This window comes from Schistocerca cancellata, chromosome 2, assembly GCF_023864275.1.
Source record: "Schistocerca cancellata isolate TAMUIC-IGC-003103 chromosome 2, iqSchCanc2.1, whole genome shotgun sequence".
NCBI classification, from domain to species: domain Eukaryota; kingdom Metazoa; phylum Arthropoda; class Insecta; order Orthoptera; family Acrididae; genus Schistocerca; species Schistocerca cancellata.
In genome coordinates, this window is record NC_064627.1 from 1,040,039,892 (window position 1) to 1,040,111,980 (window position 72,089).

Below are 72,089 nucleotides of genomic sequence, written 5' to 3' on the forward strand. Positions count from 1 at the left end.
TCATTAGAGACATCATGTATTCAATTACGAAATTATCTATAACATATCAATAGCATATAAACTGATCAGACAACTAAAAATAACAGATAAAGATACTGCAAATCTAAATGTAATTCATTCAGAAGACTGGATAAATCGCTACATAAAATCATGATATAATCCGGACGCAGAAGAATCAACGGAAGAGAAAGTATAGGAAGGGTTACATCTATTAGATTTGAATGAATTACAATCATTCATGAAAACGACAAATAGAAAAGCACCTGGATTAGTGGAATTAAATCAGGGCTGATAACCTACGGTGGAACATTTCAAGTATTCAGAATCACGTGTTGACATTCATGTGAAGTACCGAGAGTCTGTTGGTGTGATGAAGTTACTATACTGTTTAAAAAAGGAGACAGAAGAAACACAACTCATCACAGGGAAACCAGTCTTCGAAACATCTCTGATTCAACTTTATCAGAAGAGCAAGCAGCCTCTCGTGAAGGAAAATTTTGTGCAGGGTATGTTTTCTCTCGGAAACAAATTATACAAAAAGGACAAGAGTTTAGTTTCGAGACACACCTAGCGGTTATCAACTTTGAGAACGCATTTGACGCCATCCACAGGAAAAAAACTCTGGTCAGTAATGGAGAAAAGAAGTTCCCCCAGACGTCTGGTGAAGGTATGCCTAAGTTTATGCTCCAAAATAAGAATAGATACTGGCAAAGAACCGACACAAGATACGAAGATAAACCAGGGAGTAAGGCAAGGTAGTAGTATGTCACCAACACTGTTCAACATCCACATCGGCGACCTTGTCAGGGAATAGATGATGGACAGAATACCTCAAGACATAAGAACTGGACAGGAAATTTTATAAATACAATGTTTTTTGCCGACCACTGGGTGATCATATAGGATAATGAAGAAAAGTTAAAAACATCGGTTCACAGATTAAACAACGTAAGCCTAACTACTATCAACAGATATAACAACGAAAAGAATTGCATTTTTAGGAAAGTACCCTATAACGACTTAAATAATCATCAATAACATAGTAATAGAACAGGCGTCCCATTTACAGTATCTGGGATCTGACATAAATTCTGAAGAACAGAAGGACATAAACAAGGAAATAACACCTGTCAACAAACATGTGGCACGATAAGAAGACCACTGAAGGATAAAACTAAAAGAGAAACCCAAATGAAATTTTATAAAGTCGTGGAACTACTCATAGTACTACAGTATATGGAGCAGAAACTTGGGCATTAAGATTAAAATATGTAAAACAACTTCAGGAATTACATCAGTAAAATGTTTCACAAGAAAAACAGAAAAAGAAATGAAAAAATAAGGAAAGAATTGTGTGTGTAGCCATTAACTGAAAAAGTAATCCAACGAAAGCAGGATTGGACAGAAAATGTATTGCATATGTCACCTCAGGGAATCCCTCGACAAGCGATGGAAAACAACCTTGCCGGCCGGAGTGGCCGAGCGGTTCTAGGCGCTACAGTCTGGAACCGCGCAGGTTCGAATCCTGCCTCGGGCATGGATGTGTGTGATGTCCTTAGCTTAGTTAGGTTTAAGTAGTTCTAAGTTCTAGGGAACTGATGACCTCAGACGTTTAGTCCCTTAGTGCTCAGAGCCACTTGAAAACAACCTTATTGGATGAAGGAGTATGGGAAGATCGAGGAAGAAATGGTGAGGCCGGGACGGGTCATAAGGCTTAATCCTGGATTGGTAGAAGAAGAAGAAGCAGAAGAAGAAGAAGAATATCAACAGTTTTTTGTTTAAACATACGGTCCAAGAGTTTTTATGTAATTTATTGACATTTTCGCCTCTGACAATGATTTGCTTTTGTGAATAATGACGATTTGAGCTGTGCCACGGAGTGCACAGAGGAAGTAGATTCCCCAATAATGGCTCAGTAAGACAGTTCAGAAGTCAGCGGTAGTCAAGGGCATAGCACCTTCAGTAGGAGCCTGCCCAGTAAGGCGCTGTGGCGTTTAAACCAACTGCGGCTTTAGTTTATTACGTTAGTGAAAGCTCCGAGCTGTTCAAGGAACAGTGTTTCATTAGATCAGAGTGCGCTATTACTGAACTCGAAAGGAAGCAGGTGCTGACAGCTGTGAATATACCCGAACCACCAGCGTAAAAAATAATGGTTGCCAAATACTTGCACGAGCTGTTTGCAGAAGAATGGTGACAGTCGACCTAGAGGAAGATCAGTTTGGGTTCTGGAGAAATATATGAAGCGTGAGGCAGTAATGTCCCTACAACTTATCTTAGAGGACTGAAGAAAGGCTAACCTAAGTGTATAGCATTTGTAGATTACGAGGAAGCTTTTGACAATGTTGACTGGAAAAAGCTCTTTGAATTTTTGAAGGTGGTATAGATAAATACATAAACAACATGCGGAAATGACACTGCAGTTTCATGAAAGGGAAGTAATAGTTGAGAAGAGAGTCAAGCCATGCTGTAGCCCATCCCCCGCGTTATCCAAGCTGTACACAGTGCAAACATCAAAGGAAAGCGAGGAAAAAGGTATTAAAATCCAGGGAGACGCAATAAGAACTTTGAGGTTTGCCGATGGCATTGTGACTCTATTAGAGACAACGAAGGACTTGGAAGGTCGAATGAACGGAACAGATAGTAATTTGGACAGAGATTGTAAAGTAAACATCGCCAAAAGTGAAACAATGGTAACGTAATGTAAAAGAATTAAATCAGGAGTTGCGGAAAGGAATTCAGTTTGGGAAAGAGACAATAGTAGACGAATATTGCTACTTGAAGAGCAAAATAACTGACAATGGCATGAAAAAGGGGACACAAAATGCAGACTTCCAATAGCAAGAAAAGCTTTTCGAGAGAGAGAAAGAAAGACATTAACATTTTATATAAATTTAAGTGAGGGCTAGGTTTTTTAAAGTATCTGTCTGAAAGTGAAGCGTGAAAGATAAACAACACAGAGAAGAGGGGAACATAAGATTCTGAAATGTGGTGCTACAGAAGAATGCTCAAGAAAAATGGGTAGATAGGGTGGCTACTGAAGACGTACTGAAACTAATCAGCGGGGAAAGAAATTCGTGGCACAAGTTGACTAAAATAAAGTATCTGTTGATGGGGATCATCCTGAAGCTCCAAGGAATAGTTACATTGGTAGTGAAAGGCAGCATGGTTGGTGAAAATTGTAGAGGGAACCAATGATTGATCACAGTTAGAAGGTTCGAATGGACGTAGATTGCAATAGCTTTCACGTGTTTTTTTACTGCTCATATTACAAAAAAGTGTAATCAGTTATGGAAGCAGTAGAGACATGTCACGGACAGTGCACTTTCATCTTACAGGTATCATTCTCTGGTGAAAGAGATACCCTTATCGGAGTGAGGAACTAACAGTCTCAGGTTACGTGGTCTCGTATTGTGGATGAAAAGTGAAAAGGGGGGAGGGGGAAGAGGATCTGTGAGGGAAATGCAATAGTCATTCTCACCTTACCACGACAACGAACCAAATCAGACAGAAACAGTTCATTCGTCTAACGAAAAGTAGTAATTATAATGTGAAATCGTGATTAGTACCGTTAACTTAGTAAGTAGAGTGTGACAATTATTGAACTATAAAAAGAAACATAAATTATTTACAAAATACGCCGTGCACATATTTTATTCAACATGTAAACTTCACTACAGATATTCGGATTTAGGTTATGACGTCTTCGATATGTCTGCCATCATTGGTGATGATGTGGCGCAGACGAATAGCGAAATTCTGCACGACTCACTGAAGTGTCCGAACATCGATGCAGTCGATGACCTCCTGAATGCCTGTTTTCAGCTCAGCATTGGTTTTGGGGTTTTTGCTGTACACTTTGTCTTTAACATAGCCACACAAAAAGGAGTCACATGTGTTCAGATCCGGAGAATATGGTGGCCAATCGAGGCCCATGCCCCAGTGGCCTCTGGGTACCCCAGAGTCAGAATGCGGTCCAGGACACTCTCCTCTTCGATGGGTCGAGCTTCGACTTGCGTGGACCATATCTCGTCGAAATCAGTGTCACTGTGGATAACGAGGCTGAAATCACATTCCAAAACCTTCTCGTACCGTTCGCTAGCCACTGTGCCATCAAGGAATATCGCACCGATTATTCCGTTACTGGACGTTGCACACCACACATTCACATGTTGAGGGTGAAGAGACTTCGCGATCGCGAAATGCGGATTCTCAGTCCCGCAAATGCGCCAATTTTTCCTATTGACGAACCGATCCTAATGAAATTCCCATCATGCCCCGCGGCCAACCGTGCAGTTTGTACGTCCTGACGCAAATCGTTCAGAAGTGATGACGATTTTACTTCATCTAGTTCAATAATTGTCATGCTGTAGGATTAATCCCAGAATTTTTTTCATCCAAAACCCTTTTAACAGAATCATCATTTATATCATAAAAATTCCAGTTTGCCTTACAATTTGCAAAACAGATAATGTTTCGTGTCTGTCTTCCAAATCAGTGGTCCGGAGATAATTTTTAGATATTTCCGAAACAGAAAACATCTTTTCCACTGAACAATTGGGCACACCTTTGATGCATGCATTCTGGGCGCAGCCATAACGTTTACTTATACAGGGTGGTCCATTGATCGTGACCGGGCCAAATATCTCACGAAATAAGCATCAAACGAAACAACTACAAAGAACGAAACTCGTCTAGCTTGAAGGGGGAAACCAGATGGCGCTATGGTTGGTCAGCTAGATGGCGCTGCCATAGGTCAAACGGATATCAACTGCGTTTTTTTAAATAGGAACCCCCATTTTTTATTACATATTCGTGTAGTACGTAAAGAAATACGAATGTTTTAGTTGGACCACTTTTTTTCGCTTTGTGATAGATGGCGCTGTAATAGTCACAAACGTATAAGTACGTAACATTCCGCCAGTGCGGACGGTATTTGCTTCGTGATACATTACCCGTGTTAAAATGGACCGTTTACTAATTGCGGAAAAGGTCTATATCGTGTTAATGTATGGCTATTGTGATCAAATTGCCCTACGGACGTGTGCTATGTATGCTGCTCGGTATCCTGGATGATATCATCCAAGTGTCCGGACCGTTCGCCGGATAGTTACGTTATTTAAGGAAACAAGAAGTGTTCATCCATATGTGAAACGTCAACCACGACCTGCAACAAATGATGATGGCCAAGTAGATGTTTTAGTTGCTGTCGCAGCTAATCCACACATCAGTAGCAGAAAAACTGCGCGAGAATCGGGAATCTCAAAAACGTCGGTGTTGAGAATGCTACATCAACATCGATTGCACCCGTACCATTTTTCCATGCACCAAGAATTGCACGGCGACGACTTTGAACGTCGTGTACAGTTCTGCCACTGGGCACAAGAGAAATTACGGGACGATGAGAGATATTTTGCACCCGTTCTATTTAGCGTCGAAGCGCCGTTCACCAACAGCGGTAACGTAAACCGGCATAATATGCACTATTGGGCAACGGAAAATCCACGATGGCTTCGACAAGTGGAACGTCAGCGACCTTGGCGGGTTAATGTATGGTGCGGCATTATGGGAGGACGGATAATTGGCCCCCATATTATCAATGGCAATCTAAATGGTGCAATGTATGCTGATTTCCTACGTAATGTTCTACCGATGTTACTACAAGATGTTTCACTGCATGACAGAATGGCGATGTACTTCCAACATGATGGAAGTCCGGCACATAGCTCGCGTGCGGTTGAAGCGGTGTTGAATAGCATATTACGTGACAGGTGGATTGGTCATCGAAGCACCATACCATGGCCCGTATGTTCACCGGATCTGACGTCCCCGGATTTCTTTCTGTGGGGAAAGTTGAAGGATATTTGCTATCGTGATCCACCGAAAACGCCTGACAACATTCGTCAGCGCATTGTCAATACATGTGCGAACATTACGGAAGGCGAACTACTCGCTATTGAGAGGAATGTCGTTACACGTATTGCCAAATGCATTGAGGTTGACGGACATCAGTTTGAGCATTTATTGCATTAATGTGGTATTTACAGGTAATCACGCTGTAACAGCATGCGTTCTCAGAAATGATAAGTTCACAAAGGTTCATTTATCACACTGGAACAACCGAAATAAAATGTTCAAACGTACCTACGTTCTGTATTTTAATTTAAAAAACCTACCTGTTACCAACTGTTGGTCTAAAATTGTGAGCCATATGTTTGTGACTATTACAGCGCCATCTATCACAAAGCGAAAAAAAGTGGTTCAACTAAAACATTCATATTTCTTTACGTACTACACGAATAAGTATTAAAAATGGGGGTTCCTATTTTTAAAAAAGGCAGTTGATATCCGTTTGACCTATGGCAGCGCCATCTAGCGGGCCAACCATAGCGCCATCTGGTTTCCCCCTTCAAGCTAGACAAGTTTCGTTCTTTGCAGTTTTTTTTCATTTGACGCTTATTTCTTGAGATATTTGGCCCGGTCACGATCAATGGACCACCCTGTACACTGCCCATGTGGGCAGTTGCTGACGGTCCGCCACATTTTAACGTCCTGCCCGGATTTTAACACACTGCGTCTTGATCTTGGCCTGCCATGTAGTCTAGATGCCATTTTAGCGGATGACCCACGAGCAGCTGCTCGCGTTCTTCATTTTATCAACTTGACCAACCTCTCTAAGGACCTTTGATTATGCTGTTTTTTTAATCCTATGCCTGTCAGTCTGTCTTTTATCGTGTTTTCCCTTTTAGTTGCTGTTTTAAACTTGTGCCTGGCGGTGCATTCCTAACGTAGTCTGGGCGCTAATGACCATTGAAGTTGTGCGCCCTAAAACCACAAAAAAAAAAAAATAGGAACACCAAGAAGTAATTAACGTTGACTAATGGCATCTCGGGAATACATTTATCTGGCTAACATATTTAAGTGATTGACTTTGCAAGACCACAGGTTAATGTATGCGCGAGATAAGCCATTGCAAATGTGAAATGATGGTACATTAATAACCGGTGTACCCGCCGGAATGTTGATTGCAAGTAATAGACTGAGGTGAGACTAACATCTTGTCTGAGCTTACTTTACCAAGCGCAGTGCAGCAACTCGACGTAGCATGGCCTCAACAAGTCGTTGGAAGTCCCCTGCAGAAATAATGAGCCATACTGCCTCTGTAGCCTACCATAACTGCCAACCTCTCGATTATGTCGCATAAATCCTCGATGGAATTCATGTCAGGCGGTCTGGGTGGCCAGATCACTCGCTCTAACTGTCGAGAATATTCTTCGAACCAATCACTTACAATTGTGGCCTGACGCATAAAAACTCCATCGTTTTTTGGGAACGTGAAGTTCACGAATGGCTGCAGATGGACTCCTAGTAGTCGAACGTTACCATTCCCAGGCAATTATTGGATCACTTGGACCAGAGGACCCAATCCATTCCACGTAAACACAGCCTACACCTTTATGGAGCCACCATCAGTTCGCGCACTGCCTTATTGAGTCCATGGCTTCGTGAGGTCTACGCCCCACACTAGCCCTACTATCAGCTCTTACCAACTCAACTCCGGACTCATCTGACCAAGTCCGCAGTTTTCCAGTCGTCTAGGGACCAACTGATATGGTCACGAGCCCAGGAGAGACGCTGCAGGCGATTTATTTATCTATTTATTTAGCTTATGGAATGTAACACATCATATAAAAAAAGGCATAAAAATCATAAGACACAGAAATAAAGAGTAGTCACAGTGTATAACATATAGTTGTAAATATAAAAGTATTTAAAATAGTGTATATAACAAACAAAAGTTCACAAACAAACATCCAGATTTGTGACATAGTCTATTGCACTTTCAGTCGCGGTCAGAAACTCATTGGGGTCTCCTGCAAAACGTCTCAGAGGGCAATCTTCCACGATGTGACGAATCGTCTGCCGGTCCGCACCGCAGTCACATCTCGGGGAGGTGATTTTACCCCACCTGTGGAGGCTGTCTGCACATCTGCCGTTACTTGTCCGAATTCGATTCAAGGTCGTCCAAGTTTTCCTTGGCAAATTGAATCCTGGTGGTTGGACATTGATACATGACATATTCTGCAGGTTTTGGGGCACAGATTCTCTCCACCGCGTTTTCCAGAGGATGCGTATTTTTTGCCTTTTTTAAAGAGGGGTGTCTGGAGCGCAATCTGTTCATCTCCAGGGCAGGAACATCCTTATGGATTGGCAGTTTCTCGTTGTTCAGCACTTTTCCATACTCGCGTAAGAGAGCGTTCTCTCTGCGCAGGTCCGGTGGGAGAATGTTGCTCAGTATAGATAGCCAGTGTAAAGGCGTTGGCTTTATTGTTCCTGATATCATCCTCATTGTGTAGTTTAGTTGAGCATCGATCAAGCCTGTGTGTTTACTGTTTAGCCATACCGGTGCGGCATATTCTGTTGTTGTGTAGACAAGTCCCAGAGCCGAAGATCTCAGTACAGCCGCGGAAGAGCCCCACGTAGTCCCACATAGCTTCTGTATGATATTATTTCGAGTTTTAAGTTTTGCGGCTGTATTACGTAGGTGTTCCTTGAATGTTAGGGTTCTATCAAAGGTGACGCCTAGATATCTGGGGTAATTATTATGGTTTAGCAGCCTGTTTTCGAAATGAACGTTGAGCTTTCTTTTTGCTTGGGCATTGTCGAGGTGAAAGCATGTCACCTCCGAATTTGTCGCGTTTGGCCGTAATCTCCACCTTCGGAAGTAATCTCCCAGCTTTGTTAGATCCGCAGTTAATGTGTTTTCCGTTGCCTCCATTGATCTGCCTCTTGCAGCTATTGCCCAGTCGTCGGCATATCCGAAGTTTTGAGAAGTGGTTTCAGGTAAGTCAGATATGTAGAGGTTAAACATCAATGGCTCCAGAACGGAGCCTTGTGGTAAACCATTGTTGAGCTTCATTCGGTCACTTTTTAAGTCGCCCATTATGACTCTGAAACTTCTATCTGTGAGCATGTTATCAATGAGGTTGGCCAGCTTGTTACATGGTATGACCCGCAGCAACTTAAATATCAGGCCTTGTCGCCAAACGGTATCATAAGCGGCTGATAGGTCAATAAAGGCTACTGATGTTTTGAGTTTTTTCTGAAAGCTCGCCTCTATGTGAGTTGCTAGGGAGAGGATCTGGTCGGTGAAACTGCGGTTGGGTAGAAAACCTGCCTGTGGTACCGATTGAACAGGCAGGTTTTCGACCCAACCGCAGTTGCACCGACCAGATCCTCTCCCTAGCAACTCACATAGAGGCGAGCTTTCAGAAAAAAAACTCAAAACATCAGGCGATTTCGTGCTGTTAGCAATGGCACTGGCGTTTATCGTCTGCCTCCACAGCCCATTAATGCCAAATTTCGCCGCACTGTCCTACAGGACACTTTCGTCGTGCGTCCGGCATTGATTTCTGCGGTTATTTCGCGCAGTGTTGCTTGTCTGTCAGCACTGGCAACTCTACGCAAACGGCTCCGCTCTCCGTAGTTAAGTGAAGGCCGTCAGCCACTACGTTGTCCGTGGTGAAAGGTAATGCCTGAAATTTGGTATTCTCGGCACATTCTTGGCACTGTGGATCTCGGAATATTGAATTTCCTATAGATTTCTAATGTGGAATTTCCCATGCGTCTAGCTCTAGCGTTCAAAGTCTATAAATTCCCGTCGTGCGGCTATAATCACGAAGGAAACTGTTTCACGTAAATCACTTGATTAAAAATGATAGCTCCACCAATGCACTGCTGTTCTGTAACTTGACTACGCGATACTAGCACCACCTGAATATGTGCCTATAGCTGTCCCATGACAATTGTCACCTCAGTGTGTAATGATGAAAGAGAAATAACGATGTCAGCCGGTTAAGGGCTTCCAAATAATTCAGTTGCAAGAAGTGAAAATTTGTGACGGACGGACTCGAACCGCATTTTCCGCTACTCGTGAGCGTTCGACTTGACAGCTTGAACGATCTGTTCACTGCTTCACGTCCAACCCAAATTCCCAAATTGTCGAACAGTACTTCCGTAGCACTGCCCGTTCATTTTCCTCATTGCTCGCGTCATCTCGCATCATTCCTACAACAGGTAGGACCTAGGGGGCATCCACACTGAAGATATCATGAAATGCCGTCAAGGCTTAGAGATTGCTATTATATGTGTGCTACCTGTTGTTTTAGACATATCCGACTGAAAAGACACCACACTTCAATAGTAAGGATTACAATGGAAATTAAAAGAAGAACTGCAATGATTAAACAATCATTCATTAATAAGAGTAGGTAATATATTAACAGTCAATCACCTTAATATAGAAACAAGAAAGAAATTGATCGGGGTATTTAAATGGAGCATTTTAAACTATGGATGTCAAGGGTGGACACCGGGGACAAGAAAAGGAAGAAAATTAGAATCAATATAGATGTGGAAACAAGACCCCGGGAGTAGACAACATTCCATTAGAACTACTGACCGCCTTGAGAGAGCCAGTCCTGACAAAACTCTACCATCTGGTGAGCAAGATGTATGAGACAGGTGAAATACCCTCAGACTTCAAGAAGAATATAATAATTCCAATTCCAAAGAAAGCAGGTGTTGACAGATGTGAAAATTACCGAACTATCAGTTTAATAAGTCACAGCTGCAAAATACTAACGCAAATTCTTTACAGACGAATGGAAAAACTGGTAGAAGCGGACCTCGGGGAAGATCAGTTTGGATTCCGTAGAAATGTTGGAACACGTGAGGCAATACTAACCTTACGACTTATCTTAGAAGAAAGATTAAGAAAAGGCAAACCTACGTTTCTAGCATTTGTAGACTTAGAGAAAGCTTTTGACAATGTTGACTGGAATACTCTCTTCCACATTCTAAAGGTGGCAAGGGTAAAATACAGGGAGCGAAAGGCTATTTACAATTTGTACAGAAACCAGATGGCAGTTATAAGAGTCGAGGGGCATGAAAGGGAAGCAGTGGTGGGAAAGGAGTGAGACAGGGTTGCAGCCTATCCCCGATGTTATTCAATCTGTATATTGAGCAAGCAGTAAAGGAAACAAAAGAAAAATTCGGAGTAGGTATTAAAATTCATGGAGAAGAAGTAAAAACTTTGAGGTTCGCCGATGACATTGTAATTCTGTCAGAGACAGCAAAGGACTTGGAAGAACAGTTGAATGGAATGGACAGTGTCTTGAAAGGAGGATGTAAGATGAACATCAACAAAAGTAACACAAGGATAATGGAATGTAGTCGAATTAAGTCGGGTAATGCTGAGGGAATTAGATTAGGAAATGAGACACTTAAAGTAGTAAAGGAGTTTTGCTATTTGGGGAGTAAAATAACTGATGATGGTCGAAGTAGAGAGGATATAAAATGTAGACTGGCAATGGCAAGGAAATCGTTTCCGAAGAAGAGAAATTTGTTAACATCGAGTATAGATTTAAGTGTCAGGAAGTCGTTTCTGAAAGTATTTGTATGGAGTGTAGCCATGTATGGAAGTGAAACATGGACGATAACTAGTATGGACAAGAAGAGAATAGAAGCTTTCGAAATGTGGTGCTACAGAAGAATGCTGAAGATAAGGTGGGTAGATCACGTAACTAATGAGGAGGTATTGAATAGGATTGGGGAGAAGAGAAGTTTGTGGCACAACTTGACTAGAAGAAGGGATCGGTTGGTAGGACATGTTTTGAGGCATCAAGGGATCACAAATTTAGCATTGGAGGGCAGCGTGGAGGGTAAAAATCGCAGAGGGAGACCAAGAGATGAATACACTAAGCAGATTCAGAAGGATGTAGGTTGCAGTAGGTACTGGGAGATGAAGACGCTTGCACAGGATAGAGTAGCATGGAGAGCTGCATCAAACCAGTCTCAGGACTGAAGACCACAACAACAACATAGATGTAGATATGGTGAAAACATCCTAGTATTGAGGAATCCTTATGAGCAAAAACTAAAAGAAATTATAGAGAAAAGGAATTCGATTAACATAATACAGAGAAGAAAAACTAAATTAATTCGGCAGCTAATTCGACATGTTGTTGTTGTGGGCTTCAGTCTAGAGACTGGTTTGGTGCAGCTCTCCATGCTACTCTATCCTGTGAAAGCTTCTTTATCTCCCAGTACTTACTGCAACCTGCATCCTTCTGAATCTGCTTAGTGTATTCATCTCTTGGTCTCCCTCTATTATTTTACCCTCCCCGCTGTCCTCCAATACTAAATTGGCGATCCCTTGATGCCTCAGAACATGTCCTACCAACCGATCTCTTCTTATAGTCAAGTTGTGCCACAAACTCCTCTTCTCCCCAATCCTATTCAATACCTCCTCATTAGATATGTGATCTACCAATCAAATCTTCAGCATTCTTCTGTAGCACCACATTTCTAAAGCTTCTATTCTCTTCCTGTCCAAACTATTTATTGGCCTTGTTTCACTTCCATACATGGCTACACTCCATACAAATACTTCCAGAAACGACTTCCTGACACTTAAATCTATACTCGATGTTAACAAATTTCTCTTCTTCAGAAACGCTTTCCTTGCCATTGCCAGTCTACATTTTATACCCTCTCTACTTCGACCATCATCAGTTATTTTGCTCCCCAAATAGCAAAACTCCTTTACTACATTAAGTGTCTCATTTCCTAATCTAATTCCCTCAGCATCACCCGACTTAATTCGACTACATTCCATTATCCTCGTTTTGCTTTTGTTGATGTTCATCTTATATCTTCCTTTCAAGACACTGTCCATTCCGTTCAACTGCTCTTCCAAGTCCTTTGCTGTCTCTAACAGAATTACAATGTCATCGGCGAACCTCAAAGATTTTATTTCTTCTCCATGGATTTTAATACCTACTCCGAATTTTTCTTTTGTTTCCTTTATTGCTTGCTCAATATACAGATTGAATAACATCGGGGAGAGGCTACAACCCTGTCTCACTCCCTTCCCAACCACTGCTCCCCTTTTATGTCCCTCGACTCTTATAACTGCCATCTGGTTTCTGTACAAATTGTAAATAGCCTTTCGCCCCCTGTATTTGACCCCTGCCACCTTCAGAATTTGAAAGAGAGTATTCCAGTTGTAAGTAGGCTGTTTATGTTTTCTTTATGTAAGTTTGCTGTTTATGTTTTTTTATTGGCAACGTTACGTACAACTCTCTATATGAAAAGTTTGAATTGTTGTCTGCCATTGTTGTCATGAACTGCTATAGCTGGATGCGAACAGCGCGTAGCGCTGGGCAGTTGGAGGGGAGCCGCCAGCAGTGGTGGATGTGAGGACAGAGATGGCGGAGTTTGAAATTTGTAAAAATTGATGTCATGAGCTGCTGTATATATTATGACTATTGATGACTATTAAGGTAAATACAGTGTTTGTTCTCTATTAATATCTTTCATTTGCTAACTATCCCTATCAGTAGTTAGTGCCTTCAGTAGTTTGTATCTTTTATTTAGCTGGCAGTAGTGGCACTCGCTGTATTGCAGTAGTTCGAGCAGCGAAGATTTTTGTGAGGTAAGTGATTTGTGAAAGGTATAGTTTAATGTTTGTCAGGGCCATTCTTTTGCAGGGATTTTTGATAGTCAGATCGCGTTGCGCTAAAATTATTGTGTGCCAGGTTAAGCACAGTGGCCACTGCCCAAAAACATTTGTAAAATTTTTTGTGGGGAGCATGGGGGCTATGTAAGTAGGCTGTTTATGTTTTCTTTATGTAAGTTTGCTGTTTATGTTTTTTTATTGGCAACGTTACGTACAACTCTCTATATGAAAAGTTTGAATTGTTGTCTGCCATTGTTGTCATGAACTGCTATAGCTGGATGCGAACAGCGCGTAGCGCTGGGCAGTTGGAGGGGAGCCGCCAGCAGTGGTGGATGTGAGGACAGAGATGGCGGAGTTTGAAATTTGTAAAAATTGATGTCATGAGCTGCTGTATATATTATGACTATTGATGACTATTAAGGTAAATACAGTGTTTGTTCTCTATTAATATCTTTCATTTGCTAACTATCCCTATCAGTAGTTAGTGCCTTCAGTAGTTTGTATCTTTTATTTAGCTGGCAGTAGTGGCACTCGCTGTATTGCAGTAGTTCGAGCAGCGAAGATTTTTGTGAGGTAAGTGATTTGTGAAAGGTATAGTTTAATGTTTGTCAGGGCCATTCTTTTGCAGGGATTTTTGATAGTCAGATCGCGTTGCGCTAAAATTATTGTGTGCCAGGTTAAGCACAGTCTTGTACAATTGTTCTAAAGGGGACGTTCCAAGTATAATTTTTCTAAGGGGACGTTTCACAGTCAACATTGTCAAAAGCTTTCTCTAAGTCTACAAATGCTAGAAACGTAGGTTTGTCTTTCCTTAATCTACTTTCTAAGATATAACGGCTTAAAAAACCACCTGGGAAAGAAAATTTCTGGGAGAAAGAAATGAAGAGGTAGGCCCAGAACAACCATATTACAAAGCGTTATCAGTGGAATGAACTGCAGCAACTACACTGAAGCGCCAAAGAAATTGGTATAGGAATGTTTATTCAAACACAGAGATATGTAAATAGGCAAAATACGGTGCTGCGGTCGGCAACGCGTGTGTATGACAAGTGTCTGGAACAGTTGTTAGATCTGTTACTGCTGCTACAAAGGCAGGTTATCAACATTTAAGTGAGTTTGAACATGGTGTTACAGTGGGCGCACAAGCGATGGGACACAGCATCTCCGAAGTAGCGATGAAGTGGGGATTTTCCCTTACGGCTATTTCACGAGTGTACCGTGAATATCAAGAGTCCGTTAAAACAATACATCTCCGACGTCGCTGCGCCCGGAAAAAGATCCTGCAAGAACGGGACCAACGACGCCTGAGGAGAATCGTTCAACAGGACAGAAGTGTAATCCTTCCGCAGATTGCTGCAGATTTCAATGCTAGGCCATCAACAAGTGTCAACGTGCGAACCATTCAACGAAACATCATCGATATGGGCTTTCGGAGCCGAAGACACACTCGTGTACTCTTCATGACTGTACGACACAAAGCTTTACGACTCGCCTTGGCCAGTCACCACAGACATTGGGCTGTTGATGACTGGAAACATGTTGTCTGGTCGGAAGAGTCTCGTTTCATATTCTATCGAGCGGATGGACGTGTACGGGTATAGAGACAACGTCATGAATTCACAGACCTTGCATGTCAGCAGGGGCCTGTTCAAGCTGGTGGAGGCTGTGTAATGGTGTGGGGCGTGTGCAGTTGGAGTAATATGGGACCCCTGGTACGTCTAGATACGATTCTGAAAGGTGACACGCACGTAAGCAACATGTCTGACCAGCTGCATCCATTCATGTCCATTGTGTATTCCGACGGACTTCAACAGTTGCAGCAGGACAATACGACACCACACACGTCCATAATTGCTACAGAATGGCTCCAGGAACAGTCTTCTGAGTTTAAACACTTCAGTTGGCCCCGAAACTCTCCAGACGTTAACATTACTGAGCACTTCTGGGATGCCTTGCAACGTGCTGGTCAGAAGAGATCTCCAGCCCCTCGTACTCTAACGGATTTATGGACAGCCCTATAGGATTCATAGAGTTAATTTCACCCAGCACTACCTCAGACATTAATCGAGTCCTTGCCACGTCGCGCTATGGCGTTCTGCATGCTCTCGGCTGCCCTACACGATAATAGGCAGATTTACCAGTTTCCTTGACTCTCCAGTGTATCTTTCCGTGTGATTGCGCCACACTCTCGCAGTTTGTATGTTCCACACTTGACTTATCCCCATTTCTTGGCAATACCTTCCTTATACGTCCTTTAAAAAACTCCTTGGAGAGCTTCATACATGTCATTGCAGACATCAGCAACTGTCTTGCATATAACAGTTACTGAGATGCAAAACTTAGTCAAACACAGTTCACCTTGTCATGCGAAACAATCATCCGATTATCAAAGTTTTGGCGTCATGCGTCAAACTATTAGGGCTACCGGAAAGCAATGTTGTTCCCGCGCATATCGATATTCGTTTTTCTTGTAACAGCTCACTGTGGACATCAAAGTCCTACCAAAGACATTTTAAGATTGAGTGACTTGTTTGCCGGTAAATAATTAAATCTTAATTTTTTTGCAATGTATACTGAAATGAACAGCCAAATTTCCGGCATCGTGTGTTTTTGAGTTTCCTACGGATAGTAACGCAACAATTGCTACTAAAAACATTTGGTTGTTTATCCAAGTGCATTAGACGTTTGTAAATGCCAAAGGCAGATTTCTAAGTTCAAATCTGGTAATTTTGAACTTTCCGACTGCTATCGATTACGAAGACCAACTACTTTAGACAAGGACATATTAAGGGCGGAAGTGAAAGTAAATCCGTGTCAGACAATCGAGAAACTATCAAACACTCTTAACCAACCTTGGTCGACCACCCAAGAACATTCGCAGCATGTTGGTAAAGACGAACAAAGCTAACGATCCACTACATTCAACTTATAACTTCAGCGGCACAATGCAGAAGAATTTCTTCATCGCTTGATCACTGGAGATGACACATGGGTGCTCTGTGACAATGCAAAACACAAAAGGCAGTGGCTGTCTCCCAATGAATCGCCACGAAGTAGAGCTAAGCTTGATTTACACCCCAAAGAGGGGCATATGCGTGTTTTGTTGAGTACACACAGATTAGTTCACTTTGAAGTGCTGAAACCTGGACATTTGATGCAGTTACTGAGAACAATTTGATCGAGTACATCAATCTTTAATTGAAAAGTGGCCAGCGATTGTCAACAGAAAAGGCGTTACTCTGCAGGACGATAATGCAAGACGCACCGCGCAAGGCGAACCGTGGAAAACATTAATGAATTGAGGTCGGAAGTAATGCCCCTCCCACCATACTCGCCCAATATTGCGCTATCGGATTTCCATTAGTTCGATCGCTGCAACATTGTCTAAGTGGCAACAAAACTAGAAAATGTGGTTAATGTCCAAAATAGAATCTCCAGATATTTTGCTCAAAAACCAATTGACTTTTGTTGTTCCGGCGCTGAAAATTTGTACATTAGTTGTATTTAATGTAAAAAAAAAAAAAAAAACCGACATTTCTTTCCGGTCCCTTTGGGGGAGGGGGGGGGGGGGCACGATCTTCATGAATAACATACACTGTTTAAATGATGCACCATCTCCACAATTTTGAAGATACGACAATGAAATTTTGTAGCATGCTTTATGTAAAATTAACACACTTATTGTTAATTTTCTTGGATTTTTTACTTTCAAAAATAATATATGCCCCATTTACTCAGAAACTATTCAACAGATTTCTAAAAAATTTTCTCTGTTTCATGTCTTTTCACATAGTAAGCTTGTCTCATTACTTCTTTTGAATATATCGACTGCGATAATTTTAATAATTTTTTAATTATAATTCTGTAAGTATGATATAAAAATTCACGCACAATTGCAAGCACTTTGCCCCATACCTTAGCTTACACTCAGTTAAAATTTATCATTTGTAGTGTTTATAGAAATGAGTGTACAAAATTTCATAATTCTAACCTTCGAATATTCAGCGGAAAAGATGCATAACTTTAAGAAACGTGATTTTCAGGAAATGCAATTTAAAGTTCAACCCAATGATTTTTTCCTACGTCACCTCTTCAGAAGGCCACATATTTGTACTTGGGGTCCTCTTTCCCTTCAAGGCTTCTCTTCTTGTTTCTTGTTTTCAGCCTTCTTTCCTTGACCAGCCATTCAAATGGTTCAAATGGCTCTGAGCACTATGGGACTTAACATCTGAGGTCATCAGTCCCCCACAACTTAGAACTACTTAAACCTAACTAACCTAAGGACATCACACACATCCATGCCCGAGGCAGGATTCGAACCTGCGACCGTAGCGGTCGCGCGGTTCCGGACTGAAGCGCCTAGAACCGCTCGACTGACCAGCCATTCAACTGACTTTTCAGTTGCAGAGAGGTGCTGTAAATCTATTTTTCTCAAGATGTCTTGAGTGAAATTTCCTATCTTAAAGCACATTTTCTCTAATACATTCATCCCTTCTCGTCGTTAAATCCAAGAACTGCTGTTTCCTTATGACTGAATTTAGAGACATGTGTATTCCGCGTTTTGCCGCGAACACACATTTTTAGAATTTCAGGCTTGCCCAGAAACCTATAAGAGGGCTTGACAACATCCGGGATACAAATTGGAAGCCTCTGCTTTTGAATATAATTCACGGAATCATTGTTCACTGAGCTAGTATTGAAGTGTTACTTCAAAAAGTGTGTGTGGCAGGAAGGTCGTGTCACGCATTTAACTGTTTTTCATTGATTGCAGATGCTATTCATCATCACTGAAACTTTGGGAACTTATTGTCCATGAGCTCTACTATAATAAATAAAAAATAGATTGTAAACTACCATTTCCGGTCAATTTCATGAACTTCCCCTCTTAATATATATACGGTTAAGTACGCTGCGTCCCGATTATTAGGACCAAAAAGCGATAACGTAGCGGTATCTCGTGTTTTCTTCTGTTTCCTCTCGTGCAAACGCTTGTTAACAGATACAAGCGAATAGTAGTGAACATTGGTGAATTGTCTGCGGACGCCCATTCGTCTGTGTTCGCTCTGGGATTGTTGATATGTTTAAAAATATCGGGTACCCGATATATCGATATTTAAAAAATTAATTTATGAGCCTAAAATAATTATCGATATGTCGACGGAAGAAATATCGACGCACTGGCCAAAAAAAAAAAAAAAACGTATCGGCTACACACTGTAAATACACTGCCAGTTTTAGAGCTTTATATTTAAGTATTGATTTCCTATTAGATATTCTGTACATCAACAAGCTAGCAGCCCGCTTGTCCCCACCTTACAGCAAGTATTGACAGGAAACCGATGCACGTTCACACATGGCGGTAACCACTTTGCTAACAATGGTAACTGGAGGTAAGTGGTACAATAGGTGTCCGATAGGTCCGTCACTTGGTTTTGTCACATATCGGATTTGTCTGAAACATTTTGTGTCGACTTCCGTTTTTTCATTTCTGAAAACGCCGGCGATCTAGCAGCTATAGTATCAAAACTGTGTGGTGAAGTTAAACGTTGCAGTTTCTGTTGGAAGCACCGAGCGCCGATTACCTCAGTGTATCTCCTCAGAAGTCCCCGTCCATCGCAAAAATCGATCTCATCATTTAGACTTTTGTTCATCAGTTTCAGCAACTGTTGCTGAAGAATTCCGATATGAAGAAATAGCACACTAGTGGCGTTAAAAATTGCTTTTAACACGACTGGTGTACTATTTCTACACGTCGGATATGTTGTTATCCATTCACACCGCCAACCGCCAGAGCAATCGTGTTTCTTCTTTGTGCCATATATACTTGCATCACACAATCAAAGAGAAAGACTGGACCTGATGAAAGCTCAAAAACTAGCACGAGTCCTTAACAGTGCAAGTAAAATTATGTTCTACTACAATATCAAGAGAACAACTTCCAATCATCATCATCATCATCATCTCTGCCTTTTCCCACTTGTGGGGTCGGCGGAGAGAACAACTTCGAAATGGCAGTATCGAGTGCCGGTATTTTTATTTTATATTATATTTTTTTCGCAATTTTCCATAAATATTGTAAGAGAACAACTTCCAATATTTATGGAAAATTGCGAAAGAAATTTCGATTTCGACATATCGGCGAAGAAAATAACGCCAGTATATATCGATATATTTTGGAGAATATCGATATTTTATGAACATCCCTAGTTCGTTCCGGCGCGGGGAGTTTGGGGGCACAGTCTATCACGCACTTCACACACATCTGCACAACAATGAATTAGGTAAATGTACTTGGTGTGCGAATTTTCTCCCGGTGAATTGCAACTTCGCAGGTCTGCTGTAGGCGGGAACCCCTTCTTCGCTCAGGGAGATCAGACGCCGGATGGCCTCCGGCGTGGCTGCGCCGCTCTGGGCGTTCCCCAAGGGCCAAGGAGGCGCGATGAGCCGTTGCCACTGACCGGGAAGTCGGCACTCAGCGCCAAGCCTCGCCGCGCGCGCTGATTGGTCGGACTGAGGTGGTGGGGGGCGTTACGCAAGCGCTGGGAAGTCCTGCAGCTCTCGCGGCGGCTATGAGCAGCGCCCTCCTGCCGGCAGCAGCTAGTCCAGTTCCCTCCTCTGGCAGCGACACACCGTCTGCAGAGAACACCAACCCACAGCGACGCACCGTCTGCGCAGAACGCAACTCGACAGGTAGGTCGCAGTGACCTAGGTCACGGCGCGCAGTGCGTCTTTCGCTACTCGCGTCGTCCTCGCAAGCGGAAAGTGTGCGTGTTCTATAAGCTGCAGTCTCCCTCGTAGCGAGCTATTCTCCTTTTGCGTCGCATTCTACGGTTCACCAACAGCAATTCGAACCGCGTTGTCTTTAAGAGCGTCAGCTTTGAGGATCTGTTGTAGTATCCGTATTTCTCACTTTAACAGTAGCTGTTCCGTTATTCACTGTGGGCTATTATATTGTGAACTCTCATTCGTGCTGTAGGTTCTACGGTATAGAACACGTCGTAACAGCTCGGTATCTGTCCTTCCACAATAGATTGGGGGAAACCAGCAAGAAAAACCAGTAACATCAGTACCTCTTTGCCATCGTAGTATCGCGAAATCTCGAAAGTTAATCCGGTTAATATGAGCAACCGAACCGATAGTCTTCGAAATACAAATGTAAGGCCGGAAATGGCTCATGGTTGATTCAGCGCATACTGTATTTCTTTTTTCTATTTGCCTGTGTAAAGAGCATTTTAACTCGCATGTGCGCGTCACAGTCTGATAAAAAAAAACTTTTCGTGAATACAGGGAGTTCCCTTGCCCTGAACACTTCTAACAATTAGTAATACCCGCTACCAGTTACAATTTATTCGTTTATTTCACACTTTTCTAATCTCGAGATCGAGCAAGTGCGACAGTACGCACATTTCAACTACATAATTGTGGCACTGTATTCCAAGCGCATGTGAAAGAAGAACGTGTTAATTCGTTAACGGTCAACGTTAATGTTTTAAGAAACCACTCCATGTTATTCGGTATTGAAAGTACAAGCAAGATACTAATAAATCGTTACCGTAGCGGTTACTGTGATGCCTTTTTGTTAATTTTAGCGAACAGGCACGGTCTAGGAAAAAACCAATGTGGCTGTAGTTGTTTCGCTTGGGAAAAAAGTTTTCTTTGCACTCTTTTCCATAAATTTGTTCTTCCTTACGCACTGATTTTTCTAGGCTACGCGATATGTTTTCTTTAACGCTCATTACATATTCGGTTTGTATCTGATCTGTCCAGCAGATCGTGAAATTTGAACTTTTAACTATAAAATATTTTGGGGATTATTGTCTATTTTGTCAGTAAAACTATTTCATTGGAATTCCAACCATCTCTTGTATTCCTGTCAGTATTTAGTCGTTTCGTTGTACATTATCAATTAAACACCAATATCTCATTTCCAAACTGTTTGCTTACGATAAGTTTCGGAAACTAAGTTTCTTCGTCATAAACCACATTCGATCTGTTGTTGATTTGCATGGCCCCTGCATTTGATATCTCGATTGGATTACTGAGAGGTGTTCCACAGCTACCAATAGACAATTACGTTGGACCCATAACAAAAAAAGTGTTTGCAGTTGTTAGCGCCAAACTGTCATGATGCTTTCTGCAAGTCCTTCGGACTACATGTGCTGAGAAGACTTTCGACTGATTAGTCAGCAAGTATGACATTCCTTTCAAAGAACTGTTCACCAGCGGTTGCAGTGTAGGTCGCTAGTGCTGTCGAAACGTTGGAAAGTTCGACGAGTGTGTCTGGAGAACCGGAAGCACGCCACCAGCATGCCATTAGCTGGGCGCGAACGTATCAATGGTTTCATAATGTGGGGACACAGCCTCTTCAGAAAATACTTATCTTCTGCGTCATTGCAGTCTGTGCACGAGTGGCCCCGCATGAAATAACAGTCCGGCCATTATCCGTTTCGTGCGCACGGCAATTACTCTCGCTCCGGTTCACCCACCGCATCGTGCAAGATGTCCTTTGATTTCTCGGGAAAAGATGAGAGTATTTAATTAAAGTTTTGATCTGTTAGAGCATCGTTTGTTCAGTGAATGTCGTGTAAAACTCAGATGTTCTGCAATTCTTTTTAGCTAATACTCCTGGGCCGTTCCTTGCACATTTTGAGTAACAATCTTTGCATTTACTGCCGTACTCTGCAAACCATTGTGAAGTTTATGGCAGAGCTTATTTCCCGTTGTACCACATATTTGGGTTTCTTCTTGCATATCACAGCGAATAGGAGTATGCCTAATAAAGCACCCTTGTGTTCGAAGCAGACATCAGACTGTTGTCAGCCTTACGGTAATTTTTCTGGAGCGCGGGAAGAATGCCTCGCAATAATGTTGGTAATGTAGTGCAGTTTCCATGTTGTTGTTGTTGTGGTCTTCAGTCCTGAGACTGATTTGATGCAGCTCTCCATGCTACTCTATCCTGTGCAAGCTTCTTCATCTCCCAGTACCTACTGCAACTTACATTCTTCTGAATCTGCTTAGTGTATTCATCTCTTGGTCTCCCCCTACGATTTTTACCCTCCACGCTGCCCTCCAATACTAAATTGGTGATCCCTTGATGCCTCAGAACATGTCCTACCATTTTCCATGTATCCTAACTATTTGTAAATGGAGGTCTTCTGTTCGCTTCGCTCAGTACCAAGATTGTGTGATCATGTCTTAGTGTAATACTGTACACTCTTAACAGATAAGTGTTTACAGAAAGGCCGTATTATATCGCAACAGGACTCGGAGATCTTGTTTTATTATTTTGTGAACGCAAAGCTGCCCGGATGACGTTTTAGGTAATGGTTTCGGCCGACTTAGACAATCTTCACGTTTGCCAATTAAAAAAACTGAAAAAAGTCAAGTTTTGTCAAATGATTTAGCATAAGGTAAGAAATGAGATCGATTCGAGAAACATTTGACGGCATCTTATAGTTGTTGCATGTAAGTTCGGGCATCATTCAAAAAGCGCGCCAAATGTTTCTCTAATCAGTTTAGAGTTTAGACAAATCATGTCACAAAACATTTGGCCATTTGTTTCAGTTTTTTTTGAAAGCGTGAAATACATTCGAATAACGATCAGTATTCTATTAAGCATGTAATAATCAAGAAGCATAGAGGTTCCGATTTATGGCGTCATTTGATATTTTTTTACATTTTATTTAAACATTGCTAGGAGAAGCTGTTGGTGAGTATTTCAATTTTCGCTCAAATCACAAACCTCATTTTTGCAAAACTAGACTTCAACGCTGGTAAATGTGATTCCCCGTTTCCCACTGATTTTTTAGCTATGAAAATTCGGACTAAAATCCATTGCGTAATTTCTGATTGTGATGCTTTCACTTCGTTGTTGTAATTGCTGTAATTTAATGCTACATATGACGAGGGCGTAGTTCTGCCGAAATGGATCGTAACAGTTGCATAAAACGTGATTTCTTCTGCTTCGTTCATAAAGCAAGTAATGGTCCAGCATGAATGCCTGAGGTTTTGACTAACTCAGCAAGCGAAGGTCGTTAAATTTTACATGCAGCGAAGCGTAGTACTTGACGTTTTTCTGCAGTCAAGGTCAGCTCCCAGGGAAAACCAGTTGCTCTCTGCGGAATGGACTGAGCGCGTCTCTCGGCTGCTACATGAGTTACCGTACGTAAATTATCTCCGAAAGTGGAAATGTGATTTGTGTGTGTTGTAAATACCTGGTTATCAGAGAGGCTTAATGTTCCGTCGACTATGGGGCTCTCACTGCTAATGAGAGAGAGACGGGGGGGGGGGGAGGGGGGGCAGAGAAAGGGGGGAGGGATCAATGATGCTCGAACAGCTAACTGAAACTTGAAAGCTGTGTGTTCGGTCCGACTCCTACTGATTCAGAGTGTCTGTTATCATATGACCACAGCTGTGTATTGCTCCGGTTTCAATCTTGGTTACTTCTTGGAAAAGGAGGGGATGCGTTAGTTTTTTGCACGATTTACGAAAGTATTTGTGTACATATTTTCCATATGCAGAGAGAAAACATGTCATATGGACAGCTTCGTTACATTATTTTCGTAGGATAGCCTGAAATTTGTATTATACAGTATTTAATGCGAGATTTGTAAGCTGTATAATATGCATGTGTTACGTGATGGGAATGGTATGATGGATTGTTTCCGCTGAGCAGTGGAAAGCTACTTGGGCACCTGCTGTGTGGGTAGAGACGATTATACGGTCTTTTCTTTCTCCTTCCAAGTCTCTACTTTTCCTTCGCCGAGGCCGTGGGCGGACCCTCAAACATCTTCACGCGTCTCAAGGGGCCCTAGAAGTCGAAGGTACATTGAATTACAATCGTCCTTCCTTGTTTACATTCTTGTCTGTTGGTTGCTGAAGTTTGATCCAAGTTTGCTGTAGCGATTAATATGCGAGTGATACGTAGGTGCCTGCAAATTGTTCGTTCAATGAGTGTTCGCTGAAATCGGGGTCTTGGACTATTTGAATATAGACATTCGCACGCAATATTTCTACGAATTTGAACAAATACCTCAGTTAAATCGTTACGTTACTATATCGTTATGGCAATAGGAGAGTAGTTCAATACATAACGGCCCACAATTTTTTTTCTCAGAACATACTTATTCTTAAGAGTTTTAATTTGATGACAATATCAGTCAACATTTTTTTTTACATGTACTATTTTTCTACATAGTATCCATCGCGTTCCATGGCCATGCGTCAGCGTTGCCGTCTGTCGGAATTGTTCGGAACTTTGCACATCCAGAAAAACGTCAAATTTGGAGCACCTAAAAGGACACTGCCATTATCTGTTTAAAACGGGGCATTATTTATTCAAGAGAAGATGACGTCTTTAGGAACGGAGTACAAGGACGGAACATACCAGGGATGGGGAAAGAAGTCTGGTCATGTCCTTTCAAACGAACCATCCCGGCATTCACCGGAAGCCACTTAGGAAAATAACGGAAAACCTGAATCTGGATGACCGAACGCGGATTTGATGAACCGTCAGCCTCTCGAATGCGAGTCCTGTGTGCGAACTACTGCGCCGCCTCCTCGATATTTATTGAGCGACCCTTGTAAAAACCCAATGCGTTTCAAGATTTGCCCTCATTATCAGGTGCACAGAATACAGAACTATTACATATGCTCTAAAAGTAAAGCTGAAGCTTGACCCATGCATTGTTGCATAGCGCCCTTAAATAGGTTGAGGAAATATAATTCTGTGTGCCAAACGCCTGATAAGGTCTCATTGAAAGCGCTCAGCATTTCAGTGGAAACATGTACGTCCTGTCAGTTCTATGCAAGCTACCATACGTGTGGGGCTCAGGTCACATGGTGTAGCACAATTTATTGTTGTGGAACAATAACTCATTTCAAAAGACTGGTTGCAGTTTGTGACCAGATCAACTACTGTTTTTTTAACAGTAGCACTGTCCACCGTCCAGACTGAATAAAATACATTTCTCCACCTTTACATACCATTTGCCGGTGATGCGCGAAAGACCGGTTGTCGATATCCCCAAGTATATGCAAGAATTTCTCTGATATTTGCTTTGTGGCCATATGTTGCACGAAGTGACACGTTTCTTGAATAATTGTTAAGTGGGCCTTTGGAATTTTGTGGCTAAGGCTTTACAAGAAGCAGCAGCTCTTTATTTGTGGCATATTCCCACTGGAGATTGTTGAGTATCGGCATTGTAATGTGTGACCGTAATTAGTACATGACCATTGAATTGATTTAAGGCATTCACGCTAAGCCTTCCTTGCACGCACTGGCTAATGCCCGTTCACTAACACGAAAGGTATGTCATACTACACTACTGGCCATGAAAATTGCTACACCAAGAAGAAATGCAGATGATAAACGGGTATTCAGTGGACAAATGTTATACTAGAACTGACATGTGATTACATTTTCACGCAGTTTTGGTGCATAGATCCGGAGAAATCAGTACCCAGAACAACGACCTCTGGCCGTAATAACGGTCTTAATACGCCTGGGCATTGAGTCAAACAGAGCTTGGATGGCGTGTACAGGTACAGCTGCCCATGCAGCTTCCACATGATACCACCCTTCATCAAGAGTACTGACTGGCGTATTGTGACGAGCCAGTTGCTCGGCCACCATTGACCAGAGGTTTTCAGTTGGTGAGAGATCTGGAGAATGTGCTGGCCAGGGCCGCAGTCGAACATTTTCTGTATCCAGAAAGGCCCGTACAGGACCTGCAACATGCGGTCGTGCATTATGCTGCTCAAATGTAGGGTTTCGCAGGGATCGAATGAAGGGTAGAGTCACGGGTCGTAACACATCTTAAATGTAACGCCCACTGTCCAAAGTGCCGTCAGTGCGAACAAGAGGTGAACGAGACATGTAACCAGTGGCAACCCATACCGTCACGCCGGGTGATACGCCAGTATGGCGATGACGAATACACGCTTCCAATGTGCGTTCACCGCGATGTCGCCAAACACGGATGCGACCATCATGATGCTGTAAACAGAACCTGGATTCATCCGAAAAAATTACGTTTTGCCATTCGTGCACCCAGGTTCGTCGTTGAGTACACCATCGCAGGCGCTCCTGTCTGTGATGCAGCGTCAAGGGTAAACGCAGCCATGGTCTCCGAGCTGATAGTCCATGCTGCTGCAAACTCATGGTTTTTGTCTTGCAGATCTGTTGACTCAGGAATCGAGACGTGGCTGCACGATCCGTTACAGCCATGCGGATAAGATGCCTGTCGTGTCGACTGCTTGTGATACGAGTCCGTTGGGATCCAGCACGGCGTTCCGTATTACACTCCTGATCCTACCGATTCCATATTCTGCTAACAGTCATTGGATCTCGACCAACGCGAGCAGCAATGTCGCGATACGATAAACCGCAATCGCGATAGGCTACAATCCGGCCGGAAACGTGATGGTATGCATTTCTCCTCCTTACACGAGGCATCACAACAACCTTTCACCAGGCAACGCCGGTCAAATGCTGTTTGTGTTTGAGAAATCGGTTAGAAACTTTCCTCATGTCAGCACGTTGTCGGTGTCGCCACCGGCGCCAACCTTGTGTGAATGCTCAGAAAAGTTAATCATTTGCATATCACAGCATCTTCTTCCTGTCGGTTGAATTTCGCGTCTGTAGCACGTCATCTTCGTGGCGTAGCAATTTTAATGGCCAGTAGTGTATGTTACGTTGTTCTGAACTCCGGTCACCACGAACTGTCCAAGTGACCTATTTCTTTGGTAGGAGGAAAGCAAAGGCGATTACACACACCAAATAATGTTCTTTCGTGCAGAAGATGCGGACTGGTGGTGTCTCACTGTTTTTGACTTCGATCAACATAACGTCGGGCCTCCCGGCCACTAATGCCATACAATAATCTAATTTGTTGAGGATAATAATGTTTAATTATGGAAATTCAGTTCTGCACAATTTGCAGCCAGCTATTCATTTTTATATCCAAACAAATTTCAGCACATTTGTGCCATCAACATTGCGTTCTTTTATTCAGGTCTCCTTATGTAGAGTGCTAGCTCTTGTAGAACCATTGTTCAATTATATAGCTCGCGATAGTTACTTTGTTTTACGTTTTCTCACCTGCTTACTCATCTGTTGTAGGAATACACACGCAGAAATCCAGTAAATGTTTTTGATGAGCCATACTTGCATGTAATAACGTCAAACTTACACAAAATAAGTTGTTTTTGCTGTGTGTTTGGTCCATGTTGCTATTCAGCTGTTTCCACCGAAATCCAAGCACACTGCAGCAAAAAAATAAAAAAAAAAGTTTTGTGAGCTTCGAAGTTGCAACGTGCAAATTTGGCCCTGAAAAAAGAAAATTACCAGGGTTCCGTGAGTATTCCTGCAAGACCTTACTATGCCAAGCTATACAGGGCGTCCCAAGAGGAATGGACAGCATTTAGGGATATGACAGGAACAATAACTCGAAGGAAAAAAATCTACTTAAACCTGGACTCTAAAACGCACGCCTCAAGAGCATTGGGCACTTTTTCAGCTTCTATACTGTCAAACAAATATCTTCTACTGCAAGCTCTTTGCTTTCCATATTCTGGGAGGTGGTAGTATGGGCCAAAACAGGAAAAAAATTGTCTAGTAAACATGAGCTCTAAGATGCATACTTTAAGTGGACACTTTCTCAGCAGAAGAGATGTTTCACATTAGTGAAGATGAACAAGTGCTCAAAGTTCTTAAGAAATGCACTTTACAGCTCATGTTCATTGGACATTTTCTCTTGCTTTGATCCATGGTATCAACTCTCCCATGCCTACCATCCTTTTTTGCTTCGAAAGATCGTTCCTGTCGTATCCCTTAATATTGACCTCTCCTCCTGGGACACCGTGTACTGCAATCAAAAAATGGTTCTAGCACCCGAGATTCACAATAATAACTGAATAAAAGTGCCGGTAACCAGTTCTGATATGCTTAAACAGGTTTGGACATAAAAATGAATACTTGTTTGCATAATAGGACATGAATACCCATCTTTAAATCTACAAACGCAGTCGCTGCTACCGTTTCAAAAACAAAGGATTGTGAGTAATCTTTAAGTCAGTCATTACTTTAAGCAGATAAAGTTGCTGACTCTCAATAATTCAGCTATTGTTAGATGCGAGTAAAATTATCGCTTGGCGGTCCTGTACGCTATCTGGAATCAGCTACTGGCATCGAAAGGTCGCTGTGAATCCAAACCGGTTTGCCAGAAGCGATATTACGTCGGTGTATGGGACGCGATGCTACCAAGGACACTTGCGGTAGGCAAGTTCGCCGGGGTGAATCTGCAGGGTATACGGCGACGCTGACCGGGCGGCCTTAGAGCACCTGCCTGCCATCTGGCGGCCGCGCTAAGGAAACTTCTGGTCGCGCCTGGCACGTGCTGGAACTCTGGCATTCGCGAGGTGGACTCACGTGAATTTCCACTGAGCTTTCTGTTGTACGACAAAAAAATGAATGTAGACAACACTGCGCCGTTGTTTAATCAGCTCGCGTCGCTATTGAATCATGTTTGGCTGGATAGTCGTAATCGGTAGACGTACATCTCCAGTTGGTAAAAGTGGACTTACAAGCCCCTTTGACGGGGGCGTCTTGTCTCAGTCGTTTACTCGCGACAAACGAATCTGCTGCAATGTCCGTGGCATATTGTTCCTGTACTGAGACGCGCTTGTCACGAGTGGCCGTTTGCGTTTACACGTCTGCACCAAAATTGTTGCGCAGTCTGACACGCCACCAAGACAGTGAGGTCATCACGCAACGCCCATTTGACAAGTCTGGTCATAGTAACAGAATTAAAAAGAGGAATTTACAATAGTAATACAATTTATTGACGATGAGAAGAATCGTAGCAGAAAACCGTATGGTAAACTTTACACACTGCACAGAACTGGAAGAAAAGGAAGTGTCCAGACATTTCAGTACATCAACATTTGCCGAGCAAATAAAAATAGTGTATTAAACAATATTTAGAAGTCAGTAGAAATCTGATCGCCTCTTTGCTGTATTTACGCATAGTGTAGGCCATTTCTTTTTTCAGATATTGCAAGAACACAATAACCTTTTTTTTTTTCAGAAGTGGCAAGAAATGTCTAACTTCTGATGCTAGCAGATGCATGCCCAGCCGTCAGCACTGTTTTAAATCTCCACACTCGGCACAATCAATCGATCATTGAGGTTACTGACCCAACCGCAAGGTGATTGGCGGCTGATTTACATGCTGGCATGTTATACTCTCCCATCACGTATAAAATAAGCTTACAGTGGACACCAGGCACAATATACGTCGTATCAGTTTCTATATCACTGCAAACTTAACGTCCGGCACTGCCAAAAGTCTATGGTTCAGATTTGTCTTCTTTTAACTTTATGATGTACCACACCCGTTTTCTATAGCTAGTGGGTTGTCGATCCCCTCGTTCTGCAAGGCAGTCTAATGTTAATGGTTTTCCACGGTCCTCATTTCTCGTCAGTTTCAGTCATACCAGCAGTTTCGTATTTCGTCTGCACTTATTAAGGTTGTGCACTTTAGAAGATGATTAGGCTATTCGCTTAATGAAGCGCAATGAAGACCATACAGATGCCTGCGGGCCGATTACGTAAGCTGACTTGTAATTCAGTTACAGCTAATGGAAGGCTTCGATTTATTGGAAAGATACTGGAAAACTGCAGTTCATATACGAAATACGTAGCTTGCAAAATGCTTGTATGGAATCAAGATTGGCTTGCCTTCATTAATGACGCACGAGTAGTTTACCTTCTTACTATTGCCGTCTATTGCATGTGCTCCACGTTTTACGTTTCAGTTCTTACAAGTTTTTTCATAGCTATTAAAAACTTACGATCACAAATTTTGAGGAATATCTGTACGGGGCTAGGAGAGTTCGTTTTGTAGTTCGTAGCCCGATTTAAAACCATGATGCTTTAAAAATTCATTTTTATTTATATAATTTTTCTTTTTCGGTGACTGTGAAGAGCGTGTTAAACGCACATTTACGTGTTTTAAGAGCTTTCCTTGTATCATTTTTTTTATATCTATTGGCTGCAATATGGAACAGCAACAGAAGTGACTACGTGGCGTTAATATGGTGCACTACAGTCTGCTGTAAGGTCTTCTTTTGTGTCAGTCTCAGTAATGTGGACTGGAGATCACGTAAATAATCGTACTCTTCAACAAGTGTGCTAAGGATAGCAGTATTTTTAACGATGAACATCACAACCTCTGCAGTGCAGAACCAAATGCTCACATGTTTCTGGTTCTTTACGAAAATTATGATTAGTTTTCTGATCATAGTTTTCACATACGTATACAGCCCAATACGCCATTAGTGAACATGAGGAACAAATTGCAGAACGGCAAAAATATCTGTTTGCGCACATTGCCACACCGCCTTGAATCTTTTCAATAACGTACATTCTCTGCTGTGTAGCAGTCTTGCAGCCTCTTAGCGTCTAAAGGTACCCGGTCATAAGGGTTGCTTTAGTACACGGTTATTGCTTTTGTAAATGACTGAAGCGATTTCACAGATTTGCTGTAGCTACATTATATGACATATTATCACACGGCTTTGCACACACATAGAAAAACTCAAAAAGCTGTATTTGACGTATTACAAGAGCTCAGTATGCGGCGCCCTATGATTCTGCAGATATCAGGTTCTTCCCACGTTCGGCGCAGCAAGTCCCTATCAATCTGTACAAAAATATAAGCACGCAGTTCTGATACGTTTGTTGGTAGAGGAGGTGTAAACACTAAATCTTTCACGTAACCCTACACAAAAGACCACATTGGGTTAGGTCGGAAGAGCGTGGAAGCCACGACGTAAATTGCTGATTATCAACTCCACCAAGAACGATCCAGCGATTTCTCAATTTCCTGTTTGAGAATTCACGAACATCATGATGGCAGTGGGGTAGACCTTTATACTGTTGGTAGATGAAATCCACACGGTCGGTCTCCAGTTGTGGCACTAGCCAATTTTCTAACATGCCCAGATACACGGTCATTTCACTGACGAAAAAGGGGTTGTCAACTTTAATCCGTGAGACTGCACAGAACGCATAATTTTTGGTGAATTTCGAATGTGCTGCACGGTAGCGTGGGGATTCTCTGTCCACAGATTTGCACATTGTGCCTGTTCACTGGTTCATTCAGAAAAAAATTGTTGCTTGATCACTGAGTATAAGTTTCACACAAAGCCCATCTCCTCTTCCATAAGCTGTTGCAACAGTGTCGAAAATTCAAAGTGTCTGACTTTGGTTCAAATGGCTCTGAGCACTAAGGGACTTAACATCTGAGGTCATCAGTCCCCTAGAATTTAGAACTACATAAACCTAACTAACCTAAGGACATCACATACATCCATGCCCGAGGCAGGATTCGAACCTGCGACCGTAGCAGCAGCGCGGTTCCGGACTGAAGCCCCTAGAACAGCTCGGCCACACTGGCCGGCTGTCTGATTTTATCACTGGGAGCCAGGGCTTGTAACAATAGTTGTAAGCAGCAGGGCTTCAGCTTCAGTCGTTTCCTGAAGTCCTTGCACACAGTCAGTTGTGGTATGTTAAGCTCTCTGCTTACACTGTTCATCGACTACTGTGGACTACGTGCGAAACTCGCCCCAACCCGCCGTCAACCGTTTGTTCACTCACTGCAGACCGGACCCGTTGATTTCTCCTTACCAGCCGTCTTGAACCTTAAGCTCTGCATGCTATCGCCGAATAGAGTTGGCAGTGTGTGGATCTTGTCGAACTTCGCTCTGTAGCGTCGATGCACTGTTAGCGGCAGACTGTTGGGAATGCGTTTCAAGCACAACTTGCGCTTTCTCGGCGCCTGTCGCCATACTTCCAAACTGGTCACTGCTGCGCTCTCGTGACAGAAATCTGAAGTTCGGCTGCAACAATACAAATATTTTTTGAGTTTTTCTATATGAGTTGAGTTTTGAGGCAATGTGTCAACTATACAGCTACAATGAATTTATGAAATCGCTTCGATATATATCTATACGTGTGTGGTGACGCATAAAGCGGCGCTTCTCTTTATGACAATTGCCGGTCGCTTCCGCGTTGCTGAATAGCGCGTGCGTGAGTCAGTCATGAACCAACTCAGCTCACAATCCAACTGAGGGTGCGCCTACTCGGAATTCTGCACAAATAGTGACGTGAAAAACAAACGCTGTTTGACTCACGCGTCACTGTCTTTATTACGGCTCCTTTCCTGATATGCGAGGCAGGGTAAGAAGCATAGCACGTACAAGGTGTGGCGTAAAACTGTTTGATTTCACGGGGCGTTATTTCCAGCGTTTGTTTTCTTACGCACACTTTGAATACGACGCTAATGGGGCTTCGCAGTTATGACTCACGACTTTTTCCTGGGAATTTTTACGGTGTTTTACAGAGAATTCTCATTTGTATGACGAGCTTTTCTGTTTACTGGTTTCCGGTTGAGCTCCATCGAACCCACATTTTCGAAGGCGTGTTGAATTATGTCGTTGTAAGGTAAACAGCACTTTCAAACTGCATTCCAAGGTTCGTCAGTTTAATATTTTGATAGAAAGAAATGAAACACTGGTCACTTTTTTTTCTTTTGAACGTTGGAACAATTAAAAATGTGTGTTCCTTACCTATAATTGAAACTTTATTTGTTGCAGAGTTCAGATTTGGCGCAATCGACTGCATGTCTGGTGACTAAGTCCCGTGAGCATTCAACTGCCCACATCCGAAACTTATTTTTATTCACATCTCACTGGCACCCTTTACTTAATTGAACTGTGTACGTGACTGCTCTGAAAATGCAGTGCAATTTTATGTCTGTGTTGTTGGTAATACGCTGGAAGCAATCGTAGATAGTATAGCCAACAGCCACGTATTGAATGAATAATCACATTAGTAGGAAAGTTTCAGACTATTTGATTTACGTGATGATCAATTAAAGCGAGTTCGATAGCTCGGGATTCGAACCAGTGAACGATCTGTTGTGGCAGATTTATCGGGCTTAAAGTATTCAAACTATAACTCGCTAGTAACATGTGCTCCTACAGTGGCTTTTGACACTGATATGCAGTTTGATAATGTCGGATTGGCATGTATTAGTGGAGTATGAAATGTGTGGTCATTTACAGGAAATTAAAATTCATTCCCATGCCGGGAATCGAACCCGGGCCCGCTGGGTGAAATCTAGCTATCCTAGCCACTTTTTTGACCCGAGAGAAGGGTCGGGGGCAAAGAGGGCAGGGGTCGTCTTCCCATTCTCAAGGAAGGAAAGGGGTCTGGCAGAATCACGAGAGCTTTATTTGATCACATTCATTTATTTACTTATGAGTGCAGATATTTCATTTATTTATTTATTTTTATATTTTTAGTTATTTTAATATTTTTGACTAGATCCCACCACAGTCACCAAAAGCTTCCGGGTCGTCTAGACCACATGGGAGTCGGAGAATTCACTTCGAATTTCGAAATTTGTAGTTGGAGCTCACATGACAAGAAAGTTAAATGAGATTACTGCTTTTAAAAGCGAGAAACAATAACTTTTGTAAATTCTTTAGGAGTAAAGGAGACCACACACCGAAAAGCAGAAGCGTTGAATCGTCGAGAGGCGCACACAAGAAAGAAAGCAAACTTACTTGTTTTCGCAAACTTACTTGTTTTCGGAGAAATCATGTGTGTGTGTGTGTGTGTGTGTGTGTGTGTGTGTGTGTGTGTGTGTGTGTGTGTGTGTATATTGTAGCTCGGAAAACCATTACAGCGAAAGCTAGCAAGTTTGCTTTTTCTCTGTGTGTGCCTCTCAAAACTCAACGCTTTTGGTTTTCGGTGAGTGGTCTCCGTTACAGCTCAAGTATTTACATTCTGCCAGAACTTTCTTTAAAAACGTTAACCTCTGTGATGTGTGTGTCCCATTTCTGAGTGAATTATTTCCGTGTTCCAGTTATAAATAATGACGTCTCATGACAGTGACGTAAGTCCGGTTTGCATGGTCATTTCTCGTCTACTACATCTACATCCATACTCCGCAAACCACTGTGTACTGCATGGTAGAGGTTACTCCCCACTGTACCAGATATTAGGCCTTCTTCCCGTTCCACTCATATGTGGCGCGTGGGAAGAACGACTTTTTAAATGCCCCTGTGCGGGAGGTAATTAATCTGCTCTCGTCTCCATCCTGTATTAGATCGTGGAAGAGTGCACTTGGGTCAGTTTTGAACAATAATAATCACGGTTTCATCAGTCTGCAGTGTAAATAAAACTGTCCTCACGAATGAAGTGATTTAGGAATTGCTGTATGAGAAATGTACGAGAGGCGTTTGAAAAGTCCGTGCAAAAATAAAAACTACTTACGTGTTTGGGGTAAACATTTTTTATTTTTCGACATAGTCTCCTTTTAGACTTATACACTTCGTCCAACACTGTTCTAATTTGTCGATCTCTTCCAAATAATAGGAATTGTCCAAGTCTGCAAAATAGCTATTAGTTGCTGCAATCACCTCCTCGTTTGAATAAAATCTTTGTCCCGTCAGCCATTTCTTCAGATTGGGGAACAAATAGTAGTCCGAGGGAGCCAAGTCTGGAGAAAAGGGGGATGTGAAACGAGTTGGAATCCTATTTCCATTAATTTTGCGACCACAACTGCTGAGGTGTGTGCTGGTGCATTGTTGTGATGGAAAAGGACTTTTTTGAGGTCCAATCGCCGGCGTTTTTCTCGCAGCTCTGTTTTCAAACGGTCCAATAACGATGGATAATATGCACCTAGTTTTCCCTTTTCCAGATAGTCGATGAGGATTATCCCTTGCGAATCCCAAAAGACAGTCGCTATAACCTTTCTGGCCGAAGGCATGGTCTTCGCCTTTTTTGGTGCGGATTCTCCCTTGGTAACCCATTGTTTAGATTATTCTTTGGTCTCAGGAGTACAGTACTGTATCCACGTTTCATACACAGTGACGAAACGTCCTGGGGATTCTTCCTGAACAGCTGCAAACCATCCTTGCAACACTTCACACTATTCAATTTTTGGTCAAGCGTGAGCAATCGCGGAACCCATCTTGCGAATAGCTTTCTCATGTCAAAATGTTTATGCAAAATATTATGTACCCGTTCATTCGAGATGCCCACAGCACTAGCAATGTCACGCACCTTAACTCTTTCTGTCATCTTCTACCATTTTATCAATGATTTTTGGGTCGTAACCTCCACAGGGCGTCCAGAACGTTCAGCATCACTTGAGACTATATAGCCACTCCGAAAATTTTGAAACCACTTATAAACTGTCCTAATTGAAGGTGCAGAGTCACTGTAATGTTTATCAACCTTCTCTTTAGTCTCCTGAGGCGTTTTGTCTTTCATAAAGTAATGTTTAATCACCACACGAAATTCTCTTTCGTCCATATTTTGACAATCACTCGACTTCTTGAATCACACGAATGCCAAACACAAAGAAATAGACCAATATGGCTGAAACTTGGTGTGCGTTCTTTCCAAAGATGCTACTAACTAAACATGACGCGCCGGTGGTGCCATCACTCGGACATTGCAGGGACTTTTCAAACGCCGCTCGTATAACTAGCGAAGGGCACCGTGTCGATGTATTGTGTTATTGTGAATCGGTATCTCTCCTGGGGAAAGTATTTACCTGCCCTACAAAAAAAGGGCAATTTGAGTAAAACTGACATCTAAACACTTTGAACGAACTGCTTTCACTATCGCTAGTAAGTTACATATGCCACTTAGATGAAGCACACATAACCAATGTGCATGTGCCACCCTTACTGCGCGGAGTGGTCAAGTGGTTTGAGGCGTGATAGTACGGACTGCGCGGCCCCTCTCGCCGGAGGTTCGAGTCCTCCCTCGGGCATGGGTGTGTGTGTTGTTCTTAATGTAAGTTAAAGTACAGTAGTGTGCAAGTCTAGGGACCAATGACCTCAGCAGTTTCGTCCCACCGGCCACTGTGACCGAGTGGTTCTAGGCACTTCAGTCCGGAACCGCGCTGCTGCTACGGTCGCAGGTTCGAATCCTGCCTCGCCCATGGATGTGTGTGATGTCCTTAGGTTAAGTAAGGTTTAAGTAGTTCTAAGTCTAGGGGACTGATGACCTCAGATGTTAAGTCCCATTGTGTCTAGGGCCATTTGAACCATTGGAAGTTTGGTCCCTTAGGAATACTCACACATCTGAACATTTTTCGCCCTTAGTTGCTAACATTTTAATCCTACTCACAAAGCACCACACCTGTCACATTAGCGTAATAACAAAATTTGTGAATGGGCAGTTACGCAAAATAATATCATATTCTGCTTTCTGAGGACAGGCGGCCTAAGTCCCTTGCTTCACACGTATCAGCAATAGCAACGGGCATGTAATAAGCTCCTATTTGTGATCCTCGCGGTCAGTCTGTCGTGTTCTTTCTTTAAAAAATTCGTTCGAGACTTTGTACCGAAAGAGATCAGGCGGGGGGGATTTAAAAGTACTGTATCATTACTGCATTTCTTTATGGTTAAATGTATTTCAGAAAAATCATTATTTTCCTATATATCAGATACCGACAAGTTAATCTGGCCTCGTCATTCATCTACAGTATCATATTCAACTATTTACAAGCTGTCTAAGCTAGTTTTTAGGTTTTTGAGAAAGAAGTGCAGCAGATATCTGTACAAAGGACTTGTATTCACGTGGAAAGATTTCAGATAATCTTCAAGTCATACTACTTCTAGAGGGTAAGCCTGATTCTTTTAGAGATACAGGCATTCGCCAGTCGCTGATAATCCCGATGTAGAGGACGTGAGTGTCCGCAGAAATTCATCCAAGAAGGGAGAAAACAGTAACACGGCTATTTTTTTGTAACTTGTTCTGTGAGTTTGAGAACTTAGTATCCCAAAAACTAAATTTGACAGGAATTGCACAAAAACTATTGAACCTCAAACGACTGATAAACATTCACTCAGTGTTTATAGATAGACTACTATGGTGCATAAATGGTTAGCTTATTTCATTGTTACTTATTTTTATAGTATTAATATGAATATGAATGCCACCATTTTTGATCCAACGGTCTGAAATTTCATCTTCATAAAGGTTAGATTCAGGGTATTCAACGAGATTTTCATAGCAAATATTTCTTCATAAACCAATGGTGTTAAGTTTTCACTGAAAATTTAAAAAATCTGAAACAGAAAGATGTCAGAATGGTTGAGTAAATCCTTGCTGGATAGCAACGAAAGCAGTCAAGAACAATGCCAAATTAACACTCATGAAACCGGAGAAACAGAAGTAGTTTTCAAAAAATCCAAGCATTTCTTGTAACGCTCGCCAATACCAAATCTGCGATTTTCTATAATTACAGACAATTACTGGTAGATATAAGCGAGAATTTCGTGATACATATAAAATCTACGCCCAGATTTCAGGAGGGGGCAAATGTCCTCACTTTCCCCACCCGCCACCCCCGCACCTCTCTTTTGCGGACGCTTATGCTAGAGGGTATGTTAAAACTGTTTAGTATGCTGTTAAACACTTTAATATGCCTTACTTCTTGCAGTAGGATCCTGCGTAGTAAAACGGTATTGTGTACAAGCAATAACTTCCGTTTAAATATCTTCGCTTTTTTATGTTGTCTGGGAACAATGTAAGAAACTTCTTCGCCTCTCTAGCGCCTCCGTGAAAAATAATTTCCACTGCACATAATTGAGAACGCACAAGAAGTACACTGGTTTCAGCATCAACCTGTATCCTCTGTTCAAAATGGCTCTGAGCACTATGGGACTTAACTTCTGAGGTCATCAGTCCCCTAGAACTTAGAACTACTTAAACCTAACTAACCTAAGGACATCACACACATACAAGCCCAAGGCAGGATTCGAACCTGCGACTGTAGCGGTCGCGGTCGCGCGGTTCCAGACTGTAGCGCCTAGAACCGCTCGGCAACCTCGGCCGGCTTGTATCCTCTGTTCTATAAGTCTTTTTGTAATAACTTTCGTAACGAAATTTCAATTAAAAATTTGTTTTCGGTCGTCCGACAGTGCGTCGAATTGAAGGGGATGAGTTCTACAAATGCATAGAAGTCATCGGGAAAGACTTCGTTCTTATATATGCAGATTTAAAGTAATCAGCGCTTCATTTTGCCTTGATCTGTTAGTATTTTAAGGAAGGGGGAATGATGTTATAATACTTCTTGATCGCCGTCCGCTCCCAGTAAGTACGCAGATGCGATGGGAAAAGGGTTACTGTTCAAACCGTGCGTTGAAATCACCAGTGTTTTTTACACACGTTGTAGGTTTTGTTGGGTAACTGGTCACTTTCCAGAGGGTCAAGGGTAAGGATGTTTTCGGTTTGTGTGTTTTGCCCCGCCTTGAGCTGTGTTGTTTGCAGACATATTGTGTTCAGCTGTTGTACTTTTTCGCTCGACCGTCCACAGCACGGCAGCAGCATGAAGCGCGAGACAGAAAGTGAAATCAGCTAGCGTGACGCATTTGCAGGTGGAGTTCACTCGTTAGTTGTGTAAGCAGCCACGCTGCCAAAACCAGCAGTCGCTGTATCCCGTGCTGCGTAGGCACCCTGCGACCTAGTTGACTGAAGCGTGGCCACCGCGTGACGTCATCGCTACGTCACGGCCGCTTTCTCCGGAATGTCAAACAGGCGCGCCTGCCGACGCATCGGCGCCAGCAGCTGCAGCCCACGGCGCTCCTTTTTCTGTTTTTTGACTGTCGCACCCTTAGCTACGGCTACAGCACACACGCCGACGTCTTGAACACGACGTCCCTTGGTAGGTGAAAGATAATGTCAGGCACGGCTGCGTATAACAGGACGTCACTCGCAAAATTTAATGTATTCTATCTCCCCCTCCACCTACTTCCTGCAACTACACCTACACTACACAAATCAAAATGAGGTACGCGGTAGAGAAGACATTAACCATCCGGGAGCTGCATGTACAGTTCTGAATGATTTTAATATATTCCCCTCTGACAGAGAAAGACGTCTGGAATTTATTTCTGTATTAGATTTCCTTCAGAGTATCTGCTTGAGGATTCTATGGCATTTCTCTGACTCACAGGAATTACACACACGTCACTGTCTGCGCTGTTCGTTCATATACTACACCCCCTTGCGCCCAATTTGAAACGCATTCCATATACTCCCGCTGTATTATGGTACGCAAACATTTGTTCGACCTGTTTCTCAAACTACGATTTACTTTTTTTTTACACGCAGCTAGACATAGGGCCTATTCCGTTTTATATCCTCGCATATGTCATTAGGCTAGGACAATGCATTCGCGTCCGCCAGACAGTGTTTGAGGAAGAGCATTTGTGTAAATTGGTTTAGGCAAACAAAAAACATAAAGGAGCCTGGCTGATTAAGTATCTGAACCGCTATGCTCCCGATCAAGAGCCCGATGTCTTAGCCACTCAGTCAACTCGCTCAGTGCACACCGTTGGGTGGCTTGCGGAGTATAAATGTAGATGTAGATGTATGTATTCCTTTGAGACACTGTTGCAGTTGATACTCCTAGTACACTTTTTCTAGCTGTCCTTTCTTCAACTATCACTCTTTATGGAAGGGCTCCAGGTCCCGGCGGAGGTTCGAGTCCTCCCTCGGGCATGGGTGTATGTGTTTGTCCTTGGGATAATTTAGGTTCAAAATGCTTCAAATGGCTCTGAGCACTATGGGACTTGTCATCTGTGGTCATCAGTCCCCTAGAACTTAGAACTACTTAAACCTAACTAACCTAAAGACATCACACACATCCATGCCCGAGGCAGGATTCGAACCTGCGACCGTAGCAGTCGCGCGGTTCCGGACTGAGTGCCTAGAACCGCTAGACCACCGCGGCCGGCGATAATTTAGGTTAAGTAGTGTGTAAGCTTAGGGGCTGATGACCTTAGCAGTTAAGTCCCATAAGATTTCACACACATTTGAACATTTTTGTGAGGTGCTCCATTTTTTTTACCTACATCGGACCGGTTAGTGGATGGATGCAGTGATGTTACTGTCTAGTGTGCAAGTGAGACTGCTTGCTATAGCCCCAAAAAGCAAAACAACAGAGACCATTTTTTCATTCGGTATATTGGATGAAGCCTCCCATTAATTGTGAGTAAAAGCAAGAAAATGCCCTAACAAAGAGAAATATAGACCGAATACACGACAACAACTGATAATAACTGAAGTAGCTGAAGAGACAAATATCAATCAGACCAACAATCAGTCAAACTAAACATGACCGCATCGTGCCCCGGAGGAGCGGTCAAGGGATGTGTTAGGGGCGAAACAGTAAAATTACAATTGTTAAGATATAATGATGGTGAGCTGTTGACTGAAGAGTTAACATAACGACAGATCAAGTTCTCCGGTATCGGAATTATTTGTGGAAATACAGGAAGTGCCAACGACACCGCCGCTTACGCCAATGTATTCTCAGGCGCTCTTTTTAGGAGAATTATTAGGAAGAAGAAGGTACCAATTTTGCCGGTACGGGGCTGCAAAATCGTCGGAGCTGTATATACCATAAACTTCGGGACATCTTGACATCGTTAAAATAGTTTGGAGTAATGATAAGAAGCGACATGAAATGGGATGTACGCGTAAAATAATTTGTAAGGAAACCGAATGGTGACTATTTTGTTGGAAGGTTTCGAGAAAATCTGGCATGTCCAACCGGAAAGGAAGACGCCTACGAGACGCTGGTACGACCTACTCTTGAGTGCTGCTTCAGCGTTCGGAGTTCTTATCTAGTAGGTGCGGCAGTAGACATCGAACTAATTCAGAGGATCTCTTTGGGACCATACAGGTGAGAGTACCCAGTAAGAAAGTGGTACAGAGATGTGCAGAGGACTTAAATGAGGAGCTTCGGAGGAAAAGGCGGCCTTGTCTTCAAGAAATCTGTATTCAGGTACGCTGCGCGACAAACCTGCTGCCTTCATCGTGTACCAGAAGCAGAGATCACGAGAATAAGATAAGTTATAAGGGCGCATACAACGGCATGTAGATAGTCGTTTTGCCCTACCTCCATGTGAGAAAGAATGGGGAAGACAATGGCTAATAACCTTACGTACGAAGCATTCGTCATCAGGCACTTTACGGTGGATTACGGTGTGTATATGTAGTTGGATCCTGTTTATAATCGCATTGAGACTGCGAACACTGGTCTCGCCCGCAAGTCATGCCAACGGGCTCTTTTCTGGTGTTGGTATATGACGGTAGGGGGTCCTTTTGATATCCCCGTAAGAACTAGCTAGAAGCAAATCTTATACGTACAGCCACCCAGTCCTGTTCCACACGGGTTCGATTCCCGGCGGGGTCAGGGATTTTCTCTGCCTCGTGATGACTGGGTGTTGTGTGATGTCCTTAGGTTAGTTAGGTTTAAGTAGTTCTAAGTTCTAGGGGACTGATGACCACAGCTGTTAAGTCCCATAGTGCTCAGAGCCATTTGAACCATTTGAACCTTCCAATTTAAATTGTTCGTTAGTTGAATTTACGGCTTTTAGATTACACTGATTTATCGTGTAACCGAAGTTTAACGCGTTCCTTTTAGCACTCATGTGGATGACCTCACACTTTTCGTTATTTAGGGTCAACTGCCACTTTTCGCACCATTCCGATATATCTTCTAAATCGTTTTGCAGTTTGTTTTGATCTTCTGATGGCTTTATTAGTCGATAAACGATAGCGCCATCAGCAAACAACTGAAGACGGCTGCTCAGTTCGTCTCCCAAATCGTTTATATACATAAGGAACAGCAAAGGGCCTATAACACTACCGTGGGGTACTGATGTGTAGAAAAGAGCAGCTTAATACAATACCAGCAAGTTAATAAACATTACGTGAACGTTAGATACACTCCCGAAAAGAATTGGGGAACATGACCAGGCGTCTGCCATATCCCATTAACCAATAATTGAGAACTGGATACGTTACCAAATCATACTATGAATAACACGTTTCGCAGTGACGAAGTTGCCAGTTGACATGGGAATAGCAGAACTGAAGGCGAGCTGCAGGACGTTGTGTCAAGCGAGGTATTCGAACAGGACGTGTGGGTCGTAAGGTCCTTTCTCTAACCTGTTCATTAGTCTGCTCAGACAAAGCGGCTCCAATGGCCTTTCTGAGATCGTCTTGCAGTGTTCTGGCGCTATTCGTGCGACGCCGCAACGCAAACATGGCCAGTTATCGGTCTTCACATCCGATTCTAATGAGTCGGCGACCTTGTCCAACTCGCTTTATGTACTGACCTTTCTCTCTGTAGCGTGCCCACAACCTACAGATGACACACGGAGAGGCGGTGGCATTTGCAGCAATACTTTTGTACCAAACAGACCGCCCTTGCAACTTGCGCTGCATTAAGATGTCACATTGCATGTGCTTGGTTGAATACAATGTCCACAGACAAATGCCATCTGTGTACATCACTAAAAAAGACTGGGACACCGATACTCTGCTCCTTCTGAGGTGTCACCTGACACTGTAGTGCATAACACAGCCAATAGATGGCAAATGATTTTAATTGTTGCCTACATTGAAAGCGAAGGTCCCAAGCCATTCAGTAAGACCACAGGTACCACTTGTATCAAAATAGATTTAAGATATCTGACGTTGATACACAGGTTCCCTAATTCTTTTGAAAAGGGTAGTTTTATCATTTTTAAGTCGTTGCACTCACCTCAAAAGTCTCTCCTTTGGTGAATTACATTTCCTTAGCAGGGTATTTTGGTAGGTACTGTGAGATCCAACAAATCTTTAAAGCTCAACGCATATCCCTTTAATCATGCTCGATGTTCTCAGAAACATTTTGAAGACGAGTATGGGAGATATGTCGTGTTATGCGATGCGACTGTATATAAAGTCTTTCTTGGATCCAAATCTCATTAAACTCTTTTGTAAGGAAAACCACAATTGTTACAATGATCCGTTGATGCTTTAAATCAGGGGTGTAGAGACCTGCTTTCAATCAGGGGTGTAGAGAGACCTGCTAATACCGCAAAAACGCAATATATACGAAGAAAACAAAAAAAATCGTGCGGAAAAAACGACATTATTGTTTACTTTCGTCGCAAAAGGTTCGAGGCACTAATGTGTACGTTCATGAAGCTCTCTGAAGCCCCATATATAGTGCAGAATACACGAACCATAGACAACTAAACAATGACGTTCCCTGCAGTCTTACGTGCGGTTCTTGTTGCCGCGACTGCATTGTTGCTCAAGTTTAGAAATTAGGTGCCTTGAGACAAGCTATTCCGATTTTTCGAACCCCGTGCTCCGATTCAAAGTGTACTGGCGTGGCTCATAAGAACAAAGTTCTATTACGGCCCACCCTCTCATTTGCTGGAGGTAATGCAATATGAGTAAAAAATTACAGGAACGAACGGCTTACCGGCATCCCTGCTTTAAATAGAGCGAAAGGGATCTGTTCCAAATAAGACTTTGTTCAGTCGCAAAAGAGTGCATAACATGAATTTTTTAAAACTGCAACTGCGAAATGGAGGCCACAAAAACAAAAGACAGCTTGGGTGTTATGAACAGCCTGATGTTCATTTAGCCTTTTTGTTGCCATCGAATGACCTAAAACTTCTTACTTCCCATAAGTCTGTTTTTCCGAGATCTGATAAAGAGGGCGAAAAGGCAACCAGTATCGACAGAAGTCTGTTACAACAGAGAAAGGCACAACGCGAGAAAGAGCAAAAAGGAGAACCGTAGCAAATGGAGGCGAACACATGCAAATGCGCAGTCGGAAACAATTCGCCATTGTTCACCACCATTTGCATATATCTGTTAAAAAGGATTTACGCAAGAAGGAATGGAAGAGAACACGAGATTACAAACATAGTCTATGAATGGTGCGTTATTGCTTTTTGGCGCCAATAACCACCACACAGAATACAACACTACACCGTTAGAGCCACGATGCAAAACTTTGGTATTCAGAGACGATTATTTCGTATGTTGAGTGCGCTGTTTTGATGAAGTAATCAAAATGGCGCAGAAAAGGAAGTATTTAGGTGTTTCAATTTGGACGTAAACGTGAAACGCGTGGAGGTAGTGCACTTGCGGCTCTTGCTTTCTTTACAATCAGTCCAAAACTTTGGGCATATGTCGATATACACATTTCGCTGGTTTATCATTACAGTTGAGGAGGAAATTTAAAAGCAGGACACTTCTTACCAATGAACAGAATTGGGAGAAAGGCTAACTAACATTTACGCTCTTCGTTATAAAGAATTGGAGACATTTACGTTAGTGATTGTTTCCCATTTCAAGAGCTGTCATATGTTAGTTTATTATGTATGAAGTGACATATGAAGCATTTAGAGCATTTTATTAATGAACTATAAGGAACATAATGTCAACAAAACGTGATTAATTAAATATACATGCGACTCGTCATATAGGCTACTTGATGAAATGTGTGGTAATGTTTGTTGGAGAGCAGATAGTGTGATGCTGGGTAAACAGTATTTGTCATCAGAAATCTCTAAAGTAAGAGTGATACATCAGCCATGTAATTAGATACCATGAACATAAGCAGCGAGAATGATCAGGTGGTTTGTATATTTCAGTTAGCATAAAAGGAACATAATCACACTTGCTTACTTTCAAGGGAGATTATTGTTCTTTTTCCGTAAAAAGAATTACCAAGCTTGTGCTTGTTCACTACATTCCTGCCTGATGCAAGTATCCAATGAATTTATGTTCTTTCTCACGTCCCCAACAGGACCTCTTAGTGCTTCTGCAATTTTCTGCTTAACTTTTTTGTGGCGGCAGTCGTGCTGTAGATCTGTTGGATCCCAGAAGCACATATGCTGTCTATATTCTTCCGTCAGAACGTTCCATAGCTCAGTAGACTAGATATCAGATAGGACTTTTCTGTACTGCTAGTGATGAAGCGGAGAGGCCGCGAACTTCCTTGGATGGTTCGCTAAAAGACCAACAACCAGCAGAAAATAATGAATGCAGATGAATGTGAACCGAACAAGACCAAATGCCGTTTGCTAATGCGTACCTTGCGATTACGCCAGAGAGAAGTCTCATTCGCTGTTGTAGTTTGCTTTGGTGTTGGGGGTGTGAATGAAAAAGATCACTCATAACAGACTAAGTATAGCAATGAAATGCCAGGGGCGTTACACTACACTCGGCACCAACACCATTTGCTTCCTATTACCCAGTGTGCCTTCTGTCCCTCTGTGTCTGCTGATGAACAACTGAAACTCACTCATCTCATATCTCAACAGTTCAGCTGCTGTAAATCCGCCACCTTTGTCTCCCTTGATCAAGAGAAAGCTTATGACCGCATATGGCATTCCCCTTTTCAAACTCCAGACTTACTCACTTCCACTCAACCAGGGTATATCTCCCTTATTACATCCTTTGTCTCCAATCGCTCATTCTATGTCACTGTTAACAACTTGAATTCCCTTACTTTCCACCCCATTACAGGTGTGCCCAAATGTTCCATTCTCTTCTCTCTCCTTTACCTCTTATACACTGCTGATATGCCAGAACCACCCCCTCCTGTCCACCTCGTTCAGTATGCTGATGACACCGCTCACCTCACCCTATTGTACCGAAATCCCAATGATCCCGATCCCTCCAAATCCACCATAGTTAGTTTACCTCCTGTTGTAACCAATGGCTCCTTAAGATTAACCCCTTCAAAACTCAGGCAATAATTACAGGACACACCACATGCACCTTTTGTCTCCACAACTTCTACTTCATCATTTACGACTATTCTATCTAGCTAAACATACTAAAATACCTTGAACTAACCTTCAACAGGCAACTAATATGGAAATCATACCTCCTAAACATCCAACACGAAGCCCACAATAGACTAAAACTACAAACTGGCCAGACTTCACCCCTTCACTGTGTTTGGCACCTATAAAACTTTGATCCAACCCAACCTTTGCTTTGTAAATGTTGCATGGATCTTTGCTGCATCCAAGTTCTGTCAGTCCCTCCAGAACCTAGAATGCCATGCACTCCACCTCACTTTCTGCATCCATTTACCTTCCCCCACAAGGACACTTTACCAATATATCAAATTCCAACTTCTCCTCACTCGCATTGAACACCTCCAAACAACCTGCACCATTCGCAAGCTCGACTCCAATAATCCTATCCTTACCCCTCTACTTTTCAGTCCTCTTCTGCTGCCATATGTTTACAAACACATTCCACCATCCATACACGTACACACCCTCCACATACTATTCCAAAGAAATTTCAGCTATCTCCCCCTCCCAGATTATGAACTCCACCTACCATCTGTAAGCCCACCCAATGCATTCCACCTCATCAAGGCTTCCTCTCCCTCCCCTCCTCACATTTCCTTCCCCCCTCCACCTTTATTCTGCCTTCTGCCTTTCTTTCCTGAACCCCATCTTCCCAACAACTATTAGCATCACCAATTCCCCCCTCTACTCCACTCCTTGTATCCCAGCAGCCACTCTTACCCCATAATTGCTATGCACTAGTCCTTCATCCTTATTCCACCACATTCCTATCTTCCTCACTAGCTAACATTTCCCCCTTCAACAAAAGACTCCTTAGCTCAGGGCTGGTCCTTCCAATTTTTAGTGACAGGAAAGTGTTTCTTTTAAACATTGTTTCGGCATCAAGTTTTAAATGTACACTTATTCTGTCATGTTCCACCTTTTATTGCTACTGCTTCTAACTACCAGTGCAAGAGGTCACATCTCTTGTATATCTAAAAATTTAAGTTCAATTTCTCACCTCTAAAAAGTTTTAAAATTCAATGTAAATGTCTCCCCTGTTTGTTTCTTTATCATCTCATTTAATTTTTATTGTCAGTTGGCTGAGAGCAGGTTGCCTGTACAGCTGACAGCTCCCCCACCCCCTCCCCTGCTCATATGGGTTACGGGGGTGAAATAAATAACGGTAAAGGAAAAAAGGCAGTAAACTCACTTGCCCCGAGTGGTAGAGTGAGACAGGAAAGCTGTGTGGGTAAAAGGGACTCTGGAACATATTTGGCACAGTCAATCGATCATTGACATCACTGACCCACTCGCCACTTTGTTGACGACTGATTCATTTCCAAGCATGTGATGTGCACCAACATTGACTACTTGAGTTTGACCAGGATGTTGCTCATGTAAAACATGCTTTATGCAGGAGGAAGTGCTGCACACACAACCTGAAGATGTGTCGATTACAATTGTGTGTGTTTTTTGTTCCGGCAGGATGTGGTGGGTGTTTATGCTGAGCTGTTTGGTGGTGGTGGCAAGTGCACGGGGGCAGTGCCTGAGTGCAGATGACGCGGCGGTGGGTGCGGGCCGCGAGGACCGGCGCGAGCTGTCGGCAGGCCAGCAGGCGTTCAGTGTGGCACTGCTGCAGCAGTTAGCTGCCACACTGCCTGCCTCCAACCTCTTCTTCTCGCCCTACAGCACGCACCAGGCACTGCTGCTCGCATACTTCGGTGCTGCCAACCAGACCGATGCCGCACTCCGACGTGCTCTCCGTGTCCCCCAACAGCAGGTGGGTCCTCCTTCGCTCTCTCACTCTCTCCTACATTGCGTGTACTCAGATCACTCTTCAGAGAACCTGCCTCCATAGCTGAGTGGAGTGGTTTGGCATTGACAGCTTCCAATGCCACCGTACTGTATTTCTGAGTAATAGTATGGTGCTAACAGTCATCGAAGTAATTGAAGTGCAATAGATACATTTTCATACTAGAGCTGGTGGCTGATAATAAGTAAACATTGCCTAAAGATTTTGTTTGTTATTCAAGTACCCAGTTCTTGTAGTGGGGTGACCTTTGAGCTGCCTTGAGCTGCCTTTCTGAGGGGAAGGAGGTGCAACACATTAGCTGGGTGGACCTACAGGTGCCAGATAGGGGAGACCTCGTGTATTGTTGAGCTGCTGCTGAGTATCTCACGTAAGCAGCTCCAGACTGGGTGATCCAGGTAATTCGGATGTGCCCATCATTTGAGCCGTTTTACTGGGACTTACCAGTTATCTAAATGCCATTGTGTACTGATATGACATAACCCTTGGTACCTGCAAGCTGAATCCCTAAATACTTGTCTTGTACCACCCAATCTCATATTTTGTGCATTTTCTTGATGAGCACAAAATGTGCAGTAGAGATCGTTGTGAGCAAGCTTGGCAGTTAGTCATCAGACACAGTGAGTGTTATGTTGCTAACACAGCAGTATGTGGCTTTGTCACTGTCTCACACTAGGATAGCCCATTTCAGATGTTGGGTCATGCAGTGGTCTGGGATACAAAATTAACTGAGACCCTTTGTCTTCAGAATGAAGTCTCTTGGCAGGCTGTACAGTATTTATCCATAAAAGTGCCTATTCCGAAGAACTCGAGGCAACGGGTATTCTACAGTAGAGTTAAAGGGTGCAACAGATGCAATGCAAAAGCACTCTTGACAGTGCAGTGTCCATTGTGGTGAGAGAAATCATACCGGCTCAGGTACTTTTTCGAAAGGGATAACTGCTGAGGCAGTCATTTGATGTGTCGACCACACACGTGTTCCCTACTTGTACCATAGCTGTACCATATGCTCTGCAGGTGAAGAGAGGAGGGTAGTAGTGGGGACCCCATTGTGAGGAAGGGGAGTTGCAGTTGAACAGCTGAATATCCTTAACATAGCTTGCAACCTGCGCCCAATGAGTCTGCAAACTATTGTAGTAACAGGCTATGCCAGTATGACCAACAATTCAACAAATATACAGCACCATAGCCAATAACATCTTAGTAGAGTATCATAAAAGAAATAACATAAATGAATGATCAGACACAGTTCTAATCATGTACTTCCAAAAGGAAATTGGATAAGAAAAAGGATGAAAAACGTAACATAGCGGACAACTTAACTTGCTATGATACTGACAATGTAAATAAAGAATATTTGCAATGTGGAAATTATGTGTCAGCCTTCTGAGAACATGTTCATCATTATTACCTAAGTAAAAAATTCTTTTCTCTTTATTTCGCATCTTTCCAAAATAGTGAAGCTAAGGGAGGTACTAGTATCTACATTTTCCCCCTCTTTCTTTATTCTCTTGATTGTTCATTTTATGCAACCCTTTCAAGTATACTTTTCAATGAGACTTTCACTTGCTTCTTTGTGTCTTCTGACAAAAATTTAATGACACTGCATATAAGCTTAAATGCCTGATTACAAAGAATTGTCCCTGCTCCTACAGTGTACAAAGGTTACAGTGCCATGCTATGGAGTAAAGAGAACGTTCAAAAGCGTGCATGTCAAGCAAGGTGGCCACTCTTTTGGAACAAAGGGATGGGATCAACCAGCAGTCAGGATGAGAATGTGTTTCCGTGTAAGGGTGAAGTTATATTGCATGAACTCCATCTGGTTCAAATTTTGGCAGTGGAAGAAATTTTCAACAGCAGAGGAGAGCTCATGGCTTATAGTTACCAGTCACCTGCCTTTTTTCAAATTTCCCAAGTGCAGTGAAGGGTTCCTGAGGTCAGGATCCTCCCCCCTCCCCCCCCCCCCCCCAAAAAAAACTATTTAACTATAACCCTTTTAAGTTTTTAGAAATCTACAAATTTCTTAACTAGGCAAGACAGAAAGCCAAAGACCCTCCACAAAGAAACATAGTAGAATGTAGGCATAAATGACAGGAAAAAAGGTATTCCCTCCCAATTACACTCTCACATAGCTACAGTCATCAGACCCATGTTCACAACTGTAGTACTAATTGAGACACTGATAATGCTGAATGCACATTACGATTTCATATCATGCAAATTGTATTGTTTTTGTCAAATGATGTTATTTAACAAATAATGTAATAAATTACACTGTATTGTTACAGAGTAAAGCAGCAACATGGCAGGCCTACAGACTAGAGAAGTTCCTTCGCAATTTCAACACTTCGGATGGCCATCTCTTCACCAGCTCAAACAGGGTATACATCTCCAACAAGCTTAAGATGCGGCCGTGCCTTGCAGAGAAATTTGACACTGAACTTGCATCCATTGACTACGAAACCAATGTGGAGACTGCACAAAAAGCCATCAATGCTTGGGTTTCTGAACAAACACATGGACAGATTAACAACCTGATACAAGGTCTTTCTCCGGCTTCTACTGTTACACTGGTAAGCAATCACAAATAGCACATCAAATTCATTTCATTATACTTGGTCATAGCAGTTCTTAGCTGTGAATTTTTTTCAAGTGTTGTATAGTCTGGTTTCCATATTTTGTAACATAAATTTTACTTCAGGATATGACTATTATGCAAAACTTCCCATTCTTGTGATTAATTTGGTCCCACATCATTCTCTCGTGCTTCCCATCAGTTAATTTCCTTTTTTATCCTGTTATATTACATCCTGAAATTTTTTGTTTTTCTTCAGTCACCCACCATATGTAGTATGTAGTTTGTTCTGTATATCATACATTGAAATGTATTCCTGGTCATAAACATGCTATTTAAATCACACATCAAATAAGAAGATTGTAAATTCATATTAAAAAATTATGAGGCAAAGTTGCTGACCACTTCTTACCTTCAAGAGGGAAAATTTCAGTACTGCCAATAAACGTATAAAGTTACTTTACCTATACTAGCTTTTGTAAGTTTCTCCTCAGAGAGGACAGAGGGATAGTTTGGGGTAGCTTAAAAAGAAAGGCAGGTCACTCAGACCCCTTGCTGAGAGAAGCCACATGTTATGAGGACAAAGGTAGTCAAAGATCCTAGTCTAAACTTGTCCACATAACAGGTGGGTACTTCTCATGCTCTTTCCTCTGACTCTGATAGTTTTTAAACTTTTATTTGTCAAGCAGTTTCCTTAACTATTGTCAGGTGTGGCTACCTGCAGCTGTGGACCATACTTTTTGTCATTTTTTAAAACATAAATTGTTTACTTTTTGAGAGTTGAAAGTGAAAATAATGTACTATAATATCTTATATGTTTGTAAATTAATTCTGAAATATGTACATCAGTAGCAATTAAAAAATAAGATAATTTTTTAAGACATAGTTCTGCATTTAAGCAAATGTTTAATTGCATTCTAGGTGAATGCTGCATATTTCAAAGGAAAATGGCAATCACAATTCCAGCCTGAAAACACCCACAAAGAAGTCTTTCATATCTCACATTCAAAACAGGCTTTGGTTGAGATGATGAAACAAAAAGGAACATTTAACTACAGTAAGTTATTCTCTGTTTATACATGTACTCTCTTTATTCGAGGCATTGTGTAGCATTCCAAAAATGTAAGAGTGATACAGTCAACATCTGAGAAATTGTTTTGTTTCCAGAAATATATGTTATAGCTGTAATGTAAAAAAATAAATGCTGTTCATTTTGTACCATACCTTCATCACATGACTTTTCGAAAATGCCCCATGTGAAAATATATTTATCTAGCTTTTTTTTTTCTAGTGATTTCTGAAAGGCTAGGAGCCCATGTGCTGGAACTGCCATACAAAGGAGAAGATATTAGTATGTTCATTCTCTTGCCACCATTTCTAAAGAGCAATGGTGTGGATGCAATAATTAAGCAGCTGGATGTGGACAGCCTGAGGGAAATCACAGAACAAGATGCCATGTACCCACAGACTGTGGAAGTTGAAATACCAAAATTCACTGTGGAAAGCCGAATTGAAATGCAGCAGGTAAGAATATGTTGCTGTGTTGTCATAAATTTAACTTTAATTATAACTGTATAAAAAAGAACGCAGAAGTGTCTACAGACAAAAGTTAGTTGAAACTTGTGTTTGTATAAAAAGGTTGATCCACAAAGCATACATATATTGCCACTATTGTGTAGCAAATGACCTTGCCAAAGCCCAAGAAAATTGTGGTCCTGTGCAAAATCACTAAGTATGCTGAAGGCTTATATTTAATCACCCGGTGACCAGTCTGGTGCAGTAGTGGAGAAAGGAAAGAAAAATCTGGTTTTAAATGCCACATTAAAAAAACAAAATATTCACTTGGGAGGATCATACAGACAATTGACTGAAAGAGTTGTAAATGAATAAGTTGCCAGGTCTGGATGTAATTCCACTTTGGTTTTACATAGAGGATTCTCCGGCATTGGCCTCTTACTTGCACTTGTAATGAATCTCTTGCAAATTTGTAATGACTGGAAAAAGGTACTGGTGTCTCTTTTTTATGTAAGAAGGGTAAAAGACTAGGCCCACACATTACAGACCAATATCATTTTTAGTTTGCTGCAGAATTCTTCAAATATTCTAAGCTCAAATCTAATAAGTTTCTTTGAGACATAAAAGCTTCTGTCCACAAATCATCACGATGTTAAGAAACTGTCACTCACGTGGAACTAAGCTTCCCTTTTCTTGCACTATATCCTGTAAAGCAAGGATGTAGGGCAACAGATAGATTTCATATTCCCAGATTTCTGGAAAGCAAAGGTATGAGCATACAGAATAAATCCTTAGATAAGTGATTGGCTCAAAGATTTCTTAACTAATAGAACCCAGTACTTTTGCGTGGAAAGTAAATGTTCATTGGAGAGTGTTTGAGATCCCCACCAGGTCAGATTAAAGGAAGACAAACCAGTTTAGAGGCATGCTGTTGGATTTGTTATTGGTAGGTTTGATCAACACATCAGTATTACAGTGATGCTTCATAAACTCGCATGGGAATTCCTGAGAGATGACATTGTTTTAGAGAAATATTAATGATAAAATTTAGATAACTGGCATTTGCTGCTGACTGCAGAACAATTCTACTGCCACCAATGAACATCTCGCATACGGACCACAAAGATAAGAGAAATTAGAGCTTGTATGGAGGTATATAGATAGTCGTTTTTCCCTCACTCAGTTTGTGAAATGAACAGATGCCCTCTGTCATGCACTGTAATAGTGGCTTGCGGAGTGTCAATGTAGATGTAGATACTGCTAAACCAAACGAGAAATTATCAGGAATTTGAAAATATTTTATGTCTTGTGAAAAAAGAGACTGATAGGCAGCAGATTGAGCTTACAAGCATGTTAAAGTTGTTATTCCACAATAAACATTTCTGTACTGCATAAGAGCTCTTGAATAAAAATAGTCTATTACGTACTGTAGGTACCCAGTATACAATATTCTTACATGCAATTATTCCTTTTTAAGTGCTTTAATACTTCAGCATTAACCACTGATATATTTCTAGGTGTGTGTAGAGAGCAGATGCAGTGGTGGTTTTTCATTTTTTTTTTTATTTTTTTTTTTTTTTTTTTGCAGGTTTTTAAAGCCCTTGGAGCAGGTGATGCTTTTGAGAAAACGGCTGATTATTCAGGATTTACTGGTAAACCTGAAGTGTCCTTTAATAGTGCCATACACCAAGCGAAGATAGAAGTGAATGAAGAAGGAACGGAAGCTGCTGCTGCAACAGCCATATTCCTCTTCCGTTCAGCAAGGCCTCTTAATCCAACAAAATTCGTGTGCAACCATCCTTTTGTGTACTTCTTGTTTGACCGTATGTCACAAGCTGTTCTGTTTATGGGTGTATATAGGTCACCAAAAAATTAAAAGACTGATTCAAAAATCTCACTTTTGTCCTTAGTCACAAATGCTATTCTTCATTATTCTGAAAACCTCTGATTGTAGCAGTGATTATAATGTGATAAGATCAGCTCTGTGTTAAGAGAGCAGACAGAAATAGTTTGTGAAGTACTGTATACACACAAAAACTTATGTTGTCATGACACTTTCTGTACAGTACATTTCAAACTTTTTCACAGATTGAATGTACAGAGATGTACTTTAAAAGACTTAAAATCTTTCTCTTTATGTGTTAAACTCCAAAGAAAATTTTCTGAGCTATTGTACAAAGAAATGGGAGATTCTTACAACTTCAGTTTCAGTGGCATTGTTTTGGATGCAGAAACAATTTATTGTGACCATGTATTTCAGTGTGTCATGCTAAAGTGAAATGGCAACTACTTTACTTTAGAGAGAATTTGTAAACTGAGTTGGAGATTTTCATCTGTATTTTGTCATGCCATAGAACCACTAATACGTTCTCATATTTCTGTTAATAATCATAATTCATTTCATAGTTGTAATTCATTTCACATCCATTTGTCATTATTCATTTCACAGTCATTATTCATTTCACAGTCATTATTCATTTCACAGTCATTATTCATTTCACAGTCATTATTCATTTCACAGTCATTATTCATTTCAGTCATTATTCATTTCACAGTCACAATCCATTCCATATTCACAATTCTTTTATCTTTGTTGTGTTTTTCACTTCAGTCATTTCACATTTCATTGTCACCGGTGTTTTTATTTATTTAATATATTTGTTAAACATAAACTATAAAATGTGGTGCAAAATGTTGTTATAAAAATTACAAAACACTACAGCAATTATTTTATTTTTTTGAAATGTTTTTCCCCTTTATCGCAAATATCATTTCGATTTCTTTTAAGCTCGAAAACAGAAGAAGAAATGCATGCTTGCAGATGCGCGCGCGCGCGCCCACACACACACACACACACACACACACACACACACACACACACACACACACACAGAGAGAGAGAGAGAGAGAGAGAGAGAGAGAGAGAGAGAGAGAGAGAGAGCGAGCTACCGCCCCCGGTAGCTGAATGGTCAGCGCGACGGAATGTCAATCCTAAGGGCCTGGGTTAGATTCCTGGCTGGGTCGGAGATTTTCTCCACTCAGGGACTGGCTGTTGTGTTGTCCTAATCATCCTCATTTCATCCCCATCGGCGCGCAAGTCGCCAAAGTGGCATCAAATCAAAAGACTTGCACCAGGCGAACGGTCTACCCGACAGGAGGCCATAGCCACACGACATTTCATGTCATTTATCACAGTCTTTTACCACAGATGAACAATGTGAAACGGTGTGTGATCTGACTGCCAATTACAGTCACTATGTCAACTTAAAAAAATTACAAGAATCTAACTGCACACTGTCACGATGTAGAGCTGTATTTCTCAGATTGGATTTAGTTTCCGGACCGGTGTCTAGCACATACTAATGACGAACTTCGTTACTTTCTCTGAAACGTGCAGTTTAAGAGACGGACTCCTCTGAAAAAAAATGAAAAGTAAATAGTTAATTTCTGTATCATTAAAAAAAAAAAAAAAAAGGTACGTGCCGAGTAAAACTGAGGGACGGGAAAAACCCACCGTGGTACAACAACAAAGTTAGGAAACTACTGCGAAAGCAAAGAGAGCTTCACTGCAAGTTTAAACGCAGCCAAAACCTCTCAGACAAACAGAAGCTAAACGATGTCAAAGTTAGCGTAAGGAGGGCTATGCGAGAAGCGTTCAGTGAATTCGAAAGTAAAATTCTATGTACCGACTTGACAGAAAATCCTAGGAAGTTCTGGTCTTACGTTAAATCAGTAAGTGGCTCGAAACATCATGTCCAGACACTCCGGGATGATGATGGCATTGAAACAGAGGATGACACATGTAAAGCTGAAATACTAAACACCTTTTTCCAAAGCTGTTTCACAGAGGAAGACCGCACTGCAGTTCCTTCTCTAAATCCTCGCACAAACGAAAAAAGGCTGACATCGAAATAAGTGTCCAAGGAATAGAAAAGCAACTGGAATCACTCAACAGAGGAAAGTCCACTGGACCTGACGGGATACCAATTCGATTCTACACAGAGTACGCGAAAGAACTTGCCCCCCTTCTAACAGCCGTGTACCGCAAGTCTCTAGAGGAACGGAAGGTTCCAAATGATTGGAAAAGAGCACAGGTAGTCCCAGTCTTCAAGAAGGTTCGTCGAGCAGATGCGCAAAACTATAGACCTATATCTCTGACATTGATCTGTTGTAGAATTTTAGAACATGTTTTTTGCTCGAGTATCATGTCGTTTTTGGAAACCCAGAATCTACTATGTAGGAATCAACATGGATTCCGGAAACAGTGATCTGTGTGACTGGATTGAAGAGTTTTTAGCAAACAGAACACAGCATGTTGTTATCAATGGAGAGACGTTAAAGTAACCTCTGGCGTGCCACAGGGGAGTGTTATGGGACCATTGCTTGTCACAATATATATAAATGACCTAGTAGATAGTGTCGGAAGTTCCATGTGGCTTTTCGCGGCTGATGCTGTAGTATACAGAGAAGTTGCAGCATTAGAAAATTGTAGCGAAATGCAGGAAGATCTGCAGCGGATAGGCACTTGGTGCAGGGAGTGGCAACTGACCCTTAACATAGACAAATGTAATGTATTGCGAATACATAGAAAGAAGGATCCTTTATTGTATGATTATACGATAGCGGAACAAACACTGGTAGCAGTTACTTCTGTAAAATATCTGGGAGTATGCGTGCGGAACGATTTGAAGTGGAATGATCATATAAAATTAATTGTTGGTAAGGTGGGTACCAGGTTGAGATTCATTGGGAGAGTCCTTAGAAAATGTAGTCCATCAACAAAGGAGGTGGCTTACAAAACACTCGTTCGACCTATACATGAGTATTGCACATCAGTGTGGGATCCGTACCAGATCGGGTTGATGGAGGAGAAAGAGAAGATCCAAGGAAGAGTGGCGCGTTTCGTCACAGGGTTATTTGGTAACCGTGATAGCGTTACGGAGATGTTTAACAAACTCAAGCGGCAGACTCTGCAAGAGAGGCGCTCTGCATCGCAGTGTAGCTTGCTCGCCAGGTTTCGAGAGGGTGCGTTTCTGGATGAGGTATCGAATATATTGCTTCCCCCTACTTATACCTCCCGAGCAGATCACGAATGTAAAATTAGAGAGATTAGAGCGTGCACGAAGGCTTTCAGACAGTCGTTTTTCCCGCGAACCATACGCGACTGGAACAGGAAAGGGAGGTAATGACAGTGGCACGTAAAGTGCCCTCCGCCACACATCGTTGGGTGGCTTGCGGAGTATAGATGTAGATGTAGATGTAGATTATTGTTAATGGAAATGCAATAAATACATGTCCATTGTGAGGAAATGTTGACTTCGAAATTTCTGTCAGTGAAATGCACCTTAACTTTACAAAAATGTTTTTAATAAAAATTCCAAGCTCAAGATATATTCATGTTAGAAAAAGATCTGTGCACCAGCTGAAAAAGTAGTGACAATGCCATTTGGTATGGCAATGCTCTTCTGTCATAAATATTTTTAATAACTGTTAGTTATATTTTGAATTAGTATCAGATACACGAAGCTTCTGGAGAAACAGCATCATACTATGTAATAGAGAGGGTGGTAATAACATGTTAGGTAACATTATATTAAAAGTGAATTCAGTGCCAATATTGAGTTTCTCAGGAGCTGATGAGACAAGATATGTAGACTGGTTCCAGTTTTCAGGCCTTACTTGATACTTACTGCAGTATATAAATTAAGAAATGGGATTAGTTGCAGATAGTGTAATGCTGTGTAAGAGAAGCAGCCTACTTAGTATCAAAACATGTCTACAAAATAGGTGGCCTTATTTGAACTTGTGCACTACAACCTATAGAGAAGGATGAATTGCTGAAAGAAACTGCCCGGATCAAATTATCATTTAGTAAAAACAAAATGTAAAATTAACACGAACCAAAGTAGTACATACATATGTTTCGCAATTCCATTGTTTCAAGTAACAACTAAATACATTTATTAAAATTAAGTAAACAGTAAAAATAGGAGAAACATCTCTTTTTTTTCCACATAACTTCAGACCTCAACAAAGTAAGAGAAATAGCAGCTTTTGTAAGTAAAAGTAAAGTAAGTAAAAGTGCATAGGAATCCATATTGACGAGAATTTAAACTGAAGAAAAACACACTTTGGAACTCCTAAAACAATTTAGTTTTGCCACATTTGCGCTAAGAATCATTGCAAATCTTGGGGAGAGAGAAATAAGTAAGTTGACATATTTTTGATATTTTCATTCAATACTGTCACATGGAATAAATTTCTGGGGTGATTCTTCTGTAAGAAAGAAAGTCTTCATTGTGCAAAAACGTGATGTGGTGCTCACCCACAGTCACCTTGTAGATATCTATTTAAAGAGTTGGGCATTCTGGCTACTGCTTCACATTATATTTATTCCCTCTTGAAATTTGTTGTAAATAATCTGCTACAGTTCAGGAGGAACAATGAGACACATGATTACAATACCAGAAGGAAAAATTGCATTCATTACTCTACATTAAGGCAGTCTTTGAAAAAAATGTAAAATTAATTTGCAATGTGAATGTATAATGACTTGTTCCACATCATTACAATCTATCATGCAAAATGATCTGTGGAATATGTTACTAACTAACTTTCCTATGAAGTTTGGTGTTCTACCTACTTCTCTTGCATTAAATGTGCTTACTAAGGATTGCTTTTAAAATGTAGTATCTGCACATATTGTAAACTTTTTAATCAATTTCCAAACCAGCTGTACTAGATAAGATGCTGATTATATTTGAATAGGCATCCAACTGGTTCACAGCAAACAAATTAATAGAGGGAGGTGTCTGTACAATGGTGACAAATGATTAATTGCTCGTGGTAACAGTAGAATGGATGGATGAATGGCTCTATGGGAAGGGGAGTAATATGGGTGTCACGAGCTGTATAAAGACTCATAGAAAGGTTGAGAAGTTCTTTTTATGGAGATTAGGTTTTTACGAAACTGCAGATTAAAGTTGGGTAATGGAGGATTGAGTTATAGGAGGAGATAAGCCATAGAGGGGCTACATATAGGATGGTTAAATTTGACTACAGATTTATGGATCAGAAGTGGGAATTGGTTTATGTTGTGTTGGGAAATGATAAGAGTAGGGAGGGGCAATGGAAGAGGTTTGTCACTGCCCTCATTTAGTTGAGATTTGGGACACAGTGGCATTTTGTTGTTTCAATTAGTAATGTGTGGTGGAAATTTAAATACAATCCAATATATCACACAAAGACAGCCTTAGTTTCAGCATAAGAAAGAGGATTTTATATCAATGAAATGGCAATATGGAAAGAACCTGAAAAACTAGAAAAAATCAGTAGTGTCATATATCAAAGAGGAATTTGAAAATTTTCAACAGAGGGCAGGAGCGTGCAGGGAAGTTATGGTTTAAGTTTAAAAGAATGTGCGGACGGATATGTGTGCGTGTGCGCGAGTGTATACCTGTCCTTTTTTACCCCTAAGGTAAGTCGTTCCGCTCCCAGGATTGGAATGACTCCTTACCCTCTCCCTTAAAACCCACATCCTTTCGTCTTTCCCTCTTCTTCCCTCTTTCCTGATGAAGCAACTGTTTGTTGCGAAAGCTTGAATTTTGTGTGTATGTTTGTGTGTCTATCGACCTGCCAGTGCTTTTGTTTGGTAAGTCTCATCATCTTTGTTTTTAGATATATTTTTCCCATGTGGAATGTTTCCCTCTATTGTATTCATATCACTATTTCATTGTTATGTATTCTTGGAAACTTATTTCATGAAAATATCTATCTATTGTAGGCAATATCTATATGTGTTGTTCATGTGGCTTTGCTATGTGATAAGTTTCTTTAATTGTGGTTATAGAGTAGGAATGTCCACTGTAATGGACACTGGGATATTTTGCCACATTTTCAAACACTGATTACGAGGCATCAGTGGCGATTTCCAACACATTTCTTGCTGTGAATGTTGCTAAATGACATTATGTGACACATTATTATTTTTTGTAAGCAAATTAGGTTCTATGTTAATATAATCATTTTCTTAAAGGATACAGGTCATCAATGCTCAGTGATGAGACTTCTTTGCACAATCACAAGATGCACTGGGATGAAAGTGAAAGGTAAGTGTTATACCTTCTTGTAAGTAATTTTCTACTGTCCCTGTGATTTCAGATTTTTTTCCCATGCTATTTTTCCAGATTTCAGGGCTGATGGACTCTAGGCTTTCTTCTCACCCACACAGGCTGCAAAGCACAATGAGAAACAGATCATGGACTATTTTTAGCAACACTTTGACATGGCCTTTTGAAAGGAAATGCCTGAACTTACCTCAGCAGTCCAGAGGCTTTACCACAGTCATCCAGAACGAACACATGTGTTCTTTGTTAGATATTTTACCTCCATTTCTTTACTGGCCTCACTGGCTGGGAAAAAAAAACCTTGCTTGCCGTTGGAACAATAATAAAGTCGAGAGTAACCAGGGCAGTCCATCTGACAACAGACTTGATTCTTGCAAATCAGGGACATGGATCTGTTGACAGTGACAAAAGACAAACTAATTTCCTATTTCAAAATTTCTATTGTAAAATTTGTATGCTCAAACACCAGTCATAAATGGATTGACCAAGACTGGGAAGCAACCTATGAATCAGTGCAAAAGATGGTCAAAGAAAGATGGGTGGTCATTCAGGTTCCCCGTCCAGCAGTAATCAGCTACTACAATAAAAATATGGGTGGCACATACCTAATTGACAGGAAATGTGTTTTTACAGCATCTGCACCAGAACCAGAAAGTGGATGTAAAGACTATTTTTCACTTCATTGATCTAGGAACTGCAAACAGTTGGATTCAGCACAGGACTGACAGAATTAGGAATGATAAGTCAAAGAAGAGTATCCTGCAATATCTTGATTTCTATCTAAGAATTTCAGAGCATTTTTTAAATGCCAAGAGGAACAACATTCTGAAGAAGTACATGAGGACTCGGCTCTGTAATATTGCTTATATGCAGTCTGTGTATCAAAGGAATTACAAAAATCTTTTAGCTTAAAGAATGTCCAAAGTCAATAATGAAGTGTGGTTTCAGACCACATAAAAACAGCTGCTACATTGGTGAGAGAGAAAACTGTACAGAGCTTTCCACAACAATAATACTAAATACTACTATTCTTGAATCCCCCCCCCCCTCTCTCTCTCTCTCTGTCTCTCCCCCCTCCCCCCTTTTGACAGCATCAAAAATGTGGACATGAAATATTTCTTTTAGAATTAACTGGTGTAGATGAAAATTTTACGACCATGAAATTTCAAAATTATAGGCACATAAACCCCTATTCACTGACAGAGTGGACTTCATTAAGATGAAACAAGCAGTTCAATGTAATAAATATAAATGACAGTCTTCTCAGTGAGATGGCCACAATGTAGCTGTGCAAATTGTGACCAAGCCAGCTAACTTTTCTCACAAAAACTCACCATCTGATCCACTACATGAGCTATAAAAAAAAATCAACCTTTAGTTAGCATGTTATGGTACTGAAATGAAGAGATACATTTATTTCCCCACTATTTAAGAACACTTATTCTCCATTTGACCAAATATCATTATTCACCCGAGATGAATGACACATTTCAAGATTGAAAAAAATTTATTGTGACATTTCAGCTCTTAAAAGGTGAATATTATTGGCATTATAATCACGCTCACCTACTGTAAACCATTTGCCAGAAATGACTGAGTTTAAAAATAGCACAAGGTGCAACAACACTGGCTGTATGATGAAAACCAAAATAAGGTGCCAAGGCTGTTCAGCTTTCCTGTGTCTAACAACACAGAACAACTGTGTCTCTGTGTGTCACCAGAAATAAAATTATCACAATTTGTGTTCTTTTTTTTAAAAAATTTACAAACAGTGTATGATACAAGTGAACTATATTTTGTTAAGTAAACTATCAATAAAATTATGTTTTTTTTACATTTTTCACTTTCTTTGTAATGCGTACTCGTATGCCATAAAAAGGATAGACTGTTACTCACCATATAGCGGAGACGTTGAGTCGCAGACAGAAACAACAAAAAGACTACAAATACATAAGCTTTCAGCCAGAAGGTCATCTTCTAAAATAGAGAACATACACACACACATTTATGCAAATGCATCTCACACATATGACCGCTGTCTCTGGCTGCCAAGACCAGACTGCAAGCAACAGCTTGCGATGGGAGAAGCAGTGTGTGTTGGGGATAAGACGGAGGCAGCGGCAGGGAGGGGGTGGTAGAGGGGGTACAGATGGGGGACAGTGAAGTGCTTTTTGTGGGAGCATACAGGGACGAGGTGGAGAGAGGGTAGGGCAACTAGGTACAGTCAGGTTAGACATTGGGCAGGGGGGAGGGGGAGGTGGAGGGGGGAGGAGAAAAGTAAACAGGTTGTGGATATGTGGACACAGAAGGCTATGGAAAGGGAATAGTGAAGATGATAGGTGGGTGAAGGACAATGAGTAACATAGGTTGAGGCCAGGAGGGTTACGGGAACATATGACATACCAGTATTGCAGGGAGAGTTCCACCTGTGCAATTCAAAAAAGCCAGTGTTGGTAGGGAGGACCAAGATGGCACAGACTGTAAAGCAGTCATTAAAATGAAGAAAGTTGTGTTGGGCTGCTTACTAACAACTGGATGGTCAGTGGCCATTCTTGGGGACAGACAGCTTATTGGTTGTCATGCCCATGCAGAACAAAGCACAGTGGTTGCACACATCCCCCCACCACCACCTACTCCAGTCCTGTCACAAGCATCACCCATCTCATCACCCATATCATCTCATCTGTGAAATCATTCATGTGATCTGCAAGCTAATCTGCAACCACTGTGCTTCATTCTGGCTTGGCATGACAACCAACAAGCTGACTGACCAGATGGATGGTTGCTGACAAACTGTGGCCAAGAAATAACTGGACCGTCCCATTGATGTGCATGCTGTCCAACATAACATTCTTCATTTTAATGACTGCTTCACAGTCTGTTCCATCTGGATCCTTCCTACTGACACCATCTTTTCTGAATTGTGCAGGTGGGAACTATTCCTGCAATATGAGGTCTGTTCAAAAAATTCTGTAACATTTGTAATTTCATGCCAATGGTGTGTTGGAGCGAAATGTGGTTGGCATCCCTGCACATGCCTGTGTTTAATGTGTAACTGCCGGAAGTTTCATTGTTGTCTGTCTGTCAGTTATTGTTCAGTGCTGTATTGAGTAGAACATTGTGTCACATAATTTGCGAATTTTGAGATGGCAGTGTTAGAGGAGCAACATGTCTGCATTAAATTTTGCACAAAACTCAAGAAAATCTTTACAGAGATGCACCAAATGATGCAGGAAGCCTTCAGTGTTGGGTGCTTAAGCTGTACTCAGTTTTACAAATGGCTCACATGGTTTAAAAATGGCCAGATGGAAGTTAAGGATGACCCTCATTTAGGATGCCTTCGACATCTACCAAGGACACTCATTACAGGAATGTCAATGAAATTGTGCATGCCAATCAAAGACTGACTGTCCAAGAGACTGCAGAAAAATGTAACATTTCAGCTGGATCATGTCATGAAATCCTGACACAACATCTCGGAATACATCATGTTGCCACCATGTTCGTCTCATGGCTCCTGAGTCAAGACATTTGCCTCACAATCTGTGAAGAGCTTTTAGAGCACACAGATGAGAATGAGCTGTTCCTTAAGAGAATCATAACTGGTGATGAGATGAGCACCTATAGTTGTGATGCTGAGACCAAAGGTCAATCTTCACAATGGGTTGGGAAAGATTCTCCAAGACCATAAGAAAAAGCTCATCAGTTGGTCAAAACCATGCTGATATTTTCTTTGACTTTGAAGGATTAGTTCATCATGAATTCATGCCACAGGGAGAAACTCCTAACTGATGGTCTTATTGAGATGTGTTGTGATGCCTACGAGAAACTGTAAGAATAAAATGGCCTCAAATGTGGTGAGATAGTTCATGGTTCTTTCATCATGGTAACATGCCTGCACATTCGTCTCTGTTGGTGCATGACTGTTGCACAAAAAATGAAATCACTCTGCTGCCTCATCCTCTGTACTCTCCAGACCTGGCCCCTAAAGACTTTTTTTTATTTCCAAAGTTGAAAACCCTATTGAAATAATGAAGATTTGCAATGATAGACAAGATAAAAGAAAATTCATGCAATCCATCAAGAGGCATCCCAAGACTGCTTGTGGAAGTGGAAACAGTGTTGGGAATGGTGTATCAGTTGTGAAGGAGAGTATTTCGAAGGAGACCATGCACAATAAGTAAAAGGTAAGCATAGAAAATTTTGTGGACAAAGTTCTGGAATTTTTGAACGGACATCATGTATCCTACGTTCCTGTAACCCTCTTGACCTGATTGTTCATTAGTCATTGTCCTTCACCCACCTATCCACTTCCCTGTTCCCACTCCACAGCCTTCTACTTCATGAGTGCACACTCAGTCTGTTTTCCTAGAGACAGTGGTCATGTGTGTAAGCTGAATTTGCGTGAATGTATGTGTGCATGTTGTCTATTTCAGAAGAAGGCCTTCCGGCCAAAAGCTTACATGTTTAATAGCCTTTTTGCTGTATCTGTCCAGTGCTTAACATCACCACTTTATGGTGAATAGTAGACTGTCCTTTTCTTAATATTAACATTATTCCATCCTGGATTTTCCATTGTTTGATTTTACTTATATGTCAACAAGGCCCAGTGTCCATTGTAGTGGACACTCCTGAAAATCATAAATTTTTGTGAATTCTCTTTCACAATCTTCTATTTAACATGTACACAAAATCTGTTTCAAAACAATTCATGACAATTACCATTAGATTTCAGGAGGATGTTTTGTAGGAATTGGTATACTGACACACAAAAGTCATCATGCTCTCCAAGTACTACCAGTGGGTTTATTTTTTTTTTTTTTAATAATATCTTTATTCATCCAAGGAACATCTCACAATGACATGGGATTTGCCAAGATAATACAATTCAAATCAACAGGTTAAAATATACAATTCTTATGTCACTTCATCCATCTGATCTAATACCTCTTGGGTATGACCAAATTCTAGTACTCGTCTTCTGCTCTAAAGCATCAAACTTTGGGCAAAGTGAAGAAGGCATAGCTGAATAAATGGTACTCAGTTTTTTGATGATTAAGTTGTTACAATAGTCTCCCAGGCTGCTGCTTCTTCTTATTGTGCAAGCTTGTAAAAATATGTTCTGGTAATAGGTTTAAGTTGTTTGTGTTCAAATAAATAGTCTTGGCCATGATGTCATTTTCCACCAGATGGTTTAACTATAGGTTCTGATACACTTTCACAACTGATTGCAATATTCACATATATTAGTGACAACAGTTTAAAGAGCAACCCTTTAACGCACATCCGCTTTTGTGCGTTTCTGACAACCACTTGCATCATTTGCATTGGTATGTCAAAGACCTCATAGAACCTCCAGGTTCAGGCTGGAACTGTTATTCTGGTTTTTGTTTATACATTTTTGAGACAGGTTAATGTCATTTTAAAAACTAGAAAAATAGGAAATATGCAAGTTGAGAACAACACTCACACTAACTATTGATAATTTTTTATGGTAATGTGATGTTTATACTGTGTCGTCAGTGGTAAACTTATTTTGATTTAGGCATATTTTCCACTCTGATTGTCAAACAGGTGTTTCGCAGTTTTGTATTTTCTATGAATAGGTTCCATATGTTTTATGTTCCTTATCAGAATTTACAAACAATAAAAGTAATTTTGGTATGAAAAGTTTTGAGAATCAACTATTCTTTTGAATTCAAAATTATGACATTATTTTATACTTCAAATTTGGCTGTTTTCTATTTGGGATAGAATTGACAAAAATTAGGAAGCATTGCAGTCTCTCTGTCTCCTAAGTTTTCAGATGAAACACAAAGCTCCAACAGCTAATTCAATTAGTAATTTAATATTACTTCATAATTTGTAACCTTTGCTCTTTGGGTTGTTATTGAAATTAACATGGCTATTTCTATTATGTTAGCACCCAGATGTTTGTTTACATGTAATATGAATTTTGCCTGTTACAAAATTTAGGTTTTTTTTTTTTTTTTTAATAATTGTGTAGTTACAAATTTTGTTGTAAGTCTACACTGACAATAATTTTTGATAAGCTGTAAAATCCATATTATATTTCTTGTCTACAGAACTTATAGGGTGTCAAAATATTGCGTGAAAATATTGTGTGAACAGTTTGAACAGACTGTAAAGATGAACTAGAAAGTTTTACTGAAACTGCCAGTATCATATCCATAATGTTATACAATACACAGCATACACAACATGCCTTACGAGGATAGGGCAAATGGTTGGCCATGTTCTTGATTAAGGAACCATCACAACATTTGCCTTGGTGATCTAGGAAAACAATAGAAACCCCAAATCAGGATGGCGAGACAGAGCAACACCATCCTCCCAAATATGAAGTCAGTGGCATAACAGCTGCACTGCTCATTTGGTAAGTCCCTGCTGTACAATGTTCCTTGATTTACACACAATTTGTTACAAGTAGCTTGTAATATAAAGCACAGTTTTGTTCATTGCCGCATACACCAAGGACATCCGCTGATGACTGCATCAACACCAGACTCCATTCCTACCATATTCAATTATGCTCACTCTACCTGAATCAGAAGACACTACTATCAAGCAGTTTACATCTTGACACCATGACTTCCTTGCAAAAACAGAAAGCCATGATCAGGGATTGAAATGTGAAAGGTGATTTAGTATCCCCTCTCATTATCACCACTACTTCAAGTCCCCTAAGTTAATTGTGTAATATGTATTATTTATGCAAAACATTTTAACTGCCTTTTTAAACAGGTATATTTTAGTAATCTCTTTCATGTATTATCCAATTTTATCCCCTGATATAAAAATGCTGTCTTGAGTTTTTTATTTGTTTTCCCAGGCAAATAGCCTGGCTTGTGTTCCATAACTATAATGTAGAACTATTACTGAAGTGCTTCATAATGTTTTCCCTGATATGCACCACAGATTTATAGATGTGCTCTCTTGGTGCATCAAAAGATATGCAATTTTTTATAAATAGATTTGTTAATGGGCCCAACTACATCTTCCAGTTATTATTCTTACAGGCTTTTCAAAACTGTGTTCATGTTTTGTGCCTTTGACCCCCAGAAAAGAATCCCACAGCTCAGAATGGAGTGCATGTAGGCACAGTATGCCACAACAATACATTAGCTGTTACAAACTGATGCTAGTGTCCTAACAGCATAACATGCTGATGACATTCTTTTTGCCAGCATCTTTGTGTGCTCATTCCATGCTAGCTGACAATCAATGTTCATCCCTAAAAACTTTGTGTTTGTTACACAGTCTATAGATTTATCAACTATGCTTAATGTGACAGAGTTGTTTTCCCTCCACATGCTGAAGTCTATACTATTTGTTTTCTTTATGTTTATGGACACCTAGCAGCAATCTTGTGATGCAGTGTAAGGGAACTTTCTGGCCAGCACTAAGGCTCTGCCACAGGACAATATTTGAACTACTCTCTCCTGAGCTTTTGTGGTGTATGCATGTTCTCTGATGCATCTCTGCCTGCTAATAAACTATATATTCACAGTATTCACAGTGTCCATTATTTAACCTGCTTCTACTATTCGTTGTTGAACCAGAATCAGACGATGCTATCAGCTATGAATTACATCACATTCCTTGACTCATCTTGCTGCAACAACAATGCAACCATGTTGCATACTGAGTGCCAGAGGACAAGCAAATCCACGACATTTTGCGTCAGTGTTTCTCATCAGTGGTGACAAACATTGCCTTGGGTTAAATGCAAATGTGACATTCTCTTGCACAGTGCTATTGGTGTCAACAATGACCTACATGAATCTGAATGACGGGTACTGACTACCGATCTTCTGAGTGACTTTAGTGATGAATGCATCTGATTTGCGTACCAGCAAAATGCCTTTCAACAAACTTTCAAGGACAGACACAGATGACTTCACTCAGTTGTGATGCACCTACCATGTTGAGTACAGTTCTGATGAATTTGTTTACAACACCAAGCCGGACCCATCACACAAGAGCTCATCCACTGATGCTCTACATGTAGCTGTGGTGCCACATGCATACCAGAATTTTGACTCATTACCACCATTCTGGTCAAAACAACCAACTATGTGGTTTGCTATCATCAAGTGTGTGCTCACAATCATGGCATTTCTGATGATAGCTCCATGTTCTTCACATTACTGTGCTGAGTTGGTGAGCATCAGCCTCATTAGTGATGATATTTTGTTACCCCTGGCTACCAACAAAAACAATGCAGCAAAGGCAGTGCTCATTTAGCATCTAGTCTGAATGCTGGAACAACAGTTGCATCAGGTTATTTAAAATGAGTGTTTAGGCACCAAGATGCCTTTGCAACTCTGAGGATGTCTCCAAACGTTGATCAACACAATAATTATGCCAGATCAGACCCTATGGACACTGTGGATCATACAGTTGCCCAGCTCCAACTAGAAAAGATCTCATGTGAGATGAGCCATTAGAGAAGAACAATGTGTTAATTCACTGGAAAACACAGACCAGTCCTCCCTCAGTGGGGAACCATGCTGCAGTGCTCAGCAGCAGGCAGCTGAACAATTATGATCATGCACAGACACCATCAGGATGATGTCATCTGCACCTGCCCAGGCTGTGACCAGCCAGGCGAAACAAATACACAGCCAACTAACAACAACATGTCACTCACCTACAAGGAGATATGACCATGTCTCTGTTGGATTCAGGTTAATTTGATGATAGAGCATGCAACTGCACGGCACCTTGTGAGCACCCATATGTGATCAACGATACAGATCGTCGCACCAATTAAGTCACCTACTGCATTTATATATGAGCCCATCTCATTGCACACTGTTCTCTTGCAGTAGACTATGTCCTGGATCACACTTGCAACCAATATTTTCTCGTTGAAGCTGGGTCTGAGATGAATGCTATCCCATGTGAACTACCACGAATGGAAAAACTTTACCTCCAGCTCAACTCCCTGTGGTGAATGATTCACACATTGCAGTGTAGGGAACCACATATTGAACCTTGGACTATGGCATAGAGGGCATGTTCTCTTGGCAATTTTTCATAATGACGTCAGTGAACCAGTACTGGGGACAGAATTTCTAAGACTTCTCACCCCTCTCCTGATTTGACTTGTGGAATTTGAAGAGGCCCTCCCCTCTACTATCATATAAAACAATCAAAAGTAAAAGTTCAGAGCATGCTCATTTTTCTAGCTTACATCCCTAGATATGCACAGCTAATAAATACTGGTTGGCAAGGAGGAAAGTCACTCAATACCTGCTTCTGGTTGCATTTCGTCAAATTTGAGACTCACTGAAAATCATGGCTCACGGAAACAGTAATTATCACATCTAGGATTATGATCAAGTCTGTTTGTAAAATAAGGACATTACTGCATGATGAAATTTTATTCTTCCTTTTATTTTATTCACCTCATACTTCAGTAATATGTCACTAATTGTTTCCATTATGATACGATGCATTCATTTGAGCATAACAATTTCATATCAGCTTCAAGACAGTCACTTCACAACAACTCTTGCCATAACCTACCAAATTCTTCTAACTAACTGTGACACAAATTAACAAGTACAAAGATATAAAAAGCCACAGTTCAGTTATATATATATATATATATATATATATATATATATATATATATATATATATATATATGAACATAATAGAGGGAAACATTCCACGTGGGAAAAATATATCTAAAAAGAAAGATGATGAGACTTACCAAACAAAAGCGCTGGCAGGTGACTCCTTACCCTCTCCCTTAAAACCCACATCCTTTCGTCTTTCCCTCTCCTTCCCTCTTTCCTGATGAGGCAGCAGTTTGTTGCGAAAGCTTGAATTTTGTGTGTATGTTTGTGTTAGTTTGTGTGTCTGTCGACCTGCCAGCACTTTCATTTGGTAAGTCACATCATCTTTGTTTTTAGGTATATTTTTCCTTCGTGGAATGTTTCCTTCTATTATAACTATATATATATATATATATATATATATATATATATATATATATATATATATATATAATAGAGGGAAACATTCCACGTGGGAAAAATATATCTAAATATATTCTCAGGCTTGTCTGACATTTGGCATCACCCGCAAAGGCCTCACACTTAAAATTCCCATCTCTGGCTGCAACCCTTCTTCCCATCAGTCCCTATACCAGTTCCAAAATGAACAATCCATTGCCCTCACCCACCTAATCCTTCACCTACACAACCACTCAGCCAATCAACACACCCATCAACTCCTATCCTTAATAAAAGTCCTCAATCTTTCCTCTCCCACATCCACACCGGCTGTTCAGAGCATCCTCCTACAGGCCAACCGCAAATTAGAACAGCATGCCACCCTCCATCATAAAAAACTATCCAATCTTCTGGTTTCCCACCTCTGGAAAGGCAACTCACTCACCCTTCACAACCTTTCCAGCAAACCTCAACCTCCTCTCATTGCACACAAACCCAGTATCTCCCATCTACTCAATCTCCCACTTCCAGCTCCACTCCCTCCAAAACCTCAAAATTCCAATCAACACAATCTGGAACCACAACACCCCAATTCAGTAGTTAACCTTTCCTCCAAACCTCTCTCCCAATCCGAAACCTCTGTCCTATCCAAAGGCCTCACCTTCAGCCCCACTCCCAGATTTAACCAAACAGCCCTCGTCAAAGATTTACTGTCCTACACCCATACTCTCTGCTGGAAATATCACTTTGCCACGAAGAAAAATGATCCTAATCCTACTCCTAATGATCCAACTCCCCAAGACACTATCCAAATTGAACCCTGCCTGGAACAGTTCCGTCCTCCATCACAGCGGGACTCACCTCCTCTTCCTCAAAATCACCCTCTCCAAACCTTCCAGGAATTTCTGACTTCCAGCCTTGCCTCTCAATCCTTTTTAAAATACCTTAATCCCACTCCCAACATCACCACTGCTGAAGCCCAGGCTATCCGTGATCTGAAGGCTGACCAATCCATCGTCATTCTTCCGGCAGAAAAGGGTTCCATGACTGTGGTACTTGATCGTCGGGAGTATGTGGCTGAGGGACTGCGTCAGCTTTCAGACAACACTACTTACAAAGTTTGCCAAGGTAATCCCATTCCTGATGTCCAGGTGGAGCTTCAAGGAATCCTCAGAACCTTAGGCCCCCTACAAAACCTTTCACCTGACTCCATCAACCTCCTGACCCTACTGACACCCCGCACCCCTACCTTCTACCTTCTTCCTAAAATTCACAAACCCAATCATCCCGGCCGTCCCATTGTAGCTGGTTACCAAGCCCCAACAGAACGCATCTCTGTCTACGTAGATCAACACCTTCAACCCATTACATGCAGTCTCCCATCCTTCATCAAAGACACCAACCACTTTCTCGAACGCCTGGAATCCCTACCCAGTCTGTTACCCCCGGAAACCATCCTTGTAACCATTGATGCCACTTCCTTATACACAAATATTCCACATGTCCAGGGCCTCGCTGCGATGGAGCACTTCCTTTCACGCCGATCACCTGCCACCCTACCTAAAACCTCTTTCCTCATTACCTTAGCCAGCTTCATCCTGACCCACAACTTCTTCACTTTCGAAGGTCAGACATACCAACAATTAAAGGGAACAGCCATGGGTACCAGGATGGCCCCCTCGTACGCCAACCTATTCATGGGTCACTTAGAGGAAGCCTTCTTGGTTACCCAGGCCTGCCAACCCAAAGTTTGGTACAGATTCATTGATGACATTTTCATGATCTGGACTCACGATGAAGAAGAACTCCAGAATTTCCTCTCCAACCTCAACTCCTTTGGTTCCATCAG

General features: G+C 41.5%; 1 protein-coding gene across 1 annotated transcript; it reads left to right on the top strand.

The window, feature by feature from the left end:
- The first annotated feature begins 20,073 nt into the window (after positions 1 to 20,073).
- Positions 20,074 to 54,844, top strand: LOC126163017 (serine protease inhibitor 88Ea-like). Its single transcript, XM_049919884.1, has 6 exons — positions 20,074 to 20,209; positions 47,711 to 48,005; positions 50,324 to 50,608; positions 51,532 to 51,667; positions 51,902 to 52,134; positions 53,714 to 54,844. The coding sequence occupies exons 2-6, from the start codon at positions 47,712 to 47,714 to the stop codon at positions 53,999 to 54,001; spliced, it is 1,236 nt and encodes a 411-aa protein (XP_049775841.1). The 5' UTR covers positions 20,074 to 20,209; position 47,711; the 3' UTR covers positions 54,002 to 54,844.
- The last annotated feature ends 17,245 nt before the right edge of the window (positions 54,845 to 72,089 follow it).

Bases quoted from the DNA above. Each gene is read 5' to 3' on its own strand.
- LOC126163017 (XM_049919884.1), top strand. From the start codon at position 47,712: ATGTGGTGGGTGTTTATGCTGAGCTGTTTGGTGGTGGTGGCAAGTGCA. The intron at 50,609-51,531 runs GTAAGCAATCAC...ATTGCATTCTAG, and splicing joins CGGCTTCTACTGTTACACTG to GTGAATGCTGCATATTTCAA. The intron at 51,668-51,901 runs GTAAGTTATTCT...TTTTTTTTCTAG, and splicing joins AAAAGGAACATTTAACTACA to TGATTTCTGAAAGGCTAGGA.